General features: G+C 41.9%; 1 protein-coding gene across 1 annotated transcript; it reads right to left on the bottom strand.

The window, feature by feature from the left end:
- Window positions 1-49503: 49503 nt before the first annotated feature.
- CDCA7 (cell division cycle associated 7) lies at window positions 49504-56692 on the bottom strand. The gene is made up of 10 exons (XM_062498374.1): window positions 56639-56692; window positions 55256-55381; window positions 54760-54870; window positions 53054-53305; window positions 52590-52667; window positions 51726-51914; window positions 51151-51291; window positions 50570-50719; window positions 49847-49983; window positions 49504-49534 (listed from the first exon to the last, which is right to left on the bottom strand). Exons 1-10 carry the CDS (start codon window positions 56657-56659, stop codon window positions 49504-49506), a joined length of 1236 nt encoding a protein of 411 aa, XP_062354358.1. The 5' UTR covers window positions 56660-56692.
- Between the last annotated feature and the right edge of the window lie 4256 nt (window positions 56693-60948).

Genomic DNA, 60948 nt, shown 5'->3' on the forward strand with positions numbered 1-60948 from the left:
GTCTTAGGGTATTAAATTAGCATTTGGTACTGCTCTGCTTTGTGTGCATTTCTAGCAAATGTTTCAGCTACAAATCACTGTAATACACCTGTATTCTGGTTCTTCAATTCATATAGCATTTAAATCCTGCCAATACTGTGTCTTATAAATATAAATATGCAATTTAATTTAATTCAAGCATGCAACACATAATTTTTCTTCTAATTAAAATATGATATTGCAATATGGGAGCTGCCTGGGGCAAACAGGACGCAGCCGATTGCCAAGCCAAAGGGAATTCTGAGACGGCTCTGAAGGCTGGCAGGAGAAGGGACCAACCCCCTGAGCCCTGGGAGCAGGGCACCAGTGGAGCCCTGCCTGCAGGCTGCGCAGTTTGTGATAGCCGCAGGTGCAGCCTGGGCTTCCTGACGCCACTGCAGAGCCTCGCTGGCCGCGATGCTGCAGCCCGCGGGAGCCCGGCTGGCAGTGTCCTGGTGCTGCTCAGCCCATGGTTCTGCTCAGCCCCTGGCTCTGCTCTGCCCCTGGCTCTGCTCAGCCCCTGGCTCTGCACTCCCCCTGGTCCTGCACTGCCCCTGGTTATGCTCTGCCCCTGGTTCTGCTCAGCCCCTGGCTCTGCACTCCCCCTGGTTCTGCTCTGCCCCTGGCTCTGCACTGCCCCTGGTTCTGCTCAGCCCCTGGTTCTGCTCTGCCCCTGGTTCTGCACTGCCCCTGGTTCTGCTCAGCCCCTGGTTCTGCTCAGCCCCTGGTTCTGCACTGCCCCTGGTTCTGCACTGCCCCTGGCTCTGCACTGCCCCTGGTTCTGCTCAGCCCCTGGTTCTGCTCAGCCCCTGGCTCTGCACTGCCTCTGGTTCTGCTCAGCCCCTGGTTCTGCTCAGCCCCTGGTTCTGCACTGCCCCTGGCTCTGCTCAGCCCCTGGTTCAGCTCAGCCCCTGGTTCTGCTCAGCCCCTGGTTCTGCTCTGCCCCTGGCTCTGCACTGCCCCTGGCTCTGCACTGCCTCTGGTTCTGCTCAGCCCCTGGTTCTGCTCAGCCCCTGGCTCTGCTCAGCCCCTGGTTCTGCTCAGCCCCTGGTTCTGCTCAGCCCCTGGTTCTGCTCAGCCCTGGCTCTGCTCTGCCCCTGGCTCTGCTCAGCCCCTGGTTCTGCTCAGCCCCTGGCTCTGCACTGCCCCTGGTTCTGCTCTGCCCCTGGTTCTGCTCAGCCCCTGGTTCTGCACTGCCCCTGGTTCTGCTCAGCCCCTGGCTCTGCACTGCCCCTGGTTCTGCTCAGCCCCTGGTTCTGCACTGCCCCTGGTTCTGCTCAGCCCCTGGTTCTGCTCTGCCCCTGGTTCTGCTCTGCCCCTGGTTCTGCTCAGTCCCTGGTTCTGCTCAGCCCCTGGTTCTGCACTGCCCCTGGTTCTGCTCAGCCCCTGGCTCTGCACTGCCCCTGGTTCTGCTCTGCCCCTGGTTCTGCTCAGCCCCTGGCTCTGCACTGCCCCTGGTTCTGCTCAGCCCCTGGCTCTGCACTGCCCCTGGTTCTGCTCAGCCCCTGGTTCTGCACTGCCCCTGGTTCTGCTCAGCCCCTGGTTCTGCACTGCCCCTGGTTCTGCTCAGCCCCTGGTTCTGCACTGCCCCTGGTTCTGCTCAGTCCCTGGCTCTGCACTGCCCCTGGTTCTGCTCAGCCCCTGGTTCTGCTCAGTCCCTGGCTCTGCACTGCCCCTGGTTCTGCTCTGCCCCTGGTTCTGCTCAGTCCCTGGTTCTGCTCAGCCCCTGGCTCTGCACTGCCCCTGGCTCTGCTCAGTCCCTGGTTCTGCTCAGCCCCTGGCTCTGCACTGCCCCTGGTTCTGCTCAGCCCCTGGCTCTGCACTGCCCCTGGCTCTGCTCAGTCCCTGGTTCTGCTCAGCCCCTGGCTCTGCACTGCCCCTGGTTCTGCTCTGCCCCTGGTTCTGCTCAGTCCCTGGTTCTGCTCAGCCCCTGGCTCTGCACTGCCCCTGCTGCTGCCCCCACCCTGCCCGTCCTGTGCGAGCTGGCAGACGCAGCACGGCCGTGTCACCGCTGCTGCTGCCTTGCCGGGTGCTGCAGCTGGCTGATGTGCAGCAGAACTCAGATCGTTCTGGGGAGGAGGAACTGCCCCACAGCAGCAGCTCGAGGGATTCCTATAACGCTCTCTCAGAATCGAGCAAAACAACACGAATAGACCTTCTGCATAATGATTCAAAAACTGTTAATGGCCATCTTTAGTAACATAGCAACAGCCAAACCCTTGAAAAGAGGAAGTTTTCATTGAGAAAGCGTTTCATTTTAAACATTGAAATTTGGTATAATGTAGTGTATGAAATAAGTTTTGAAAGGAAGCTGATGATTAAGAAGAAATGCAGTGGGCATTTAATAAATGGAGGAGCTGCAAGATAATTAACTGGCATGCATAAAGATTCATGCTTTATACCAAAATTTTAATTTTGCACATAAATGTGCCTGATGTAGGCAGCATTTAATCACCTAGCTGACAGGAGTAACTACTTTCATTTAACCTTGACTGAAGATCATGAATTCTAACAGGTTTAATTGGATACATCATTTAACAGAATGAACAGAGCAAATTTTTCTCAATTCATAGGTTCTGATTGACATGCACCAGCAATAAGGCGTTGCACAATTAAAGCTGATCTGTATTCCTGGCCTGGGCAGCAATTGCCATAGTGATGTGACACTGTTTGATCACTGTGGCACTGAAACTATACTGAATTTCCCCTTGTTTTGAAAAGGGCAATGCTTTAAAAAAAAAAAAAAAAAAAAGAAAGAAAGAAAAAAAAAAGAGAGAGAGAAAGATAAAGAGATTTTGGCACTTTTTTTTCCCTACATTAATCACATTTATATGCACAAACTGTAAGGGAAGGAACTTGTTATCAGTAACTCAGAGGAAAGAAGGAAAAATGGTATATTCTTTTATCCATTTAGCACATTATTTACAGAAAGTCAAAAATGTGGATAGTCAAATGAATTGTAGCACATTAAAGGCCTGATTGTTCTGGGCTTCCATTTGAATAGGAAGTAATTCGGTGCAACTCTGCTATTCACCTGCAGTTTGGCCTCTCTGTCCTTGCCTAAATCAGTTCCACATCAGAGATACCTTGCCAGCTGAGGAGTGCTCCTGTTGCAGTAAGGTAGAAAAGGATGAGAGGGAGAAAGTGTTATCAACAGTAAGCTGCTACATACTTTTCCTGGCACAGTGTTTCATGCGATAAAACCTTAAAAAACTACATGGAGGAGCTTCCAGTTTCCCATGCGGCTCCTGCCAGCACTTTCACTGCCTCTTGCGCCTTTCACAAGTTCTGGGTTTGTCCTTTGGAATTCTTCTTTTGTTCAACCATTAACATATACATACATACTTACACACACTCACACAGATGTATATATATACACACACAAATGTGTTCTTTTATGTCCCTGTCTTCCACTTAAATTTTTGCTTCCAATACTTACTTTTAATTTTTTTCTTTTAGAGGAAGGTTTGCCAAACACTAAATGGTCTGAGGGCAGAGAAGCACACAATATGTTTCAGTCTGGCTCAGTAGAGCCAAAACTGCAGTAAAAAAAATCCTTCTTAATTCCTGAATGACCTCTAAAAAATCTTCATCAAGTTCTGCTCCCCACCATGAGCATTGCAGCATCCATGCTCAGAACAGCAGGTAGCTTTTCCACTTCTTCTCTCTGCATTCCCTTAGCTTCAGTGACTAAGTACTGGTCCTTGATCTCACCTGAAGACAAACCTACTGCTATCCACCTTACAACCTTAATTTCTGTTTAGGCAATGTATATACATATCAATCAACAAGATTTGTAGGAGTGTCTTACAGTGGAACACAGAAATCTTGGGGAAAACTGGAATCCTGATTGGGTCAAAGACATTAACTTTAGAGTCAGGACAACTAGATGCATCAGAAAATACTTTTTTGGTCATTTTAGAAGCCTCTAAAATTCAATTATTGGTAATGCCTTCCTCTGCCAGAGGTATTTCCCACATGATTCATTGTAATACTGGCAAAGGCATTTGTCAGTATAATTTATCACTCACTAACAGTTTGAAATTTCAGGTAAAGGATGGGATCACATCCCCAGCATCTGCAGGCACATAATGTGCCTTGGAACCACAGCAGGTGCTTTTCTTCATGCATGGTGAAGTTTCAGCCCATGCCTGGATCTTCCCTGTGCAAGAAGGAGAGGCAGGATTCAGTATACCTCAGCCTGGCCAACAGGACTCATTTCTAACACAGGTTGGAATGGGGGCACTCAGAAGCAGGGCTGCTGTCCCCACTCTGCCTGCTCCAGAGCCCCTCTAGGCTGCTTGGGTGCTGCAAAACTGCTGAGCCCTTCTTTAGAGGGTGTCTTTGGGCCCCATTTAGAAATGCTTGCTCTGTAATGTTCTCCAGATTTCTCCAAACCTTCCCAATAGAATAGCCATCTGTCCCATCACACAGTTCCTTTTAATGTCCTATTACACACCCAGGTTCCACCCCCCCCCCCAGGAAGACTTGAGGCACCCACTCCGCATTTCTCTAGGGAGATTCCCAGGGCACTCCTTGGCCATCCCCAAGGTGCACAGTTTGTCAGCAGCACAGCTGGGATCAAGTACAGCCCTTTCCCAGGAGCCCTGCTCAGCTCTGACCTTCCCTGGGGAATACTCTGGAGCTCGGTAGAGCTACATGGACACATACTTGCCAAGCTGAAGGGAATACATATTTGCTGACGGAGAGAATAATTTCTCTGGTTGCCTGGATGGCCCCAGCCATGGGTTCACGGGCACCCAGTGACACCAGTTCTGGAGTGCCCTGCTATGCTGGGACCTTACAGCACCCTTCTGACCTTCCCTTTATCAGCTGCCCAGCCAGTTCATCCTCTGCACTCAGAGTCATTTGGGTGCTCTGCCTGTGACTCTCTGGAGTTGCACATCGTTCCTGCCTTGTCTCCATGCTCAGTCATCCATGCTAAATTATCTTCCACTCCTCCCTCTGGGAATAACCAAGACTTTGACCTAGTGGGACTGTTTTGTGCTCAAATGTTTTGATGTACCAGACACTGAGCTGCTTGCTCCCAAATCTAAGGTGGCTGGGGATTTCAGGCTGTTTCCAGCAACAGTGTGTGTGCACTGGGAAACATAATCTAACTTTAAAAGTCAGCAATGACTTGTGCATTTTCAAGTACTTTGTCTATCATCTTTAAACTCTTCTGCTTTCTTTAGTTTCCAAACAGCTGTCGTTTCAAGTTTGGGATCTCCTGTAGAAGATATTCAGCTATAATAAGAAATATATTTAATTTCAGAATCCTCGAGGAGAAGGGGCTTTTCCTTCTTTACTGACTTAAGATCAAATTTGTAATTTGATTTTGAAGGCTGTTCTGAACAACTGGGGGAAATCAGAAGACAGGCCCCCCTTTTCCCCAGGTTTTCCTGAATCCACCTTTGGACCACAACTAAACAAAATTCTGAGCACAGTTTAAGTTTACACCTTTCTTGCACTGTGTAATTTAACTTCCAGCAATATAAAATGGGATAGCAGAAATATTTTTTTGTGTTCTTACAATGTCCAAAGTTGTTTGTCACTGTTTTTATTTGAAGGAACCAGACACAATCCTGGCTGCCTTAACCGCTGCCTTTGAGAGAGCTACAGCTGAGAAAATCCGCTGCCAGGAAGAAGTGAATAGAACTAACAAGGCTATTGAGCTGGCCAACAGATTAGTGAAAGGTCTGAGGTGAGGTCCTACAGGGCAGGCTAATGAAGCAGCCTACAGAAAGCACTTCTTTGTTATACACTACTGATCTGGCAATAACAGAGGCACTTAGCAAAGAACCTGATGAGCTGAAAAAATTATGTCATTATCATTCATTTTTTTCATAATAGAAACATGTTTTTGACCTTTGCATTTTCTTACATTTTTGTTTCATTGTGGTATATCTTTACTGTAAGATTACCTGGTAACTAACCTATCCACGAGCATTAAGGGAAGTAGTCGATTGCAGATATTGACAATGAAGGCAATTTATTAAAATGTGATGACTATGTAACAATTAAACAACTAATGATTCCACCCAGGATTGGGATACATAGAATCTAATACAATTTGCACTACCTAGTTAAGCAATATGATAATTCTCTAATAATCTTTCTGAGATTTACAATGGGTATTTCAAGAGAAAATAAATAATGGCAAAGCCATGAATTATCAAAAATCCATACTCTCTGTCAATCCAGGCTGGCTCAAGGGAATCCATACTCACTGAAGGATTTTTTAATTTATATTTTATCTACTGATAAGACTGCTTTTTATATACACACATACACTTTTTACAGATACTTTATTTTATTGCAACATTCATTTAGGAAATCTCTCGTGGTGGCTCACTGCCATTATAGGTTTTGTCCTCTTCAACCCAATACTTTCAAGCTGAGTTTGACAACCAAACACATAGTGAACAGCAAAAATAGAAGATCTATTTGTTATTGAGCAAAATTATATGGCTGAGTGTAGCTAGTGGAACTTAAAATATAAAACAGGGTTTAAGTTATTTCCTGAATCAATAGAAAGGATTTATTGACTAAGGGGGAGGGAGGGCAGTGCAGAAGACCCATTGTTTCTGTTTAAAGAAGCAAGATGAATGCATTTAAAATGTTAACATCCTGGCTGAAAGTGTAATGTATTCTCGTGATTAATAATGCCTGTAAAACTAAACCATGTACCTAATACAGAATAATAAAATAAATAACATAGCAGACCTCTTTAAAGTGTGACAATAAATGATTGTTCTAATATTTTCTTCCACCTAACATATCATATTGTTTGGTTCTCCCGTGTGCCTCCTGCTGGGCCTGACAAGTGCTGGAATAGCATACATAGAGAGATGAAAGGCAAAGTGTGAGTATGCTGGGGGGGAGGCATAATGAAAAATAATCTAAAGGAGGAAACAGAGATGAAAGGAAAGAAGGAAAGTTGAGCCATGCACTAGATGAAGACAGTAAAATGGGTTTTAATAGAAAGTCCTTCAGCTAGTACCTCCCAAAGCAGCAGCCCCATGAAGAAGGTGACCAGCTCGACAGATTGGTGATGGGAAATGGAATTTATTCCTGTTGTTAGCTGTATCACACTTGGTCAAAGGCAGTAATAACCATATGACAGCTCTTTCGTGACTTATAGGAAAAATCCATTTTAATTTACTCTGTGGTAAACAATAGGTCACTGTTTACTATTAGCAAAATGTGTAATACTGACACTGCTTTACTGTCAGTCCTGGCTGTTTCCTTTTTTTTTTTTTTTTTTTTTCTGAGAAGACACTCTCTTATTTCCCTAGTTGCATTGCCATGAGGAGAATTTCTTAAGAAATATAAAAATATAATTATTCACAGCATTTTTTATAATAAACAAACATGCAAACATTTCTTTATTAACTGGTCTTTATAAACACATCTTTACCATGACAATAATAATAAGTAACCAAATATGTGAGTTTTCTTTTAATACTTAGGGAAAGTATTGACCAAACAGCAGAAAAGCTGTTCATGTCTAGCCAGGATCCCAGGGAAAAGCTTGCATCAAGTGTCACATCAAATTTCTTATTGACTTTATGGTATAAAAGATCCTGCCCAGAAGTAAAAAAAAAAAAAAAAAAAAAATTAAAAAAAATTCTGCCTTCTTCTGTGAGCCCTGGCATGCAAGGACTGTTTTTTTGGTGGTTGCATGAGTAGCTGTTACTCTCTACCAAGGAATTCTTTGCTTCTGACAGGTGCCAATTATGTTGTGGACATCTGCCCTGAAGGCATTGAATCAAGCTGACAACTCATTTTATATCAATCAAACAACAACCATTTTCAATAATTTCCCATCCAGCTGGGACTGAATTTGCACAAGTGATCTATGTATTAGAGACATTACGAATCCACAGAGACATTCAGAACCATGATTATGTTCTGTTTTCCCACAGAAACTCTTGCATCTGCACGAGAAATCAACGACTTCTTCCACTATGCAGGAGGATGCTGACAACTCTATTTTGGTCACTTGCTACCAAGATCAACTTGCTGCTCAAGTCAACTCACATCAGACTGGAAGAGGACCTTTTATGTCCAGGCTTGCCACTTGCAAATCCTGTCTGTTGATCCTTTAATCAATGTGGATCTGTGAATCTGCAAGGTAATACTTTAACACTCACTCCTGTTTAGCCACTGTAATGGGCATTAAAAAAAAAAAACAAAACAAAACAGTAAATGAATGGGAGTTTTAATCTTGTTTTCTGAGTAGAAAAGGAGAGCTGGACTTATCACCAAAGCATTATCAGGAACAAGAGAAAATATGATGCAGAAATGTTCCAGATGGTAACACTTCTTCATTGTGATAGTTTATTTTCAAAGTGGTACTGGCATGAGCCCAAATCTCATTCTGCTTTGCACAGATAACACCTTTTTCAGAGATACATATTTTTTAAATGCACAGTTAATCAGAAAAATGTCTGACACTGATTCCATTCCCTTTTTGACCCCTTGAACTGTGATGTTGCTTATACTAATTTCTTCAAATACTTTATCTAATAGAACAGTACATTTGGAGGCAAGGAATTGGTAAAACGTTCTTCTGGAAAGGACCAAAACATTCCTTTTGATAGTGTTTGAAGTACCTCTTGCTGTCTGACTGGAGCTAGAGGTGACAACTAACCCAGAGACCTTTGGAATATGGTTAGCGAGCCAGAACAGTAAGCAGGCTCACCTTCTTGTATTCTGTCAAGTGCTGTGCCCTGCTGTTTGCAAAAGGGGACCAGTTTTTATTATTCGACTCTCTCCCTGCTACTGCGCACCAGGGCAGCACAAAGCAAGATTTAGTGCTTGGATATAGTATTTGCTTGATAGAAATTGTTATAGTTAAGGCTGCACTAAGACTTCTGTCTTAACCTGCTGTTCTCACATGCTCAGAATATTCTTTAAAAATAATAATAAAAATCCCTTTCATCTGAAATTTTTCATGCTTGTTATCAGCTGAAATATGATTTTTTTTTTTTTTGGCAAGCCTGAATAAAATTCATTCATTCATATTTGAATTATGCAAGGAAGTGGGTGTAAGGAGAAAGGTCTCTTTTTTGCACATTCATAATTCACAAAAAAAGCTGCATATTACAAGCTGAAACTTTCCAGGTGGCTAGTTTTGACTGAAGGGTAGTCTTCATGCTAATTACAAAGACAGAATGACTGAAAGAAAAATGAAAGAGAAAAATTAAAAATGACACATATTGTGATTAACTCATTTGTTTTGTAGGTGTGTCATACAGAAGTTACATTGTGAGCCACTTAGAGCAAGTTTAAAGTAACAATTTCATTTAAGTTAAGATGAACTGCCATAATTACATAATATCAATGTTTTGTGCTGCAATTTCACTCAGAATCTCCCTACAGAAGCTGCAGAAGCCTTTACTTATGCAAATGTGGAAGCTCACAGCGAAATCAGCGCAGAATCTTATGAATCATTAACTTTGGCCAGAAAGTCAGTCTGGGGAAGGGGGGAATGGCGTGCGGTGGCAGCAACTGTCCCTGTGCTCTGCATCTCCCTGAACGTTGGACTGCTGAGGAAAATAACTAGGGGTTTTTGCAGTTTCTTCCAACTTAATACACTGTCAGAGACAGCAAACCACTAAAGCTTTGTTATTCTCTTTTCCTTGCTATATTCCCATATAGTTGTGGGCATAACAGGCATAATCTGACCAGCATTGTGTGACTGACCCTCCACAGTAACAAAGGATTGCTTCAGCAGAAGGGACCTGGGCAGCAGAAGCTGGGAATGTTAGAACAGTCTCCCTTAACCCATGGAAAAAAGGTACTGTGACATGCACTCCATGTTCTCATAAAACACTTGGAGATAAAATACAAGCATATAAACAAAGCAATATAACTGCAATTTTAAACATCTGGAAGAATAACTGGCAATGGTTCACATAGTAATTGCTGACTTTGCTCCACATAGAGCAAAGAGGAGTTCAGAACTTCCCCACTACTAAGTTCCCAGTAACCTCTTGGAGGCCAAAGGAGGATTGCTGGATTCAGTGCAGGAATCCTCCTGGTTTTTTATCCCTTGAATTTTAGGTGAAATGAGGACAAATAAACTTTTCCCAGTGATGCTGGGTTTTTTTGCAAAAAAAAAAACAAAAAAACAAACAAACAAGTGAGTGAATTCTGAGACATACCAGCTTCTGAAAGTAGAAATTTAAAACTTAACCTTTATTATTCCAGGTCCCTATTCCAGGAACAAAAGGTCTTGATCCAGTCACTGAGTGGATGGATGCTACAGCAATTGCTAAATAAAGAAGTGACAGCAGTGCCTGGCTGCTGGCTACATAAAAAGTCCCTGGTCTTAAGTTTACAGTCATCATCGGCATAAGATCAAACCTCAGCACTGGGGGAAAACCGAATAAAAGTCACATATGTTTCAACATATAAATTATCTATTTGAATCAAAAAGGGACAACTGCTAGTGAGAATAAAAGTAATGCAGAGCCATGAAGGAAACATGGCAACTCTCCTTCTTCTGAATGCCTGATACTGCCCAAGGTGTTAATGCCCCAGCAACCATAAAAGCTCTGCTCAGGCCCTTTCCTACTTTCCATTCATGGCAGTATAATGAATGGGATACTGTATACTGCCATCGTGTCTCTTTGTCTTTCACCAGCCCCCTACTGGGATGACTCTATAGGTGTGTGTCATACTGCAGGTACTTCTTGCTGGTGGTCCTGTTCTGGCAGAAACTTGGAAGAAATTATTCATCTTCTACTTACATGGAAAGTACATGCAAGTTATGTTCAGAGTCCTTTTAACAGTCTGTTATTTTCTTCATCAGCTCTTTCTCTGATAACGTTCTACAAATATTCAAAGTAGCTTCCTCTGAAAACTCTTCCTACACCTGTATGATAGCTACACTAAGTCACCAGGATTGCAGTGACCAAGACACGTTGACTCCAGCTGGATTTTTACTTGTCTCTTTTTCTTATTTGCACCCTTGCATGAACTACAGTTCAATGACTGCAATTTGAGCACTCCTTCCTATCTAGCTGAACAATCTTCCCCAACACACAACCATCCTGATGCGTAATCACTCACAAGACATAATCATTCACTTAGAACTAAAATAATTCTCCTACCATTTGCTCCTTGCCTCCATTCTACCCTTTTTCTCTGATTTATTGCACTATATTCTTTATGGAAATATTTTGACATCCATCCCCTCTTTTCAAGTCTTATACCCACCCTTGGAGGGAGTGCTTTGAACAGAGGAAGGCCAGGATCAGTGTGTATCTCATATACTCACCCTTTTATTCCAGTGTCATTTCCCCCACCTCCTCATTATATTCCTGAGCCCTTCCCCTCCTTCTAGTTTAGCTGTACCTACTATCTCTCCTAGAGCTGTGTCTTCCCTTTCCCCCCCTGCCCCTCTAGTAAATGGCAGAAAATAATTCCTCACAGCCTCTGCTACTCAGGATTGTGTCTGAATATAGGCATCCTGAACCCAGTCTTGTCGAAGCTCTCTAAATCACTTGACCCCAAAAAGGTTGCCACAGGACAGCACTTACCTACAGCGCACGCTGGAAAGAAAGTGCTGTTAAGGCACTGAATTCCTCCAGCTCCAAGCTCTGCAGCTTATTTAGACTGCAAGAAAGAATTTAGTGAGCCAGAGCAGTGAATTTTTACTCATTAAGCTCAGTCAAAATTACTATGAAATTTCTTAATTAAACAGTTCAAGCTGAGAGGCAAAATGTTTTCTAATCCACCCACTACAGTGCCCTACTCAGTCCTGTACCTTTGCCTCCTCTTTCTTGCTGCCCTCATGTTACCTTGTGTGCTGCCTGTTGGTTTTGCCTGCTACAAGTGTCCCCCGACCTCCACACTGCACTGACAAGCAGAAAGCTCTTGATGCCAAGTACTGACCTAGTGCTGTGCACCAGCCCAGGCTGGAAGTGCATCTTGAATTTCTTGCTCCCCCGGGAGCATTAGATTAAAGGAGGATTTTCGTGGTGTGTTGAGATTCACAACGTGGCTGTTATTCAGTAGCTGCTGGTGGCAGTTCTGAGCCAGAACAAACACTGGGGCTCTGCTCCTTCTGTGGCAATAAACTGAGTCCTGGGACAAGGAATTCTACATGATTTCCCCCAGTGTGCAGAAGAGCACAAACAAGGCCATGCTCACACTTGCTGCCAGGCTGCTGTTCTTGCACTCGGGGACACACATTTCACCAAGATTTTCAGTGGTTCTCCACAGAAGGCTTCCACACCTGCTCTCTAATGTGCCTCTTACAGCTAAAGAACTTGAACCAGCTTCACTGTTACTCGAGATGTGTGAGTTTGGAAAACTGAGGACTTTTTGTGAGTGTCTGCACACCTGCACACGGCCCCAGAACAGCACTTGCAAATGCAGGAGACCTCACAGCACACTGTGCCTTTTACAGGCCTCAACAGGCTCAGCCTAATTCACAAACATACACATGTGCTCCTCAGAGTGCTCAGAGGAATACACAATCTAAATTAATTTTTCCTATTATAAATCTGGAAAAACTTCTCTATAGCCCAGGAGATGGCTCTGGAGTCACAACACAGATGTGTACAGTTGTACAGAATACAGTACATAATTTTGTTTCTTTCTTCTCTCCCTAGTAGCTGAAGTTTTAATTAATAAAAACTGTGCTTACAACAAAGTAGGAAAACAGAATATTTTAAACAGAGGTATGTATTTTTGTTATTTCCTATGGTTTGATTTATGGATTTGAAAACTTACCACTTCAGTCTGAACTCATAAAACAGAAGAATTACTTTAACATTAAGTTGACGTTGCTTTAGGATGAATTATGGATACTATTTTTGGCTTCTGAAAGTAATTTGCTTTGGGATATTCTTCTGGCTGAGAAGCTGTAAACAAGATAGAGCAGCAAAAATATAAGCAAAGAAAAGCAACTCAAATAATTAGATCAGCTGCAGTATTAATCATTTTAATGCTGAATTTGGCTCCTTTGGGTCTAACCAAAGTAACTGTATTTATTTCATAATTTTTATTTTTCAATTCACTTATCCACAGTGAATAAATCCATGTGTATTGTGTTTTCCCTCCAAGAATCACTGCATCTCCATCATGAGGAAAATAAAATAAAACTTTTTAAATTACCACAAAACTCTTTAATTTATTTAAAGTCTGCAAGAAGGGAATTCTAGTGCTCCACTTTACATATCATATAAATTAAGCTTTTCCTTTTCCACAGTTCCTTATGCTACTAACTTGTTAAAAACTGTGCCACTGTTTATATTATTAACTGGAGCCCAGGACTACAAGGAGCTTTTGAAGCACTCACCCAAGAGATTAGCCAGAACACAGACACTGCAGTGGAAGGATCAGTGAGCAGGATGCTCAGACACTCATTTCCAGCTTGGAGTGGCCACAGCTGACTGCAGCTACATCTGGCCACCGGATGTGCACCTCTCCACAGGAAAGTTCTGGATACTGAAAAGTTAATGAAGTCATTTTCCAGATCTGAAGGATGTATGCTGCTCCTTTCTGCTATGCTGATGCACATGACTGTGTATCTTGTGCAAACAGTTACTGGACACACCAACCAGGAAGTGGATGTTGGAAGCAATTGTATTATTAAATGAGGAATCATATTTAATTTAATTAATAGACAAATAGACCCTTACAAGTAAGCAAATGTCATCAGGGTATCAGTTGTACTTGCATATCCTTCCAGTCATCACAGTGCTTTAAAACCCTTCTCATTTATGGACAGTATGTTTCTCTCAAATAGGAAAACGAGGTTTTTTCAGGTGATGCATGAAGCAAGAGTTCAAAGGACTTGACTGAAGAGTATCAGCAAGTAAACTAAAAATGTATCCTATCAATAAAATCCTTATAGAAATATTTTATATGAGTAGTGATTTTGCAGTTGGGTTGCAGGAATTTAATGGGCAAGGAGTTGAAAATTATGACCAAGATGGCTGGCTCTTGTAGCTTCATGCTTGCCTTGCAGTATGCACAAAAAGTTTGGAAATTATCTTGGAGCTTCACACAGTTATAATTCCTAAGCTGTCCTAATGACTGAAAGTAAGAAACAAGTCAATGATGATCCAGCTGTTCATAACATGCCTGTGTTTGCCTTGTCATGGTATTATCATCACATAGTCTAAATTTAGACAACCTCAGACATTACAAAAATCAGTGTTTGCATTGCAATTATAAAATTTCTTACTTCTAAAATCTAAAGATTGCAGAGAAACTATTTCAGAGAGCGAACAGTAGAATATTTAGAAGAAGGAAGTAAATATTTTGTTGAAATAATCTTTGGGAAAAGCCGTCAAGGATTTTTAAAAAGGCATAGTCTGTCTTTATGACCATGTGGAGCTTAAAGGGTCATCTACCAAGTTCTACCATAGCTGCATTTGAACAATAAACTGTGGGAGCTCACAAAATCACAGGCAAGGAGACTCCCCTTACTTTGGAAATCTATAGATTTTAGACATATTTTTCCATAGCACTTTGTGATATCACAGTACTTTGTGCTGTCATTTACATGGGTGAAGTAAAGACTGGCAGCAATCTGACTGTTCACTTTGAACTGAATAACCACACAAGATGCTGACACAGAAAATCACCCTTTGATTTCTCAAGAGTTAAATTGCATCTGCAAACCACGTCAAGCTCCATTTGTAGTAAGCTCTGATGTCTGTCTAGTGAATTTCTGCCACTAGTTATCCTTTCTTTTTTTTGTTTCTTCAGGTAAGCAATGTCTGCATCCCAGCTGCTAATGAAACAAGAGCATAATTCTGAAATGCTTAGTCACTTTTATACTTTTATACTGATGTTGGGAAGAAGTGACAGAATCCTGTAGTTAACATGATTCAAAATATAAGGGGGGAGAGAAGCTGGAGAAAGATTATATAAAATATATTTATACTGCATCTACAACTGAATTGTTTTCAGTATAGTGTCATGCTCTCAGTGTGGGGGAATTCTGCATGTGTCATGATTCAACAGATGTTCTTGCACACTAGATGCAGCTGCACTATTTGTCATGGGCAAATTTAATAGCAAGATGCTTGTTACGTGTTCCCTCTAATCTTAGATCACAAAAACATAGAGGGGAAAAACCTACTCCCTGATAGCTTGCTTGCTTCCCTTCTTTATATAGCTTTTTAAAACACTTTAAAACCAATATTGGGAACACCCATCTTTTGTACTAAATTCTGTAACACCTGCAATTACAGCTCTATTACCTTTGGTAGAATGATCTTGTTATTTCTAATGTTTATAATGCTAATTAAATAATTTTAAGTATCTGAAGAGGTCATATTCTTAACAGTCGGGGTTCTTCAAGAGCTTGATGCTTCAAAAAGGAGAATAATTTCTGCTAAGTCCTGAGTATTCTCTTTTCTCAGTGACTTGCGGATGAAACTCTGAAGCACTCCATACAGCAGCATGGCAGAGCCAAGTGCTATCAGAAATTTTACAGAGTCAGACTTAGGGGAGCTTTCCTGCTCTTACCATTTTAAAATCCTGGATCCTCTCCTCTAGGTATTCTCTGTCCTAAACTTTTTTTGGTCCGAAGGCAATGTGTTAACCAGCTCTTCAGAGGGAACCATACCCTTGCGTTCCAGCTCCTTGCAGATGTATTCAGGAGGTAGAACAAGATTTTGTGGAAGGGAAGGGAAGGGAAGGGAAGGGAAGGGAAGGGAAGGGAAGGGAAGGGAAGGGAAGGGAAGGGAAGGGAAGGGAAGGGAAGGGAAGGGAAGGGAAGGGAAGGGAAGGGAAGGGAAGGGAAGGGAAGGGAAGGGAAGGGAAGGGAAGGGAAGGGAAGGGAAGGGAAGGGAAGGGAAGGGAAGGGAAGGGAAGGGAAGGGAAGGGAAGGGAAGGGAAGGGAAGGGAAGGGAAGGGAATCACTTGGAAAGCCTGTAAGATACTGAAATGTGAGTTATCTAGTTAGTAGAAAGGGAGGTAACTGAAGAACTGGAAGTGCAAGGAGAAATCTGGACTTCAGAGAACAAAACTGACAGCTGAAGTAGAAGCACATCCAACTAAAACAAACAGGACAAAACTCAAACAGAAGGTACAGCTATAGAAGATGTTATGGGTGTTACACTATCAATAAGTGTATGAACAAAACACCAATGGTATAAATGAAAAATTTATACTACATCTCCTACAGTACAAGACATTAATCTATTCCAGTGAAGGCTGTAGTAGGAAACCTGTGAGGAGAGGCTGAGGGCACTGTGGTTCTTCAGCCTTGAAAAGGCCAAGAGGGCAGGGGGATCTACTGCTGCCTGGAAATACTGCACAAGAGGCCACAAAGAAGATAGACAGGTTTTTCTTAGATGTGAACAAGGACAGGAAAGAGGCACCATGCAGAGGTCAGACCAATAGAAATTCTGAGCAGGGATTTGGTAAAATCATTTACCTTGAGGGTGGTGAAACATTGGCAGAGGACCCCTGGAAGGCTGTGACTCCCTCATCACCATACGACGAGATCCGTATGTCCTCTTCTGGAGAGTAACCACATTTAACAGATTAGATATATTAGATATTAATACCTACACTTGTAACATTTATATATATATATTTAAAAGTACAGTTGAAACTCTGAGTGCTTTTATAAAAAAAAGATGGATCAATGGGGTATTTTTTTGCCATTGAAAAATCACATTTTTAAAATAAATGTACCATTTATGTACAATTGTATGGGGGGTATTTTAAAGCATCTTGAATTTTGTACATGGTGTAAACTGCATACATGTAAAATACATAGTCATGTATCAAGTTGACGAGAAAGTTCTTCTTGTTTGTAGGAAGCTGATCAGATAATTTTGGAAATGTATAACAAGTGCTTCTGTTATTAAAGATGTGCATCTGTGAACACAATCTGCCAAAGAAAATGGAATATTCAGTGAATCTTTTCAGAAGAATGCTGACAAATAGCATTGAAATACTTAATAGAGATGTGAAGATACTAGTTTACAGTCTTCAGATGATTACTTAGCTCAAAAGTTAAACAGGTGTGACTATGACATCTCTCATTCTGTTTCTAATCAATTTCAAATCATATATATGAGATCTAGTTGTGTTCGTGTAGAGACCCAACTTCAGAAATTGCTGTGAACTACCTCATGCAAAACCTGCCTGCTAGTGCCTGTCTGTGTGTCTGTATGTATGAGGTATCTTAGATTCAAGCATGTTTCTTAATTATCCTATACCTTTATCAGGTTACACTATGGTCTCCTGCAGCTACAAGAATTTTTAACTTAGCACTACAAACTATAGCTCTCAGTTTAATAATCACAGCATTCCTGCTGATTGGGCAAATTATATTGGCAATGAAAATCAAATACTTTTTGTTAGCTGGCCTCCTGATGGCAATGAAGAAATACAAGTCAATCAGACTTTGAATTACTCTAATTCAAGAGAAGTTAGGAAAGTGTGAATGTTTCCAAGATCTGCAGCTCAGTCACGACTCTGCAGTCATAGCAGGGTCTGCAAATCCTTGCTCTGCATTTCACAGACTATTCAAGGCGACTTTATAGCCCAATAAATGTGATTTTGCCATTATTAGTAAAAAGCAACAGGGTTTGTATTTAGGTGACAGTGTAGGGACTCGGCAATGCTCTGGGTTTTTCTGGGCCTAGATAGATTTTAACTTGATTTAGCTGTGATAGCAATTGTCCAGCTGCGAGGTACTCTTGACTAGATTTCTTTTAGTTTAACTCTCGTTTAGGGTAATAACAAATGGTTATTCGTTGTGAACTGAACAGCCTACAATTCTAGAGTCAGCTGTGGGGAAGAGTGCAGACACAAATCAGCCATTTAATCACAGTTAGATGAAAGTGTTAAGAAAACATGTAAAACCAAATCCAAGCAGATACCAGGCTGGGAAGAAAGACATCCCTCTCCCATGAGTATCACACTGGTGATAATCCTTGTGATAGTCATAATAATAGTCCCCCATTCCTTTTGAGGAATACCAGTCTTAAGACCCAACAGAGAACTGGGGGAGTAAGCACAACACCAGAGAAGAGGAAATTTTTGGTGTAGCAATTTTAACTCTAATGAGGTCTTTCTATACTCATTAACTAATTTTGACTGTTAGACTGTTTAAAACATTAACTGGACTGGCAATAAATTCTTAAGAGTAATTTATATTCTTTTGCCTTTTGCCAGTACATTTTTGCCAAACAGAAGACTGAGTGTAATAGCACATCATAACATCGCCAACATCTTTAAGTACCTGGAAGCTGAAACAAGCACTATAAAGATCACTGAAGCTCACAGGCACTTCTGGCCAGTTGCAGTCAACGCTGCTGTGCTCTACTTTCTCATGGACAGGCTGAATAAAATCAATCCAGTGAATTAGCTCTCACTCAAGGTTACCACTCAGGAAGAGGTCAGTGTGTTTGCGTGCTGCTGTTTTAATCTAGTGCAACCACTGGCATACCACTTTCCCTCTGGTCACAGGATTTTACTGCTGTTTTTCACAAGACAGTGCAGTGAGCAAAACCCTCTGAGAACATGAGGCTGAGTGTAAAGAATCCATCTGCCTGTGTAACACCCTCAACTGTCATTTACCTTGATCTCTCTGAAAAGATAAAGCTTACTTTCACAGCCCAGTGAGCTCTCCCAGTACAGCACAAACCCTGCATGAGCTCCCATTTACTACTCAGTGTATGTAAACCTGTATGTGTGGCCAAGCAGCCCACAGAGCAGTCCTTTGTGTTAATGTTTGAAGGTCTCCCTTGTATGCCTTCCCAATTCAGCACAGTACAAGGGAATATGGAAAAGTTTGTGTAATTCTGCTTGGGTCCACTTGCTGTAGCTTGAGCTGTTCATGCTGCCAGCTGGCCCTGCCACGCCCCTGGAAAACTCCCTCCTCAGGGAAGAGCATCAGCCTGAAATGCTTCCTACAAACTGCATTTGCTCTGAACCAGACCAGGCTGCTTTCTTGTTAAGGACAGAAAAGCATGACAGCTTCACAAATATTATTGTGGCTGGGGGGCACCTCTGCAGGGACAGCCAATTTTCTCACTCTCTACTTTCCATCTTCATCTCAAACACTGGGAAATGCATCAACTTTCAAAGTAGCTCTTCATGTCCTGAGTGCTGCTGCCACATGTATATATTCCTCCTAGAACGAGCTGAATGGAAAGAGTGTTGTGTAATGATCTCTCATTTAGCTTGAAGTGTCATCTTTTCCTTCACTGCATTTTGCCTGTGAGAAGTATGCTGAGTCTTGTGCAGCTGCGTTCTCGCTCTTACTCGGCACAGATCTCTTCTAAGTTCTGCACCCATAGCAAGAGTTTCCTTCTTCCCTTTGAAAAGACTGACAAATGGGTACAGATCAGAGAGGTCCAAAGCCTATACGTATGTGAACCAGGACTAAGATGAAAATACTAACCTGATAAAAGAGATTTCTTTGGCTTCTAGTACATGTGTTCTGAGCTGAAAAACAAAATTCCAAATGGAGAAGAGAAAGTGAAGAGAAAGAAATTCAGATTCACATGCTGACCCTACTTGTTTTCAGAGCACAGAATATCTACTATACTGAAACATAAATCAGCCAGCCAGTGAATTCTTGCCCAGTATCCTCAAGGTTATGTGGAAGTCAGCTACAAGCATCCGGCACAAGGACATGTGCAATGACTGACTTGAGCAAGGTGACAAAGACTGCTCTGCTCGAGGTTGGGATGCTCAGAATGCTCACCACCACACATGGCAGGGCCCTGCCTCTGTTTGATACATTTCTCATTGAGCTGTGTAAGCAGGATACAGTTCTGCTCCGAAAAAACACACTCTATTAATAATTCAAAAATTAACTAGGGTTAAACCAATTGTCATTGTCAGGCATGTTAACCTTTAGAGCAGTTCTAGCATTAAATCATGGATATCTATAGGGAGTTCCCTTGGATCATTTGATCAAATTATGCTCTTAAAAGTACACTTCAAAAATGTCATCCTGGTGTAGGAGGAAAAGAAAGAAAATAAGGCAATGAAATTAATGGAAATTTGGAGAAATGAAATGTTGTCTCATGTATTTTGACAATGTAGGCATCAGTAGGTTTGCCAGACAGATCAGCTTCAGATTTGATTTGAGCAAATTAAGCTAGTCTAAAGCACAAGCTACTTGCTAGTATTTTTCTTGGCTTTTTCCTCTTGAACCATTTTACTAGTTTATTTACATTATAACAGCACTGGCCATGCATCTCCCACATTTGAGGCCTTTGGGAGGAAAGCTGGCATCTGACAGGGTGGCCAATTTCTGGTCATAGAAATGTTTTAAGTAACAAGGTGTACAGGCATCAAGAGCAAAGGGGGAAGAGATGTGAAGTTCAAGAAATGAGAGACTGCTATAACAATCAGGTATAGACAGCAAGAGGAAAGAGCAGTGAAACACCTGAAGGGCTCTGTCAGGGAAATCCCACTGCATTCAATTGTTTAATCATCACCCTGTTTTGCAAACAGCACACTGTAGGCACCCTTCCTTCACAGACAACTACTGCTGCTGTACCCCATCTCTTTCAACAATAAGACAGCAGGCAAAACTGGGCATAGCTGAAGGACCCATAATAATATCAAAAAAAGAGAGAAATTATACCCAAGAAAAAGTGATGCCAACGAAAAACAATTGCTCGCCACCACCAAACCAATGCCCAGTGAGTCCTCAAGCTGCAGTCCCCAGCCAACTTCCACCTCTAGTCTATAGAGAGGGCACGACGCCACATGGCAGGGAATATCCCTTTGGTCACCTGGGTCAACTGCCCCAGCTGTTGTCCTCTCAACTTTTTGTGCACCCTCAGCCTCATCACTGATGGGATGGTGCGAGGAGCAGAAAAGGCCTTGACTCTGTGTGTGCACTGCTCAGCAGTAATTAAAACATCTCTGAATTATCAACACTGTTTCCAGCACAAATCCAGAACACAGCCCCCTACCAGCTGCTATGAAGAAAATTAACCCAGAAAATCTACCCCAGTCAAAACCAGCACTATCTTAAACTGAGTTTGCTGGGTTGGAAGGTGTTGGGATTTCTACTTGTGAATGTGACACATTTGACTGAAGCCTAAGAAACATTTTTACAAATTGCCTTGAAACAGGCTTATACTTTAATACTGTCTACCCTCACACAACAGGCTATTATTTCATTTTCCATTTTTATAATGATGCATTACAACACCAAGTAATAAAGACAGTAGTGAATTCAGATTGGAGAATATAAATATCAGTCCTCTCGTGTGATTTTCCTAAATCTCTTTCTGACCTAAGCACCTAAATATCCTCAGTCTGGTCATAATCCACACCTTGACCATATGGTCCTCTACCAGAAAACAAAATAATTCTAGGCAATTAAGACACTTGCCCATATCCATTTCATCTGCTAGATCTCTGGAGGTGCAAACAAAACACTGAATGGGAAGATCTGCTAATGCTGATATTGCTTTAGATCACTTGATAATCTTTTTCCTGTGATAGTTATTACTGAATGGAAATGAAATGCATGCATGTTAGAACTAGTAACAGATGGCACTTCTGTTCTGTGAGGAAGAAATAGGGGCAAAGGGGCAGCAAAGTTGAACCTCCCCCCTTCCCTGTCTTACCAGGATTCATTGTGTTGCCCTCCTGTTACAGTTGGCTGTGACTCTTTCTTGTTATAAAGCGATGTCAGAAGTTAGAGAGAGACAGACGATAACCTTAAATCCTTTACTGCATTTTACCAGGATTCTGAAAAATAAAAAATAAAAAAATAAAAGCCAGCTGAGGGAGTTGGAAAATGTCAGTGAGGCATTACACAAAGAATTTGATACATTTGTTGACCTTTTTTCTTACTCCACCCTTCTCCTCTAGGATGGATTTAGTAGTAGTGAGTGCTTAGTGCTATAAGTGCTTTCTTAAAAATAATTTAGATGCTATTGGCTGTCTGCCTGCACTTGGAAAACGTAGCTGTTTCAATGAGCCCCTGCTGAAACGGAAGAAAAAGGGTTTATTGAAATGCCTCCAAAAATGCTCCAAAATTTCATTCTTTCCCTTGTCTGCTGAAACCCATCTTGTTCTTGCTTTTACAGTCTTTTGTTTTATTTTTTTAATTGTACCATTGTATTCAGGGTCTTTTCATTCTTCTCTGCTATTTTACGAATGGCGTGTGTGGTATTAAGAGCTGAAGGCAGAGATGAGAGGAGAAGTGTTTTGAATTGACTAATTTGCAGGCAAGAAATAAAGCTCTTGTAAGGTGGTCCCAGGGGTATCTTTGCCATGAACACTATTTGAAATGACATGTAATCTGGTACATTTCAAAGGCAAAACATTTCCTATTCTAAAGTATCTTCCTGGGCCAGGGTTGGTTTACCTGTTTCCAGAGAATAATAAACTCCACTGAGGCCAAGGAATCTCCTTCTCTCCCCTCTCAAAATTCCCGTTCCTTTTCAAAGGGGCAATTGCAGCCAACAGTTTATTTCTGTCCTATCTTTTGCTGCTCTAATGGCTCAGTGCTCACTACTAACACATAGCTGAATGCACCTCTGGATTAAATACCAAGTACCAGAACCCAGCACATCCCTGTACAACACAATAAATAATGGTGGGGAGCTCTCTTGTTTCTTGCAACAGTGGAAAATTAAGCTCTGGTTCTTACAGACTTCTAAAATTTTAAGCATTTCACCATATAACTTTGATTTGGCAATTTCTTAATAGAAACTGCTCCTCTTCTAGAGAAATCTGAGTTCAACTGACCTTGGAATGTTGTATTAATAGTCCTCCTCAGCACAGTTCAGTGTTACTAGTCTTGTTGAGATACTAAAAGGCTTATACACGAAACTCCACATTTAATTTGTTAAGAAAGAAATTTCAGAAAAGCTTTATGTTTAGAATTTTGTCCATACTTTGGTGAAGGTCTAGCTGGTCTTTTAAACTGACACACTTCATCATGATCTGTGAATATATTCAGATACTCTAAGGACAATGTTTCTATACGTGTATGATTTCCAGAAGCTTTACATGATTTACAGCTTATGATATCCAGAAGCTGTATCACACCATTTTAAAGGATTTTTAAGTGTTTTAAACAAGGAAATTAGCCACAAATAAACCCCAAAGCTTTTGAGAAAATACACCCTGATAAATATTACAAATAATTTCACAGCTGTTCTGTTCTAAAGGTTTTAGTTACCAAAAAACAAATTCATGCTTTGTGAACATTCTGAACTTCCACAGATCACTGCTTCAACATTTACTTGATTTTCGCTTTAACTCGTCATGAAGATAAATCAGGGTACAGTTTGTCTACAATAATGACCCTACATTTTTATATTTTAAAATTTATTTTATATTTATTTAAAGAAACTAACCCTTCAGTTACACTGATTTTAAAAATCCACATGTTTGTGCTCAAATACACTGGCTCTACACAATATTTTTTCAATTGTGGACAATGTTTAATAAATTGCATTACTTGAAGAGAGATACTGAAGGTTCCTGGATAGAAGAAGCAAAATAAATGGATTTGAAATGTCCAGAAAGGAGGAATTTCCACAGTCACGAAAAGTAAAAAGTTCTCTCCTCAACCTAATATTTATGTGAGGCAGCAGAATGTCCAGGATGACTTGTGCTAACAGTTTGCATTACCAGTCTCAGCCATTGAAGGGCAGATTTTGTATTGTGAGTGACCCTAATGTGTGTTGCATTTGGATCTCTACTAAACAGAAGTCATGATAAAATATTATGCCCTACAGACCAGTCTTACACATCAATTGTTTTTCACAAGGTTCTGTGAACTGTAATTCTTAATTTATGGGAATTTAGCCCAAATGTAACTTGGAACTAAATGTGTGTTCACCAAAACTTCCAAAGAAGGCAGTGCTATTCCCCAGTAGAGCTCATCTCAAGGACTAGACCCCTTATCAATTCTGAATTATTAAATCAGTCAGGACTGGATGTTATTACTAACAATCATGAGAAAGCATAACACCTACCATGAAATAAAAGAACTTTCTCCAAGGTAGCAATACCACTGGTCCTAGGTATTTCACAACCAGAAAAACAAACCAGGCCTTTCTATGACTGCTGAGTGCTGTCACATGCATGTCACACAGATGGCATTACACCACCAACACTCAGTGTCTGAGGAAAGGTTCTGTGCTGGGCTCAGGCAGCTGCCTGGGGAACACTCGCTGCTTTCTGAAATCAGAGGTAGCTGCTTGCTCTTCTGTATTTGCACAAGGCATCAATCTTGCACAAGTATACTAGAGCAACAGATTTAACCCTGAATTTTTGAAAATTTGCTAACCCTCCTCTGACCCAACTATTTCCTAATGCCAGCATAAAGATTTCTGTTAAGCCCCTTTAATCGCCTGTGTGTAATGTCACCTTCACTGAGACATTCACTTAATTTCTTTTTTTTTTTTTTAGATAAATTTCTAACATATCCACTTCAGTGTCCATTGAAATATTCATACAGGCAACATGCAGGGAAGCCATCAGCAGGAATCAATTGTTGCACTCTGAGATGCTTTTCAGACACAGGTGCATTTTACTAACACAGAATACCTAGCCAGAAAGCAGCACAATATCCTGGCTCAGCTGATTTATTGAAACCGTATTTTTGAGGGCTGTTTTTTTTCCTTTGGTGACTCGTGATGTGGTGCCATTTTACCACTGTGTGTAGAACACATGCTTGTTTGAACACTTCATTATTTGGCTCAAAGTAGTACTGTATATTGTTCTGTTTAGGGAACAAGTTTGAATTTACCATTGACTCAGGAGAACTTCACAATGTATCGCTGGGTCAAGGACAGGAAGCTGCAGCAGAAATAGCTATGGAAAAGGCATCAAAAGAAGGCCACTGGGTTATACTTCAAGTAAGTCAAAGCTCTTCATTACATCAGTGCTGCACTGCGGTGTTAAAAACTGAAGCGTTTCAAAATAACATGTGCCTAGATGAAAGAGTACTAAATAGTGATTTAAAACTTCCTTTGTCTTTGCCACAAGGGAAGCACATAACTTCATCTGTGTATGTGAGTATCGCTGAATATCACACAAAATATGAATTGCAACTCTTGCATGTAGGGAGTCAACTAACATATTTTCCCAAGCACATGATATCTGATTTACTAATTTATTATCCATTTTAAAAAATCCTTTAGTAAATAAATGTGTAGCAAAAAGAATTGTTACGCTGTATAATCAGATGAATAGATACAAACAGGGAAGATTGCTGTCATTATGCAGTGTATTGTGCTAAACAGATGCACACAATTTTTTTCAAATATTGTGCAATATCAAACTGCTTCCTTATGTCTGGGTTTTTCTTGTATCAATAAAATGTTTCAAATTGCAAATCAATAGCTCACTGGGAGGCCTATTTTTTCCTCTCTTCTCCCCCCCCCTCCCCCCTTCTCTCTGAATATTTATTTTGTAGTAAAGTAGTCGGACACATTAGAGAAATTACTGAAGAAAACCAGGGAAGGAAGTCAGCAGGGCAGTTGGTTTCGAGTGTGGGGAACCTGCTCCCTTCCCAAAAGCACATCTTACTCCAGAGTGGATTTAGGAAACCTCCCATCAAAATAACTGATAAGCCACTACCTGTAATTCTGTCTGATCATCATGCTACACTGGATAAATTTGATCAGGCAAGTGAAACACCACAGAAATAAAACTTTAAAAATGTATTAAACTTCTCATTTTAAAGCCACTTGAAACAGTAAAGTTACCAAAAACCTTTACATGATATGCAATAGTAACACAGAATTAATTTTCTTAAAGATTTGTTCACATATCCTAGAGTGACCACACAACTATCACCAAAAAAAAAAAAAATCAAACAAGAAACTACTTCTTTCAATTTTAAAGAATCACATACAGTTTTTAGCTAAGTACCTGTCTGTGTGCATGGGAAATGAAGAATTTGCAGTCACTACAGGTAATTACTGTAGTACAGAACAAGAATTCATTTTGGTTTCATCTAGCTTAGTTTGGTTTATCGTGAGATGCACAACCATGTAGTTTTGTGTCTCTGGAATATCTTTTACATATTCTGAGCACGCAGTGCACTGGAATTAGGCCTTCAGCTGAGGTAAATCAGTGAGGTTCACTACACCAATTTATATTCCCAAGGGCTTGGTCCAAAACATTTGGATCATACATTAGAGGAAAGCATGGCTTGGCTACTAGGCTATCATATTTTCTTCTGTCCTTCTTATTTTTTGTTTTGGAAGGCTTTTAATGAAAACAATTTTTCTTACCGACTCCTAAAAGATACTTACAAAAAACACAGGTGTGTATAGGCAGTAGTTATAAGCTATGATCAAAGACATGGTCAAAGAAATCAACTATCTCTTTGGAACACAAATCTGTATTAAGGAAAGAGCACCCACCTGAATGCTAAAAAACACACCAATTACAATAAATAAATAGCTTTTCCGGCACTATATTCTAAAATACCTCTGCAAAAATTACAAAGGCTTTTTCTTTTCCCTTGTATAGAATAACATCTTCCAGGAATAAAAAAGGTAAAAACGGCCAGCCACCCGCGCGGCGGAGGAAATATCACCCTAGGTGCTGACAGACGCACAAAGAAACCCGCGGCTGCAGCCACGGCCACAACACGTCCGTCACCAACTTCTACCGGCGGCCGCGGCCTCCGGCCGGGCCCGACCCCTCCACCCGCGCGGCGCCGCCTTCCCCGCGCCCGCCCAGGGGCGCTCGGGGCGCTGGGCCGGGCTGTACCTCCCGAGCCGTCGGCTCTGCCGGGGAGGTCGTCCCCTGCTCGCTGCCGTGCGGCAGCCGGGACCCGCGGTAGGTGCCGGGGGCCCGGGGCAGCCGCCCGTGCCCGTTCCCCTGCCCGTTCCCTTTCCCCGTTCCCCGTTCCCGTTCCCCTGCCCGTGAGCGGCCTGGGCCGGAGCAGCGGCCGCGCGTTCCCGGAGCCAGAGCGCCCCCTGCCGGCGGCTTCCCCGCGGGCCGTGCTGAGGCGCGGCCGGGCTCGGGCATTCGGCCGGGCCCGGGTCTGGCCCCGGCGGGGGAGCCCCGCGGGGAGCGCGTTTGACCCCGGGTAGCGCCGCGGGGCTGGGACGGCGGCCCCGGCCTGCAGGGAGTTTTCCCTCTCGGAGGCGCTCGTGTTAACGCTGGAGTGGAGGCGCTGGGGCACTCCCCGCGCTCCCAACACCCGGGCGCCCGAGGGGAGAGCCTGTAACCCGCGCCCCGGCCCGGAGCCTCCCGGCCGGGCGCCTGTGTGAGCCCCGTCATTGCCAGTGCGGGAGCCAGCGCGGCTGGAGCGGTGTCAGCAAAACCGAGGCGCATCCTGCACTTCGTTCCGCAGTTTCCACCTGGAGGACGAGATTGTGGCACGGGCAGGAACCAGAGGTCCCAGACCTGAGGCTGAGGCGACTCGGCCGACGGCAGCCCCGGGTGCCCACCCGTCGAGCTGGGGTTCGTGCCTGGGGAAAAGCACACGGGCTTGAACGGGCACGCTCTGTTAACTCGTTTAAATGGCCAGAAGCACACTGCTCTTCCTGAGGAATTACACCTTAAACAGACCTGGCTGTTTAATAAACCAGCCCTAGTCCCCTGGAGCGGTGACCTCTGATCCCATCGCAACGCAAAGATTTCTTGTAGGGCCGTGCCCGCACCGCTGCGGCCGAGCGGTGACAGTGACCGAGGGTCCGCGTGCTACAAACTATTTCAGCGAGAGGGAGGCGGAAAACTCCTCTCCCACATCTGTGGGGCATTTGGTGATTATCTGCCTGTGGCAGCGGCCATGCCTGCCGGGCGGAGGGCTCCTCACTGAACCCGGCACTTGTCAGATGGCGATGGGAGCAGGTACCAAACGAGCCCCTTCGCGGCCCATGCGAGCCAAGCGCGGCCGAGGCGGGCGGTTCACAGCCCCCATCCTCACCTGAGAACACATTTGCCATCTCGCCTCCTCCTCCCACGCAGCCCTGAACAAGGCAGGTGTAGAAAGCTCCCGGCGGCACACGCGGGGGTTTCATAGGCACGCTGTCCCCGGGAAAGAGGCAGGGCGAGGAGGAGGCAGGAGTGCCGCAGGCCCCCTGCGCACACCCGCGGCCCCCGCCCGGGGCTCCCCCGCCTCCCTCCCCCGGCCCCGCTCACCTGCAGCGCCCCGCGGCCGCCGCGCTCCGGCCGCGCTGCCGGGAGCTCCCGCTGCGGGAGGAAGGAGAGCCGTCCGAGGAGACGAGGGGAACAAAAGGACGAGATCAGAAAAAGGAATAAAAGAAGGAAATGTAGCGAACGCTAAAAACAAGAGGAGGAATTTTCCCCATGGGGAAGAGAGAGGGAAGCGCCACTTAAATGAGCTTTTTTTTTTCTTTCCCCCCCTACAATTTCTGCAGAAATTCAGACAATGCACGTGCTCGTTTTCCCCTTCCCAGCCCACACAAACCTGTTGTTGTTTTACTTTCATTATTTCACATTACTGTATTAGAAATGCTGAATCATAAAATAGGGGTTAGTGAAAGTGGTATTTATCTTACAGAAATAAGCCCCACATTATTTTAAGGATCCCCACACTACTGCTGTTATTATTATTATTATCATCATCATGCATCTTGGCAGGTTGAAAGGTATCTCAGAACAGTAAGAATTCAGCAGTAATTTAACATCCCACAGCAGTACTTTAAAAGCTTCAAATAGCATTTTGAATTTTAAGTCAGTACAAGTGTAAATAAATGGATGCACTCCCACATGTCTGTTGTTTTTAAACTTGTGGTGATACTAAAATATTTGCCTAACAGCTTTGAGTTGTAGCAGAATTTCAGATCACATATACACATGCGTGTGATATTGAATTAAACGATTTGTCATTCTTTTTCCATAAAAGACACAATTTGGCTCTCAGCAAACCATTTGAAATAGAAATTATGATGATGATGATACCACAGCTCCATTTTATTTTATGAAACTGTATTGATTTTCAAATAGACAATACATGTATTTTTGTAATGGTCTAAAAGAAGATATTCTGCCTTTTTATTTTACAGTCCTTATGCTATTACTTGCTTTCATTTCAATAAAGGATGGCATTTTTCAGAGATGCTACCATAAATTGCTTCATTTAATAAGTTGCTACACAGAATAATAATGTTACACCAGAGAGCAGCACTTCATAATTTGGAAGAAATAACATTTTTATTTTAAGAATATTCCTGCCTCTTAATTTTTAAATTAAAATTATCTTTCTGCTGTTTTCTTTTGGAAGGATAATCTGATTATTAAAAAATTCCTCTTTTTTTTCTTGCAAGCATCAGAACTTGGGTGTGACATAAAGGGGCTAATTAAAATGGGGAACAAATTAGATTAATTTCCACGGATATAATAGTGATATAAAAGTCTTGTTCTCAACAATGACTCCTTAATAGAACTATTTCATTTATGCCTAAGCGGGTTCCTTATTCTGTCTAGTGAGGATTGCCAGCAGTGTCTTAGTGACAAGGTTTTTATTATTTTTTTGACAGGTTGATAGGAAGTCGGTGCTTTCTTCAGGGTTTGCAGTCTCTTCAAACCTGGATTATGAAGGCTACCATAAAAATATGGATAAAATGCTACCTCCCCAAAGTGCCATAAGTTATGGCCTGCACCCCAATGTGGAGATTGCTTTTGTAATAACTGCAGGCAACATGCTCCATATGCTATTAGAGCTGCAATTCAAATACTCAGTCACTAAGGAGTGACTGGGGAAGGAGTCTCCTAAGATGTGGAAGACAAGGTCAGTCAAAACATACAGCAGGCTTCAAAATTGTCACAAGACAGTTTTTGCCTATATCTATGGGCTTATGTTTGGGGGTTTTTTTTCTTCCTATGGATACCAATTTCAAACGAATTAGATATGTTCATACCTGGTTTTTTTAAGGGATTCAGTCTGAAATTTGCAATGAGGGATCTCTAGTATACACGAGACATAAATACATATGTTGTTTTGCACCACAGAGAAAAAAAGATCTTGCTGGAATGTCACGCTATATTAATAGCATTGTGCCATTTAGGATCCTTTGTCAGGTTGCAAAATGCCATTATTTCCAAACTGTAAGGTAGAATTTGCTTTTCGTCCTAATACAGGTCTTCCTCTCCTCCATTTCACAGGATAAATTCTTCATATCCTTCATATATGACATGAAGGCACAGAAATGCTTTCACCACATGAAGTTAAGATACACAAACTTTATAATTTCCTTTACAATCGTATGGTTTTAAGAATTTCCTTTACATTTATGCCCTTGTAGGTACAAGAAAGGCTTGCCTCATGCCACATAGTATCTCTTGAGGATGATGGCAGAGCTAGACAACATAAAGAAAAAAATATTTCAGAAGAAAGGAAGATCAGATATTTTACTCAAACACCAACAGAATGATACTCACATAAACTGACTTTTTTCCAGAATATGAAAGACTGGATCTACTCATACGTGAGGTAAGGCATTCTCTTCAAAATCTTAACTTAGGTCTGAAGATACATGTGTTTTGCTTTACTAATCTTAGGGGAAGCATGGATTTAAATAGAATCAGTGTAAATGCCAGTAGCAGGCAGTGGTAAGTGACACTTGGGGAGCTTATTTCTCATTTCATTTTTTTAAAAACTGTTCTTTCATAAACTGCCTACTCCAAAAATGTAAGTCATCTCCATACATCAAATTGTTTTACTTTGTGTGGAAAAGTTATCATGAAACTGCTCAGGACATTGAAATCCTCTCTTTGCATACTGTGAAGTAAAATGCAAGGCCTCTTATTATGGTCTGATTCCCATTTCAATGCAGACATACATGGAAGGAGGGTTGGTACATTCTTCTCTTCTACCATTGCAGAAATTTGTCTCTTCTGTTACAACTGTGAAGAGATCTGGTTGCTAGTTATGGTATATATTCACTTGCAGCTTAGGCAATCCATAGAAGAGAAAGGAAGCAGCTGTTGGATGCCTCGAGAGACCTGATGCCAAAAACGAACACTACTTCATATAGATCCCTGCTGGAAAAGGCACATGGTTCAGATTGCGTTAAACAATCGACATCTTCAAAGCCATCAGGATGTGGCATTTGGCCACCATTAGGAGATGGCCATTAACTGCAGGTAAAGGGGCAGCAGCAGCAGCAACACCCAAGTCCTGGTCTCACTGTGCATCTGGTGGATGCAGTGAAGTGAGGTGAAAAGGACATCGGTAACTCATCACACATATTTTTGGTAATAACACGTCTCTCAGCACCTACAAAATGCTGAAGAGCAACATGTAATGTTCTTAGTCATAGAAGGCCAAATTTTCATAATATCTAGCAATCTCAAACAGCAATGTACCTGCTGCACTAACATGTAATACTCATTCAGTCACATAACTGGGCAACCAAGTATCTTCTTAGGCATTGCTTGCAATTTACACAAACAATTATGGTAAATTCATGTAGAGCTGTAGTTAATGCATACCACTCCAAAAGTAGGTACTGAAAATCTAATTCACAGAGCTAGTTTTTTTAAGAGACCTCCTTTTTTGCTACCTAAAATTACCTTTCTTTCAGTCTTTAATTCAGAGTAACAAAACATGGGCACTCAAATAGCCATTAGTGCAAGCAAGCCAACAGAATGGTAGCTTGATTGCATGTACAATTTTCTGTGGGATATCAGAAAGCAAGTCAGCAATTTGGCCCTTTATAATTTTTTTCTCTGTACATATGCGTAGGTGGGTGCTTCCATGTGTATGTATATGAATTACTATATCATATAATTACTTAATGCAATTAGAGTGAAAACCCAGAACCTACACTCTTGTTTTTCTGACTGTTTCCCCTTTTTAAAAAATAAATTACTCACCCCAGTGGCAAGAGCCAAAATATTCTTTACACTTGACGATTTAGCTACCTTATGTGTTTTTACTGGGGAAAAAAAAGCCCTCTATCATTTATCATGTCATCTTATCACAGTCTCTTTGTGAGACGCAAATAGCACACTAATGTTTTCTTTTGTTAGGGTGAGTTGGCAATCTCCTCAGAGATGGAGCAACTACAGACAGCTCTTTTTTTTTATAATCTTCCTGACACTTGGATGAGACTGGCTTATCCATCAACATACAGTTGCTCAGTGGTAAGTCGAATGCCAACAGTCATTCAGTATGGATGGCACTTCATGTCCATTATAAAAAAATAGAATTGAAGCTCAAGAATTTTTTTGGCAAGTATCTTACCTTCTTGTGCAACTCAGAATAGCTTTTTATCATAATCTGATATTACCACTGTTATGAAAAGCAGAAAGAGCCTTACATTTATCTTGCCAATTACTGCAGACTTTGAAAGATTTCTCAAAAATTTGCATTCCCATTTCTTCCTTTCTTGCTTGCTTTTTTCTCAAGCTGTGTGCACTGGTCAAATACATTTGACAAGTGCTGTAGCATTCAGTATCTGCTACTCAGAAGACCAAGCTTGGTTTCTAGTGTTTTTTGTGATCAGAATTTGTAACAATAAAAGGGCACTGCTCTGAGCTCAAGGGTGAAATGATCACCAGAAGAAGGAGCAATTAACAAAGCAGCTTCTGTTAAGAACAGAGAACAGTTTCAGAGCAAGTAGTGGGGCCATGATGTTTCTGTTCATCTTAATTGAACACCTTAAGATGTGTCCATCTATCTACTCTCCATGACTGTTTTATAATACCAAAAATGAAACTGAAAACAAGAAGTGAAAGCCATCCAAGACTGGCAGATTATTTCCTTGCTGACATACATTCAGTTCTCCACAGGCAGCCTCCTGAGTGAGGCAAAGAGACACTGGCTGATGGAGCTAACCAGGACTCCAGAGCTGACCAAAGGACAGGAAAGCTCTGCCAAGCACAAAGAAAGACAGGTAGTGCTAGAAGGCAAAGCAAGCCCACACTTCTGAGATCAGTTCAGACTTCTGAGAGATCAAAAGTGGAAGAAGAAATCTTGTTCAGCAGAGGAGACATTGAGAAAAGCACCAGAGGTACATTGTGGTGAAGATCAATCAGAGCTTTACGGAATTAAATGCTCTTTTAGCTTTCCTTGATGGAAAACTAAACCACCATGGAGATACTGTGATGTCTGTGATAAATATATGTCCTGAAGACAGAAAGCGTTGCCTAGGGGATATAACACAGTAATGCTAAATTACAAGCTGTTTTCCTGAAGGACAACACAGCTGCTTTCTTTAAAAAAATATATGGGGGATTCAAGCTGGACCTTATATTCACATTTGGATAAAAGAGGGTAAAAGTACCCACTGATTATAGAAAAGCTGTCTTGCAGAACTAGTAGGATTTAAGGTGACAGATTATCTCTTACCATCAGGTGCAAAACGCAGTGAGTCACCAGGGAGCAAAATCATTGCTGTGAAGCAGTGTTATGCAGCTGGGCTCTGAGACAGCCTCCCTGCTGGAGCTCAGTGTGTTTGGGGAGGCACTGAGGAGCAGGTGAAAGGGAGACACCAGAGCAGTTATGCAGAGACAGGACTGGCAGAGTGGTTAGCCTAGCCTGGCTGTCAGTTCCCTGGGTTTGGGGAGGTGAAAAAAAGCCAGAGACTGAAAACAAAACTTGAATCACTGTCATGTCTAACACCCCATAGTAATTGTCAGTAGCAGGAGCTGCGAGCTTCCTCCAGGGAAGGACATTCTCCCCGTCATGCACACTGCAAAGCGTGTGGAGGCCTCAGTCATCACAATAGTTTTATCCTCCCTGTTTTAAACCCCTCTGTCTCTTATATACCTACCTGACATGCCACCATCTGAGACATCTGAAAAAACGCCTTTGATTTCTAAGCACCTGACATTTTAAAGTAAGGTGGGAGAGGGTGAGGAGGTAAAGGGAAAAATCAGAATACGCAGTGCAGAATTTAAGCATGCTGGGCTCAGCAAACATGTCAGAAACAGCAAACACAAGTGATAAAATGATGGAGATCATCACATCACCTAACAATCTCAGATCTTCAGTTTATCTTCAGGATCATTTTCTGTGCCTTTGGAATAAACACAGATTCTGTTAATGCTTCCCTTTATAAGATGGCCCTTATATGTCTCCTATTTTATGTTTCTGTGGAGGAGTCACCTCTTGCCTCTAAGCCAGCAGTCTCCTCTCTCTGGAGGAGACTATCACCAGGGCACATGTGTCTAATATTTCTTCACAGCAGCATTTTAGGAAGCAAGAAGCAAAACCACAGACTGCCAGAAAAGCCCTCAGCTAGAAGGGTGGGGATGTGACGCCAGAGATCTGAAATGGGGTAAAAAGAAAAAAAAAAACAAGCTGATGCTTTCTTTTTCAGGCCACAGAAATTCAACAGATAGGGAAATAGAGTGTGGAGGAAAGAGGAAGATTGGAAACTCATGTCACAGGTCATCCAGTTTTCTGGAAATCTGCAAAAGACCACCAGTTGGATGCCTTAACAGAGGCAAAAAAATGTTTGGGGTCTGGGCTGTGACTGCATTGTCAGGCAATGGCTGGAGCAAGCTGAGGTGAGAGCAGCAGTGAATGAGGATTTGAGAGGAGACATTACATGTAGAGGGGATGGTGTGAAAGGGCATATAAGGAGCGAGGATGGTGGGGTGGGAGGGCAGGAAGGCACAAAATACAAGAGCTGCCAGAAGAGGGGGTGTTCATTCCCTCTTTGGAAGATATTCATGATACACAAATACAGGCTTAGAAACTATTCCATGAAAACTCAGGGTTATGGCACTGACTCCTTCACAGGCTAGAAAAATACATGCTTAAAAGGAAAAGGCCTTCAGGGTAGGAGGGTTTGTTATGTGGGGTTTTAAACTGACAGAATCTGCTGCTGACTTGTAAGGTGGGGAGGTATTAACTCCTGAGAAGGAGGAACAAAAGGCAAGGATTGCGATCCTGTGAGAAAAGACAAGGAGCATTGCAAGTAGAGGTGGGTTGGTCCAGAGGGGGGGGTTAAGGATATTCATCGAGTGCTTTGAGATGAAACATGCTGTGTGTTCGCAAAGGTGTCTGTCAGTCAAATGGGGGAGCAACATTATGACAACCTCTCTTCCAGGAGCAGCAGAGACCAAGATTTTATTCCCTGCAAAGCCAGCCAAGAAATTACTAAAATGGCTGTTTTAACAGTCAAAGCTAACAGGGAGAGAACAAAAGAACTCCAGATGCACGTACACACATCCATCCATCTATCCATGTCCTCCTTTGGTGTCCAATGAGCCAACTTCCACTTACAGATAGTCTCTCACATTGGTGAGAAAACAGGCAGCAAATTATTTTGCTGCTGTAAAACAATACTATTTCCATTTCTGGGAGGGGTGCAAAATGAGTGTAACTTGCATGAAAATTTCTGAGAGTACTGTTAAGCCTATTGTACATGAAAGAAGTTAGATTTCTTTTGAAGGAGCCACTCTTGTTTTATAAATACCATAATGCTGTCTTACTGGCTACCTCTCAAAGCACGGCTGCTGCCGTGGCTCCTTGAGACAGACAGGCTCAGGTTCCAGAGGGGCTGTCCTGAAAGCCCACAAACACACAGTATTGCTGCACTTGCTGTTATTCACTTGTCAGTATTTAATTACCAAATACAAATGCACAACTGTGCTGAAAAAAAAAAAAGATAGTTTGGTTTGGAAAAAAACTTTTAATATGAGGAAGTTGCTTGTTAAACAGAGAGAAATTTAAAAAAAGATAGTTTGGTTTGGAAAAAAACTTTTAATATGAGGAAGTTGCTTGTTAAACAGAGAGAAATTTGTTGTTCAGCTGCACTCAAAACACAAGAAAAGGGAAAAAAACATTAATGTGTGCCAGGGCAAAAGCACCACTGTCTTGGCAAGAAACAGAAACATTTGCAAGCTTCTGAGTTAGTATTTGAACAATGGGGAAGAAAATGAACTAGAAAAACTGCCTGATGGGCTGCTGAGAAGAATCTTCCTGTCCCTGCTACGCAGACTGATTTTTGTTTTTTCTTATATCCAGACAAGATGGGCTGATGGTACAACAAATAATATCTGACACAGGAGTTATACAAAAACTGTGGTATCAAGAGCAGAATTTATAGTGGCCTACACTCCTTGAATTCAATGGCAATCAGATTAACAACAAAAGTATAATCAACTACCACTATTCCTTTCTACCAGAAGATACTGAAAACTCTACAAGCTTTTTCACACAGTTGCTATCCCAGTGTAGGCAAACACAAAATAATAACCAAAACACCAAAACCAAACCAAGACCTTAATTCTGGGTTGAAAATCAAGGTGAGAAGAATCCTTAAGTCTGGCTGTCAAACATCTGAAGAAAGCAGGTTTTCCAGTGTTTGCTTTGGTCATTTTCCCTATGGTGGATAACTGTAATAAATTACCCTTAATCCTTCATCAGAAGTCTGCCCTTCTTCAGTTTTATCCCAAGTTCCTAGTCAGCAACTTCTCAAACTGCTCTTCACATTTTGGAGCTATCTTCACGTATTGCAGGTGAGTTGTCAAGGTATTCATTAGTACCTGTTGTCAAGGTATTCATTAGTATTTCCTTTTAATCCTCTTCCTATACAAAACAAATTTCTAAATATTGCCCGTGTCAAAGCAAATAACTTTAAATACACATACTTAACTTGGGGCTGGTGGGAGGCAGGGCTGCAATTGTTTGCAGTCCAGGTGCTTCACTTTACTGGACCCTTCCTAGTGTGACAGAAGCCAAGTCAGAGTGTGTGTGCACTACACAGAGCATTCCAGGTACAAAGTGCATCCAGGTCCTTCCCAGCACCTGTGATTCCTGACCTTCTACACCCAGTTTGCTTCTAAACACTTTGAAAGCAAAAGCACCCTATTCAAACCCTCAGTGTTCCAGCATTTGCTAAGCAGTACATTCTATTAGTGAATGCTTTCACTGCAGGTTAAAATTCTCAGATACAGATGATACAATGCACTGAGAAGTATTGGCTGGGGGAAAAAAGCCTGTCATACATAGCAGGACTACTGATAATGTGCAGTGCATTACACTGCAGCAAAAATGACTAACATCAAAGCTAAACAGGAATGATTTGTATGGTTGAGACAAGTAGAATAAAATATGTATTTTAACTAAATCAGTTTTTAGGAACACCAGGCACAGGTTAATCCTTTATAAATATGTTCACAGAGTACATTAGACACCAGCCCGCCTACACAAAATGAATGCAGCACACACTCTGATGTATTACAGAGGCAGGATAAATGAGGGAACTCTTCTGTGTTTGATCTGGTTCTGCTCTGTAATTCAGAGATACTGGAGATGGGTGGTGAGTTTCTCATTGATCCCAAAAGAACCAATAATGTCGAATTCTGTGAAATGTAAGCTTTGTAGAGGATTGGAGGCTATGCACGAAGGACACTGTAGCTTTAGGGGCATATTCTCTTCTCTGGAATGTGTGCAACTGGCATTCACAAGAGTCATACATATCCCGGGGAAACTAGACCCTGTAGCTTAGCAATACTTAAAATGCATACCTAGCTCCACAGGCAATTATATCACTCTCGTGGCTACGTCTGCATCCAGTTATCAAAGGATAGGTTTCAGCAGATAATAAATGAACCTGCAAATGAATATCTTCAGAATTTTGAAACAATGCTAAATTTGCCACACATCAGCATTTAAAAATGCAGCAGAACGAAGCCAGAACATCAATCCAAGTCTAAGATATTTAGATAGAAAACACAGAGCTAGCACATAGATATGGAAATAATCGATTCAATTTCCCCCCACACATCCCATTCTTTCCAGCATTTTAAACCACTTACTCCAGTCCTTGCTTCTCTGAACTGTATTTTGCATGTGATGGAGGTTTTAATCCGCAGTTACTGCACAACAGGGTTGTGAATTTTAGCTAATGAAAGCTTTTAAAGGCACAATGAAATGCTCAGATGAAAGGCAACAAAGAAGTGCAAAGTATTATTACAGCCTAGCCTAAGTTTTACTGAGAGCATTCTTATACAGGATGGACACAGCATAAATATGTATTACAGATGATAACCTCACTGCAAAGGCTAATTCCCACCCTTGAAGCTGCCAGAGGCAAGGGGTGGCAGTCTTAAAAGACTTAATAAAGTCTCATAATGTTTTCATCCTGTTCCTAACCCCAGGAACTGGAAGAGAACCCCTGTATACATCTGAATCCTTAATGAACAGCATGTCCATCCCAGCATATTGCCAGCACAATTAGATCACAGGGAGTGCAGACTAGGATGGTTCAGTGGACACTTATAGGCAGAGGCAAATACAGGAAGGACAACAAATGCTGTAGTCCCAGTTAGAGCAGTTTAGCATACAGTAAGTTCATAGTGTGTGTCTGTATGCTATCTATGGGAGAAGTGAGCAAAGAGACAGAAATCTGCTTGTCACTTTGCTTGATAATTTTTGCTAAAATCCAAGTAATTGTACATGATAACAAAAAGGAACAATTAACATAGTCTGTATTTTGCAAAGGTGAGAAAGGGAGAGCTGTCAATAGGATGTGGATGAAAGCACCAGTAACTCATTTGGAAAAGAACTAGCACCAGAATAAATGTACAACAGCTTACCAGGCAGAGAGAGGACAGGATCTGCTGCTCTGAAAGATCCTTTCAGCAGGTTTGATCTGTTACGATGGGAATGAGGTCTTCAGTTTGAAAAATATTATTCTGCTTCCTGGGTCTGCAAAAGCTAACATTGTTCTAAAGAGTGCACCTCTCTGATCAGCTGCCGTTTCACTGATCATAGTCTAAGTGATCCGTAGCCCCCTTCTTTTTCTGCCTCTGTTCAGATAAAAGATTGCAGCTTCATTTCAGTTATTATTTGCATGTTTTTCTTAAGAGTTTACTCTCAGCGGCTCCTGATTTAACCTTACGTGTTCTGTAGTTTGGGAAAAGGCTAGAAAGATAATTTTTAGATCGGCACCTAACATTTTAAAGTAATAGCAGGCACCTCACACATGCATCTCATGTTCCACCCTTTTGCTAAATGTATTCTAACACTCTACTTACCTGCTTTAAAAGGACTGGCATGTTGAACCAGCTGGCCTTTTTCCAGTGCTATAGCTTTTCATGTTATATTCTGCTCCTCCAATTCCTGTATTTTCCCTGCATTTTGCAAGACAAAATGCAGAAGTTTAAAGGCATATGATGTTTATGTGACAAAATCTTCCTGCTAAGTACAGTATTACTGACTTTGGTTTAATGCAATAGCATAATGTAATTTAATTATAGTAATAGTGCACAGCAACAATCTTACTACTTATGTCAGATTGTGAGACATTCACTCTTAAAAGCTTCATCATTATTATTTCGTTTTTGGATTTAGTTCCACAGTGTTCCCCCCTTCTCCACATACAGTAAATTAATTCCATAGGTGTAGAAGAAGAAAAATTAGGTAAATTGCTCTCATTTTGCCCTAGGAATTCACAATACTAACTGAAAATCTATTTTGCATCATTAGACAATAGCCAGACAGCCTATGATGAAAGCTTGTAGCCTTTTGAGCAGTAAGTCCTCAAACCTGCATACTGTAGTTAAAAAAAAATAAAAAATGAAACAAAGATCGGGGGAAAAAAAAAAAAACAGGCAAAACCCCTCAAATAGGAACATTCCACTACATCTACCTTTTGTATTTACCTGGGAATTTTTATTGGAAATTTATCCAAAATCCCGTGCCAGCCATTACCTATTTCTACATTCATGTAAATTATTGTAGTTCAGAGCTCCAGGTTTCTTCAGCCCACAGCTTCCACTGATTTCAGCTGTGGCTGACAGCAATTCTGAAAATCCAACCCACAATAATTCCTATTTCTATAATGTTTTCTCTCTGAAGACCACAGAATTTTCTACCAGTGTTAATTTAGCCTCCAGAAAGACAGAAAAATGTATCTTCAGCCAGCACAGCTTTATGCAAAGTGAACATCTGTCCATTGCCAAATTCAGTTTAGCTAATAATAAAAAACCCACACTTTATTTTCTTTTCCAGACAGGATCAGACTGCAAGGGAAAGCCTGGGGAGGATTTCCATGCTTTAAAAAGAGAAACAGGGGAAGGCTGAATTTCCTAAGGTCACTGAGGAAACACATGGCAGTGCTAGGAAAAGAACTCAGCACTCGAGCAGCAGAGATACCATCTTCACAGCCAAAACCAGGTGGCTTTTCTCTGCAGTGTGACATAACAGCACAGACAGAGTAGGTCTGTGGATTTAGTGGCAATGAAGTTAAATAAGGTTAATTTCTGAGTGGCTGAGAGGTGTTGTTTTTGTAATTGCATCATGGCAAAAGCTCTTCTTGTCTTATTTCAGTAACAAGAAGCCAGTTAAGGTGAATTAGCTGAACCACTGCAAATTGCTTCTTTTTAGAGTGGGGAAAAGGATATACCCTTTCCTTGAAAGTATGGAAACTGCAAAAACAATCCTGCTGTATGCTGACCTGTTGCTGTTCATTTTGTAGCTTGCACAAGGCTTTGTGTGTATTTTCAGCGTATACATTCTTTTAGGTGTGAGGCTAAAGCCACCAAGTGTCTTGGGCTCAGTACTGTAATGCTTGACTCTTAGGGCTCTTTCAGCATAAGAAACCCCATAGCCTCACAAAGCCCAGTATCTCTGCATCTCTGTGTCCAAGGGACCTGCACTTCTGCTTCGTTCAAGGGTTTTGGAAGATGACCACAGGGTGAGTGGACACACTTCACAATGTGTAAGAGTGTGTGGAATTATCCATACCTAGTGGCTCACATACCAACATAAGGAGTAAATGTCATGCTAGATTTCCTTACTCCTTTTAGAGCATCAAGAGTGTATTTAAGAGTGGTTTTGTGCCATGAGAGAGAAAAATGCACAGCCTTTTTCCATTTGGTTTGGGGTAGATGTTTCAATCCAGAATCAATCTTTTGCAGCAAAAGATTTTTAAAAATCTTTTTAAAAAAGATTTTTGCTAAAAATTTGCCAAAAGCTAGCCAATTCAATTGGGCTTTACAATACCAAATACTACCTTTCACATCTACAGCACCTTTACAAGCTACAGATAGAAACATAATTATATGCCAATTCATTGTTGCATTAATTTTGACATACAGGAGAACCCCTTTCTCTAGCCAGTCTCTGCTACTGCAGCAACACCCTTTACTCAGCAGCAGGCTGGACTTTGATAGAAGTGGCACCATTTTTCCACCTTTACACCCTGGTGTTATTCATACTGTGTACCATTTGCTACCAAAAGCCTCTGCATTCCTTAAAGCTTTGTCTCAGAAGAAAGAAATCCGGGTCAAACTCGACTGCATGAAAGCAAGCTGGTGCAGGATTTCAACCTTTGTCTTAGCTCCACATCTTAGGTGACTCTTCTGAAGATTTAAGGGCACTAAGAAAACATTGTCCTCTTTGCTGTGTTTTGCATGGAACTTTATTACAACTGGAAAGCAAGAAGCTGTTCCCATCCTAAGATCTACTACAATAAATTAGGTCACTTCAGCTGCGTTTGTAGCAAGTCGACCTACAGAAGTCTGTTCCTCCCATTGATAACATTGTTCTCTTGCCTATAGGTGTCGGTTTGGAAACAAATGTAGAGCTACAATTTAAAGTGAATCTCCTGATTATTAGTCTCTCAGCTTTTTTTTTTTTTTTTTTTTTAGTTTAACCATTCCGGTGCAGTGAACAACTTCCGCGCTGCTGTGAGCTTGACTCCAAGCCTCAAGATCTCACCCTCCCTAGTGTTGTCTGGATATCAATTTTTTCAACCCCCAGTCCTTCCTCACAGGTAGGAAGCACATCACAACTCATTAGTAATTTACTGCTACAGTAATTTTTATAATTACTGCCAGGAGGCCTCATTAAATTTGATCTAATGAATAAATATTGTATTTTTCAACGTGATTATCAGAACAGCTTAAGCTGTGTGCCATAAACAATTATTTTCCTCAATATGCAGTATGTCAGTGAGTATTGATTTTTATTTTCTAAAGAATTTACTGTATTTCTATCCATGGCTATTAAGTAATAAGTAGCCAACCCTCTGAAGCCTCAATTGCTGCAGAGCAGGTGGTAAAACAGAATTTGGGGTATCTGTTGCAGAAAGGAAAAGAATGCACATTAGCAAAGATAAAGGGTTTGTTTGTCTGGAGGTTAAGAAGGAGTGCTCCAATGTGAATGTCTCTCCTAGCCCTCAAGAGAGCAGCCTGCTCAAGTCTGGAGTCTCTGATGTGTAAGTCTGTGATATCAAAAAAAATTTAGGATACAACAGAGCATTTTATCTCAGAGAACTAACACATGAGCAAATATTGATGCCTTATGTTTCATTTGCTTTTAGAACAACTGCTCAGATGGAACATTCTTCTAACAGGTTTAAGAAAAATAAAGAAATATATAATATGCTGAACATGAACCTATAGTTCAAACCAAAGCTGCATATTATATTTATTTTCCAGCATAATTTACTCCTTTTTTTCAGCAATTGCAGACTTTAGCACACAGAACTGTGACACAGCAGTGAACTGTAACAAAAGGCATGCATTGGCAATGTGTTAGGACATACATCAGAGGAGCTCAGGACCAGGAGAAAACCCATTACATTTTTGTTATGTAAGAATGTTTTCTGCACCTCCAGCTATACTGTACCATATTAGACATATTCCCTAGCTAAAGCACTGCTTAAATAACTTTAAAGTAAATTTATCTACATCAATAAATAACACTGCTGGTCTGCGCTAATCAAGGGGTTTTTTTGTTTAAACAATACTTCCATTTAGGGCAAAAGTAAAAGAGGTGTGGGTCACTAGGGGCAATTAATCCACCTGAAAGGTTTTTTTTCCTATATAATGGATATTTTTGAACTGAATTTTCTCCCATGATTGTTTAGTTTAAGGAAGCCTGGGAAGTCTTGAGACTGTCAGCTCAGTCTCCCACACTCCATCTCCAAACTGAGATTTCCCTGGGCTAAGCACAGTGCAGTTACCAAGCTGTAACCGTGTCGCCAGAACAGCCTCTCTGGCTCTCACCAACACACAAACATTACCTCCAGGTAAACCACAGGCAATTAACTCTACACAGGGCCTCAGGACTTAGATCTACCTCAGCTGCTGCTTTACAACACTATTAACATTATGAATAACTTAATAACATTTCTAATTCAGGACACTTAGCATTTGCTCTCATAAGGTTCCTTTATGCCCAGGTTTCTGTTGTGACAGATGTGAAGGAACCTCAATCTCACCAACAATGGTTGAAAAATACCTGTGCTTCCAGATAGGCTGTCAAACAAAGCATAACCTCCCTCATCTCAGCAGTGGTGGGAGTTGGCAGCTGCTGCTGAATGATCTTTGCAATGAAGAACAACTACAAAACAGATTCTCTCCCCTCTTTTTATTTTTGGTGCTCCATGTCCCAAAACCACTAATCACAGCATTGCAGAGCTCAGTACAACTACAGGTAAAAGCACCAGCAACAGTACCCTGGTCTGACACCTCTAGTACCTCTTTTGGCTGCAGCAATTGTCCCTTTCCTGAGGGAAAAGGTCAACATGGTTTAGGTGCCATGCAAACAACAAGAAAATATTGCTCAAAAATTGAGACAGAAAAAGCTCGAAGTCTTCTGAAATGAGCAGAGGAGTTGAGTGTTTCGTAGAAACAAATCCATTTACAAAATCCATGTCTTCTTGCATACTATACAGCAAGCTGTGGCTCACTGGGACATGCAAGGGAGCTTCAGCAAGGCTAGCTGTTGGCACTAGGTATCAGGGAACTCTAAGATATGGCAGAAAAAATATTTCCTTGTGGATCCCAATATGTAAAAATTATAATGTGGTACCTGTACAGGGGAAATAGAAAGTACATTTTGGCAGTCCAAATTAATTAGCAAGTTAGTTAAGCCTGACATCAGCCAAACTGTTCATGTCATTCAAAACTTTTCTTCAGAACTGGAAAGAAAAATAGAAATCAAAAGGTAGACATGAGCTTTTAGAAACTGGAAAAACAGGTGGGAATAAAACCAATGGTACCTAAGAGACTATAATACTCTCAACTCCCGTGCATCAGCTATAATGTAAAATATATTTACTAGTCAGTCAAAGAAATAAACTAACTCTGTTTGCAAGGAGACAGGGTGTGCTGTACACAGCCTGTGCTTAGTAGGTACACAGAAGAGAAAAAGAAAAGCATTATTCCTTGCTGTAAGTCTGTCTGTCTTGATGAAAATTAATTATATTAAGAACATTCAAGTGTTAAATTTTTCCAAAGCAAGCTTTAGCTATGTTAGTGGATGGAGTTTTGGTCTTGCAACTACAGGAAGAGTGACTTGTTTAAGATCATACCAGCAGGTGTTGACACACTGTACCTATTCTGTAATGGGTACATAGATACACAGGTATATTTTTATTTACTGGAGGTGCTTTTCAGAGCTTTGTAGTACCTCTGCTGTTTTCTAGCCACACCAACCATTTAAAAACTCGAAGTTACTTCTCCCAGAAAAATACTAGGATTACAATCAAAGCATTTCAGTTCCTCACAACAAAACTCTGTGCTTGGTTTCCAATACTAAAATTGTAACATTGCAACTTTTTCAAAATAATTAAATGGAAAGAGAAATAAAGGGGGCAGAAAAAGCTTTATAGAGCGTTAACTCTCCACGGCAGGAGGAAGCCAGCGTGGGCATTGAGCTCAGCACACTCATTCCCTTCTCCCTGCTGAAAGGGACACAAAAAGAACTCTGGCTAAGCATTTATTTTTCTGCTAATGTGAAAGTTTTCTTTTAAAGAGGAAGCAGATTGAACAGAGCACGAGAAAAGAATTTGACTCTGGCTTATTTCCAAAGGGCTTTTTTTTTTCCTGATGATTCACTGTTTTCACTTGTATTCACATTACAACTCGCCTCAAAAAGAAGTACCCAAAACCAAAACCAGCCCCCCAACACACCCAACAACAACAAAAAAATACACAGCACAAAAGCACTAAGAATCTTTCCTACTGCTAAATTCTGCTAATAAGCTGTATAAGAAGAGAATCATATAAGATAAGAGTGCCTGTGTTCATTCACATTTGAGTAGGAACATTGCTAAGCCTCTACATCTGGAACTTTAGAGTACATCTAAAAATGGTGAACTTCCAAGGTGTAGAACAAAATACTGGACACTGATTGAACTTATTTTACTTCAGCTATATAATAAAGTAGAAACCATCTAAATTTCAAGTCTAAAATGTTTAAATATTCAGTATAGTCTTTCCAGTAGTTTTACTTTCAAACAGGAGTTTGTGTTTTGATATCCAGAGAGGACACGTAACTTTTAATTCTCTGAAAACATGAACAATAACAATTTTTATTTGTGGAAGAGCTCTCACCCTCAGTCCTAGTGCCAGTCACTTGTGAAGCTCATGTAGCAATTCACAAACATAATTTTTACATGGATATTCAAGCTAAAGAGGTAAGGCAAGGCCAAAAGGAGTGCTGATGGGGTTGCTTTGTTGTTGTGTGAATAAAAGAAAATGAGGATGGCTGCCATAGGCTTCTGTTACTCACACCTCTTGACACAACTTGGCACATAATTTCATTCTCCCTGCTTGCAGTTCCATTAACAGACAGGAAAGGATATAAAACTAGCTTGAGTCCAAACACAAATCCATAATTTCAGTAGCATTTTATATCTGCTTCCAGGAGTAGGTGTAAGTTTTGCCTGTAGACATATTCCAAGAGAAAGACTGTAACAGTAGATTTCAACACAGCTGGAGCTACACTTCAACTGATTTTTTTTCTAGTCCAAGTAAAAACTACTAAAGTACTACTAACAGAGACAGATTCAATGCCTATTTACCCTATCCTGACTATACCATAACTTCTGGTTTATTGTTTTTCAAATAACAGAACTGTCTGCCATCCTTGCAACAAGAGCTTGATGAATTCTAGCTGGAAGAAAGCCTGTACCAAACAGCAACAAGAACTAGTTTAATATGACTGCATCTCTGTGCTCTAGACATATTTTCATACAGATTCAAAATCCACAACTTCTTGTATCAGTCACAATAGGATTCCCAGTTCCCGTCCCACCTTCCGTTTTCAGGACCCCTACCTCTAGCACTGATCATTACATTTCTTAACTGAAACATGTAATTCCCCTACCACTTCCCAGCTTGTGGGGCTTTTGATACCCTTTTAGGAGACACAGGTTCATTATTTGGAAGAATAGTGAGACCCAGTCATACAAGTGTGGTGCTGTCCTCTCTCTTTGGCCTTTGGAGCCCATGCACTCCCATGTATCTAAAACAAAGCCCAGCATTAACTGGGTGCTGATGTCTAGGACCCCATGGACTGGCCAGTCCCTATTTGACATTTTTATCATTTTACTCACTTGATTTAGAGGCCAAGAACAGGAAAGAACAGTAGGCAGCGTTTCCAAAATCTCCCCACGAGCTCACGCCGTTAGCCATGCAAAAGCTGAACTCACAAAAAGGTGTAAGAGAATAAACTGAATTATGCCAGCAGAGGTCAGTGGGTGACTCTCCTGCCAAAAGTTTCAGATGCAGTGTATTACAGATGGTTTCAAAGTCAGCTGAGTTCCCTCATCCTGAACTATTTAATTCTTTAACTAGACACCACCATTTTGCCCTTTTTCATTTAATTTGCCTACCTAAGCAAATAATGATGATACTTCAGTATGTTGCCACCTCTGCGCTTTTCTCTTCAAAATACATTTTTAGGTTGCTGGCAGACAACATCACCTGGCTCTAAAGCTGAGTAGTGAGGAAATGCCAACTCCTACAGCCTTTTTCAATTATAAATCAGTCATCATTCTACCTCACATATGAGCTTCAATCTTTTGTTCTTCCTTACACCATGATTTACATACATCTTTGGTTTTTAAAGCTTTTAAACACTGGACCTTTTCCTCTCAAGTTTCCTAAATTGCTGCTCATTCACTGCACTTATAAATCATGAACTCATTTACTATTTTTCAAGGCCACATCAACAGCACTTAAGCAGCTATAGTAAAGTGGCCTGGGGAAAGTGGTGTATTGAGCCACCTCAAAATCATCACATAAAACAAACATCCTACACGATTCAAAAATTTTAATTTATTTTCACATCACTAGCAATGTGATGAAGGGCACATCTAAACAGCTTTTAGGTGAGAATAACAAGGTGAAGATTTTATCAGTAAAGAGTATCTGGAACAGCTGAGTCACTGCTGAATCACTTGCTTCCCATTTCCTCTCACTACAGGTTACAACTTTGTGTAACCTTCTGCCACAGCCTCATACAACTCATCTCTAGACCCAGGACACAAAAGCAGCACAAGTGTCCTCACTATCAGCATGCAATCCAGGCCCTCAGGTAATTCTCTGCTCCAGGAAAGAGCTCCCAAGAGACTACTTAAAAGCTTGTTTATAAAAGAATAAGTAAATAAATTTAAATGGCAGACACATCACTCCAACCTGTATCCAAAAGTTTATCCTCATCCTTGTCAGCTCAGGATTTAGGCATCTGGTTTAAAAAACAGTAGAGCAAAAGCAGAAAGGTAAATAAAGCACACAGCACACCTGCCTAGAGCCTGTATCAAGCTTGAACTAAGCACTCTGTATTTTGACGATAACTACTTAGTCACCAGGTACCTAACAATTCAAACCAAGCAGCATGAATATCAGAACAATCAGATTTAGGAACACAGGGCCAGAGATAATAAGATGTCCAAGTCCAACTGCTCCCCCAGGTACGATGGGAATGACCAAGTCCTTTACTTCGAAGCATAAGTTCACCTGAGAGTGGTAAAATAGAAGTACAGCTCCATCAGGCTTTTAAAAACCAGTTCAGACACCAAAAAAATATTCTAAAACTGTTTTTTTTTTATTTTCAAAATAAAAAATCTTGTACAGAACAGTGTAGATTTAAGTAAATCTAAATACAGCAGTCTCTGTAATGTAACATAACGGTCTGCTTTTAGCACAGTACTTTTCACACTCTAGCAATCAGAAGGCAAGCCAAGCAATTAGGAGGAAAAAAAAACCCCAACCACTTTTATCTGTCAGAACATGTATTTCTAAAGTGAGTTCCTTCTTCACAAAATGTACCTGGAGAAAAGAGCACTCTCCACCACCTCAGATTGCACAGCTATTCACACTATAAAAACAGACAAAGACAGGACAGGAGATTTTCAATGGGAGAGATGATTTATGAAACAGAACTGCAAGTCTGAGACATAAATATCTGTTGTTTCTAAATTCCTCTCTCCTCCCCTCCCACACACACTGATGCAATTCCCAGAAAGGTACCAACTGTGGGTCATTTTGTATACACACAGTGCAAATACTGCGCAAGCACAGAAGTGTAAACCCATGTTGATTCTTCTACTGTTCAACTGTACATTATTTATAGCATTACATTCTAAACCTTACACAAAGCTTACACAGTAGTTTCTGTAACAAAACTAAGCACATTTACACCCTTTATGGTTCTCTGCATGCAATTTTCGTGGCACCTTCTTTTCTGTAACACTGAGTACAGAGAAAAACCGTATGTGCTCAGCATATCAGAATCCTTCAGCTCCATTTCTGCTGTACTTACATTTCACAAACGTCATGTGAAAGAACCTTCCACAAACACAGCAAGCCAGACACAGAAACATTCATTGCCAGTCTTCCTAATAACCAAACAAAGCTGAACAAGTTACCACCTTTCCTCCAGTCAAAGATGGCCAACAACCACATGAACTACCCCCCCTCTACTTGACCAAGCCCTGGTCTGGAGGTATCCCTCTTCCCCAGGACCACTGCTGACTCTGCAAAGCAGTTTTGCAGCTGCAACAGTAACAGGGAAAGGAGAGTCCACCAAAATAGTAATTTAACACATGGGACATTCTGGTTTAGACAGTGGACACTACACAATGTATACCAGTACGTTCACACCACTGCCACCAGTAAGCAATGCTAGTTCTGTGGAAGCTTTCAGCAGTGGTCTTCTCTCATCTGAGCAAAACCACAAGGTGCCACGTCAAACAGCATCTACTGCATTTTTTTAATTCAGAGAATCTCCTTTGAAATGGCCAGTGTGAAGTTTTAAGTACTCTATAAAACCAATATTAGTGCTTGGAGACTGCTCAGCTGCAACTTATACAGCTTCATTTTTGGACTTAAGAATATGCCGCCATTTCAGAAAATTCTCCAATTCCATTTGATCGTGAAGTGTCTGTATTGCAGAAGTTGGCTGCTTGGCTCTGTGGGGAAAACCTCCCCAGAACACCTCTATCTTTCTGTAACCAATTTTGGAGCATAAGCAAACCTGCAACATAGATTGCGGCACGAGTAAAACTAATAGCTTAAAGCCCCATCCCCTTTCAGGAAGAAAAAAAGAAGTTACTATCATAAAAACAAGGACTGATTTGCAAATTTGTCTAAAAAGAAAACAATGGCCTGTGGGTGAAGACCTGCATCAAACAGCTTTCCCAAGTATGATTTATACTGAAATACTGAAATAAATGAAAGGGTTTTATCCTTTTTTTCCCAAAAGGGAAGCAGGGAAGGCACTTTGTAATCTCATTTGATTAAACAATTCACTGCAGGCAATAGTATTACGTTGGTGGAAGAGCATGTAATTTGAAGGCAGTCACAGCTTCAGTCTTCCATTCCAAGTTCTTGTTTCAGACTGGAAAACAAGTAAGAACATGAGTCAGCTTGCAGCAAAACACTGAAAACTCTTTAGACCAATTAGTGGAAGCCCTGACAATACACACTGAGGATGAGAGCTAAAAGGCAGAAGGGTATATTACTTGTTTCAGGTAAGAACCAGTGTATCAGAAAAATCAAAGGGTAAAATAAAATCTCAGATTCTGGAGGCAACACAAAGTAATCTTGAGATTTACCTGACAAACTAGGATGTGGACATCTTTGCCCTCCCACTTTTGAGATACTTATCCCACTTAATGCAACCACATCACTGACACAATGGCACACTCACCTTTTTAAGTAGGCATGGACATTGTCAAACCCATGGTACTTGGCCAGATAGACCAGGACACCTGTGGCACAACGGCCATCTCGTTGTCTGCAGAAGCTACAATTGCAGATTCCACGACATGGGGGGCACCTCCACGTCTACACAGAAGAGAGACAACAAGAAGCCCTTTCAGCTGAGATGCTATGCCAGATGTAACTCACACTCACAACTTAGAAGAGTGCCCTGCTACACACTGAGTTCTGCAGTGAACATCAGCACTGCATAAAGTTGTCTAAACCAGCGCAAGAGTACAGATTCCTCAGTCTGCAGGAGATTAAGCTCTTTATTGACTGCCTTGCACATAACCACAGGAAGCATTCCACTCTGTTTTAACTCCTACATCACAGCCCACAGCAGCAGCACTTTGTCCACAATACAGATCCTTTCCATAGGGCATTAAGCACTAATGCAAGGCAAAAGAGAACACCGTTTCTGATGCTCAAACACAAGAATACTTTGGCTGTTGCTCTGTTCTCATACTTTACTCCTGCAAATAAAACTACAGAAGTAGTAAATACAACAAGTTCTATACAACACAGTTCTGTGATTCAGGCTGAATCAAGCCAGGAGTGCATGATGTACTACAGCACTGTGAGTAGTTCTGTTAAAACCCCAGCTGCCAGTAACCAACACCCCTGGCCGTGCAAGTCAAGCACACTAAACCACCACTGAGCAGTGTCCTACCGGGTCCAGCAGTGCTGCTCTGACATCCTCCCCGTATCTGTTGCGGAGGCACGGCCCACAGAACTGGCCCCGCACTCCTACGCAATCAGGGTTACGACAATTTGTCTTGGTGTCTATGGTTTTCTGGCGACACTGGTGACAGGTCGATCCCTAGAACACAGGAAAAACAAACAAGACATTTAAGATGGCATTTTAGGGGAAAAAAAGCATTGAACAAAATCTGTTTGGCAGCTAGCAGTGCTTATCCTGCAACAGAAAGCCACTGTTCAAGTTTGAACCAGACTGTTTGAACATGGCATCTTCAGTGGCTGGTAATCACATTCCCTGGCTGCTATCACTCAGGTACTATAGTTGTTCCAGAGTGAAAGCAAGCTAGTTGGCTTGGTAAAGGTCATTCTACAAATTCAGGCAAAAAATAACAAAAGGACACTTCAAGATCTCAGGCGTATTTCTCCCAAAAATCACATCCTCTCTCTCAGTGAGAGGGAGTGTGCTCTATTTGATGCTAAAACACAAACATGGAATAACAAAAAAAATGACTTCACAAAAGTACACATCTCCCAAAGCTGGAATATACTTACCATAGCCCTGTCATATACTTTTTCTCTTGCAGATCCACAAATATTATCCAGCTCTTCTGCTGTTATGTCCTCAACTGGGCGCACGACGTGTGGAAAAGCCATGGCACCACGGTGACCCCTCCTGGGAGTGCGGGCTTCATGCTGAATAACAAAGACACAAGACTTCAGTATTAAGTTTCAGCAAAAACTCTACTAAGGCAAGGATCTTCACAGCAATGCTGAAGTCTCAAACGCCCATCACATATTTAAGCAAAATATAACAACTTTGTACAGACATATAATATGAATGCAACTTTTAGCACCTTTACTTGATCCATCCCCTTCAGGGTGCAGTGAGATCTTGCTTCACTCCTGCTAGAGTGCAAGTGGTTTTTCAAGGACAAGGAAGGGGAAATGGAGAGCACATACAAAATGCCTTTTTTTTTTTTCTTCTTTGACTTTTTTTAATTCTTCCAAGGCCATGGCATTCTGATAAAACTCATAAACTCCCTACAAATCATTGTTTTCTTGAAGGGAAACCTTCCTACAAAACCACCCTCACAACCCACAACAGGAGAACTAGATGTTCATCATACCTCCAGGTATTCATCAGACATTTTTCTTCTTCTCACCAAGATGTACCGGTCATCTTCTTCCTCTTCTGGTACAAGAGTAGGAGGACCTTCAATCAATGACCTCGACCTTGTGTGAGGCCGAGAACTCCGGTCTGGGTTCCTCCTCAAGGCACATTTGGGCAATGAATGCTTTGGAAGTCGCTTTGGTCCCTGGTAATGTTTAAAAGCCCCTTATGAAACAGGTGAAAACAGAGATAGCTCCTGACCCTAGTGAATTCCTCCCCCAAAGATGCCTTCCTCTTGTCTTTTCCAAAGACATGTCTATCCCTGCTCCAGTCAGAAAACAGGTAAGAAGTACCTAAGCAAATTCATCTTAGGCATTCTCCTAGTCACAGAGAAATAGTCAAAATCAGCAGAACCCACGTCTATGAGGAGCTGCAATTTTCAGTGCTGTTCTAATCCTCATCCAAATTACAAATACATCAGCAGTGAAATTCATTACACTGCTGATTCGCAACCCAATCGTCTTAAAAGTTTGGCATAATGCCAGGTGTTTTTCAAGGCTCCAAATTCACAGAATATTCAGGTCTGAGCTGCCCTCCCTTATCTCCAGCCTTTGTATAAACACATATTTACACAGCACTTTGTTTGGTTTAATTGGCCTGTGGAGACACTTAACCTTTATAAATTAATCTGTTCTGCTATACACCATGGCAAATCAAAAGAGAATTACACAGTGAGGATACCCATTTGAGGAAGCAATAAAATTCTAACTGGACTTTGATTTGCACGGTTTATTAAGTTTTTACATTGAGAATCCTGCTTTGTAATGTCAGAATTTGACTCTTGGAAATCTGAATATAAATACTGTAAGTTTGTACTCACATGACTGACAGCTGGCAACGATTTTCTCCCACCAAAGATACCAGAAACATTTTGCAACTCAGCCATCAGTTTTGCAAGCTAACGAGAGAGAAAAATGAAGCAGAGCCTTAAAAGGGTATTTATGTGCTATTACAGACTACTAGGGCAATTGGCTAAAAGTACAATTACTTTTCTAGGAAATGCAGTCATTCTTCAACTCTTTACATTTATGTCTTATTTATGTTTTAGTGACTACAAGTAATTTGGAAACGCTCAAACTTATTATGTTGTTAGGCTTGCTGCCTATGGATTTTCATATGCCATTAAATATAAAGCGTCAGATTTATATTTAAGGAATATAAATTCATCTTAATGCATTCACGTAATTCCCATTACAGTGAATTTAAACAGAGGCTCCCCAAGAGTTGAAAGGTGGGGTGGGGGGGAGAGGGAAGGGCCAGTCCACAGGAAGATAGAGTACTTGCCATTGCTTTGTTCTCCTTTATGTTTAAAGCTCTTTTTTCTAAAAACATAGCACCACTTTCTTCAGTGTCAGAGTCTGAATCTGAAGCAGGCATTGGTGTTTCAGGAACAGGTTCCATGCCACCCTTCCTCCTCTCTGATCTTCGAAGTGGAAACTTCATGGCTACTTTCAGAGGAACAGGGCATTTCTGCCCTCTCTGATCTATCTCACTTTCAGCACTTGTATCATTCTCATCTGAATCTGATTCCAATTTCTGTTAACAAACCAAAATGGAAGCATGTAAGTCCAGGAGAGTTGCTCTGCAGTTAAATACAGTTGACTTTTTGCCTAGAAGTAGTTTTAAAGGCTACCTGGCTGAAATCCAGACATCCAGACTAGTGTTCCTCATGCATTTTGGAGCAAGAGGGAAGCAGAGGGGACACAGGGATAAAAATCTCTCAGGGAGACCCACATGGTTATGTCAAACAAACCAGAAAAGGGATTGCAGGTCCAGTTAAAGCAGTCTTAGCTGTTCCTTGCAGGTCCAAGAGCAAAAGTAGTTCGTGTGAATGGTATGAGAAAGAAAACTGCATTTAAAGGGCTCAATTTTGCTACATATAGTATTTGGCTGTAAAAAAAAAAGCCACTATGCAGTTCTCTGCACCAGGTCAAACCCAATTTGGTAAGCTGTCAAGTAGTCATCTCACAGTATCAATGATAAAGAAATGGAAACTTCCTTCAAGCTTCCATTGAATGGAACCAATGAAATAATTATTAATAAAATCCCAGTATGTTCTGGTCTTTGAATTCTCCTGTCTTGCTTACAAATTTCCCAAGAACCAATGGTTCAGTGAGGACATAAATTATTTTGTTAAAAGCTCATTATGCAATAAGCTTTGATTTTTCTTTTTAGACACAAGAAGACAGTCTTATTTTAATCAGCAGTAACAGTGGACATCAAATGGCCATTTTTATTTACACAGGGTTTTTATTAAGCAGGTATGTGATTCTGCTTTCACATTATGTGTAGTTATTGACTCTTTTTTTCTACTTACCTATTCCAGCTTTGTCTCCTACTTAGTCTCTTTACTGTTGTGTTTTAAGTCAGATGTGATTTCTTTCCAATTAGACGTTTTTTTTCTTTTCCAGTCATTCCTCAGCATGCGCTGAAGTTATGACAAACCTGGTTTTGCCAAATGTGGTAGGCACTACTTCAGTTTCTCTTCTGAATATCAGCTACTAATCTTTTTAAGCAACAGAACTGATGTCAAGGAAAAGCAGAAAGGCAGATTTTACCACCTATCACTATTTCCCTACTGCTGAAAGATGCAGAGCATTCCCTGCTATGCTGCCAGAGGGGAGGTCTGACTGCATGTCAAGACACACAAGATTTTTTCTGAGGTTTGCTGGAGTCCATGGGCTAGCCTAACATTTAATATTGAGGAGACCAGAAACATTAGGCTCCAACAGAGTAACATCCAGCAAGGGCAGTTTTAAGAGGTATATTTCAAAATACACTGGCAGATTTTAAAAGCTCAGTATCTTGAGTGCTTTTCATGGAGACAAAAAGACAACTAAATTAAACTCTGGTTCCTTGGATTGTCTACTAAATGATATGATGCCTCCTTCTGCAACACTGATCTTTTAAGCTGAAGCTGGTATTGTTTTCCCATTAAGAATGTGCAAGATTTTAAACATAAAATAGCAAACTAAAATCAACTGTCTTACCAATGCATCTTGAACCTCATTTTCTGAAAAGCCACAGAAAGATTCATCATCAGAGGCTTCATGAAAAATTTTTGCCAGTTCTTCTTTAATATCCGATCTAAATTTGCATTTCTACAAAAAATAAAATATCTTTTAACTTAAGTTGTACAGAAAATTATTAGCATTTATAAGTGCAGTACAAGAAAACAGCTTTTTCATAAAGAAAGAAAAAGCTAAAGAATTTCACAAGGGGTTTCAGAACCATAGCTGCAAATTACCAGGCACATTAGGTTAGGTGACATATCAAAGGCTAGAACTGATAGCTAATCTGTTTCCAACAATTACCACCTAGAAGCACAAATAAAGAGTGAAATGAAATTATAGCATATAGCGCAGGTTTATGACTACAATACAAAAACATAAGTAGAGCAAATAGTTTTACATTATTAGCTTTACACTTTTGCAATCTTTATTATTACTGCACATGTGATCTTATTTGTTCTTGTACTATACTTACTGTGTTTGCAAAATTATCAGAACCAAAACTGTCACAACTGTCATCAGAGGATGAGGATGTTTCCATGGGAATCAGTTTCGTATTTCGAAATCCTGTGAAGTTTCTCCTTCCTGAACAACCTCGGCGCTACAAAAGGACAACAGTAACAGCATTAAGAAGAGATGTACTGCAGCACAGTGGCTTTTAAGAGTATCTTTTTATTGAAGCCTAGGAAGTCTGAACATGTAAGGATGTTCTGCAATACTGAAGGCAAGTCAGAAAACAAACATCAACTTTGAAATGAATCTGAAAGTAAGAGAGTTAGGAATGACAACAGTTTTTACTCCGATACAGTTCTGACCATTGTCATAGTAAGTTTCGTTCAGTATTTAAGAATATTTCTTTTAAGCAAACAGACAAGTGGAAATAAGCACATTAATCAGGTCATCATAGCCAATGATGGAGAAAAGTGCAAGTACGCGAAAAGTACCTAGAAATCTTCTTTGATTCACTTATAACTTGCAGTTTGAGGCAAATACTAAATACTCTGAAGCTCTTAAGGAAGGGCCAAAGGATCCTACCCAGACATTTAAAACAACTATTCTGGACAAAGAAGGTTGCTGTTTTGTTCATTTTGCCACCGATTTATCAAGATTTTTAAGGACTTCAGGTTTTCCTTTCCCAGGAAATGTTTCTAGAGGCAGTGACCCATTTTATCCCATCGAGGCCGGGGCGCAGAACCGGTGCTGTCGCGGTCACAAGCGCTGGCTCCTCCCGGGACAAACAATGGCCGGAGAGGGCCTGAACAGCAGCTCCCGGGCCAACCTGGACCGCCACGCTCCCCCCAGCACCGCTCGGCTCGCGGCTTTTCTCGCTCCGCAGTTCCCCGGGGCGCCGCGCTCCGCCCGCCCGGCCCCGGACACAACAGGGGCGGTTCAGGGCTCGCCCGCCCGCCCGCCCCCCGCTAAAATGGTGCCGCCACCGCGCCGACCCCAGCGCTCCGCTCCTTCCCACCCCGGCCCCGCCGCCCGCAACGCCGCCCCACGACCGGCCCCGCGCCCTCGGCGAGGCGGGGTCGATGGGCGCACGGCTCCGGGTCGCCTGCTCCCCCCAAGCGCGGCTCCCAAGCCTAGTCCCCTGCCCCAGTTAGGCGGGCAAGGGCAGCCGAGCACGGCGGCGGGGCAGGAGACCCGCGGCTGCTGCTCCCACGTCGCTCTCCCTGGGGTGCCCAGACCAAAGAGCCCCCCGACCTGACCCCCCCCCCCCCCCCCAGCCTTCCGCAGCGCGGCTTAGTCCGGCTTGCCCAGGTTCGCCAGACCCCCGAGGGCCACGGGAGCGGCAGCAGGCGCCACAGCCTCCCCCTCTCCCCATCAGCAGCACCGGGCCGTGCCCGGGAGCGCTCACCTGCGGGCGCGGCGGGGCCATGCTGGCGGCGGCGGCGAGCGCTGGGAACTGAAGGTTCGCGCCAAAGCGGGCGGCCCGCGGGGGGCGGGGCCGGCGGCGCTTTTCCCGCGTTACGGCCCGGGTCCTGGCAGATGCACCGCACACCCCGCGGGCTCGGGCACCCGGGGGGCTCGCCCTGCGCCCGCCCGCCTGTGCTGAGGAGCTCCTCGGGTCTCCCGGGATGTCCCCGACGGGGACAGTTAGGACGTTCCCTTTTTCTTTTTCTGTTCGCGGTTTAGGCTTTGTGGAGCTGCAAGGGCCTGGCCCTGTGGCGCGAAAAGCTCGCGGGCGGAACGCGGCGGGACTCGGGTGCAGGAAGGAGGTGGGGGAGCCGCCCGCTCCTGCCTAGCCGGGGCCAGCTCGGAACCCTCCGCACTTTCTAGCTCTGCGCTTTTTTTTTTTTTTTTTTTTTTTTTTTTAATGCCAAACCTAGGTTGGCTTCACTCTGAAATAAACCTCCTAAACCTGCCAGGTTTCAAGGGCAGTGGGGCTTCTCCACGAAATAAAGCCAAGGGTCCGTGCCCTGGCAGCCCCCAGCAGTGCCCGCACCCAGCACTGCCTGCCAGGCAGCGCGGTCCAAGTGCCCTGTGGCAGCAGGCTGCCCCGAGTCCCACGGGAACAACGGAGGGTCACTCCCCAGGGCCCCACAGACCAGCTCTAGGAGTGGGACTGTGACGCCTCTGCTCCTCGGGTAACGGCAGTTCAACAGAATGTTACAAAGAAGTTGGCCTTGCCCTTTGCAATCACAATACTATTTCAAGACAGGCCAGAAGAAAATAGATCGGTCATTTCAAACCATTTTTGGTAACATGTATAATAGCACATTAAATCAAGTACAGCCGTTAAACACAGTAAAATAACTGCTGCGTGGTATTTGGCAGCAATAGTAACAGGAGAAGCCCTGAAGAAGCTGTGGATTTGTGGCCCTGGTGTTTGCTATAATCCTCTGTTTATCCTGTGGTTTGAGCAGGGCTCAATACCGGTGCAACTCTTACTGTTCAGCATTTTTCCAGGTGCCTCCTTGGCAGCAGGCGAGTCCCCACTGCAGTCAGCTGGAGGGAGGAGGCCACGTGCACGTGCAAACCTGTGCCCGTGTAAGGCAAACCAGGAATCATCTCTGAGCCAAAGCCTGTAAATAGGCTACAGCACAATAGGGTACAAGAGCCCTCACGGAGGTGTGCTGTTTTCCGTGGGCATTATTCTTCCTGCACATGCTGCAATCTGTCATGTAGAAGAATCTCCATTTTAAATAAGCCCATAATTACACACTTACCTGCACTGCTGGCTTCTCAGCACACACAAAAGCAGATGAACTAAACCAGTTCTCCAGAGACCAGACCACACTCCCTTCCTCTAAATCCACATTAGTGAAGGATTGCCACCCACGTGGCTTCCAAACAAGACAGCTCAGTTGGGAAGAGGGGGATGTTTTTTGAACTTTGATGTAGTTTTACTTTTTCAGAAAAAGAAATCTGCAAATACTAGTTTACTCACATGGAAGAAGAGATTCAGTTTATGAACAGTAAAAGCCCTTTAACATCTTGAATCACAATTATCAGAATTTTACTAGAGAACTAGCCAACCTTCACAGTTTTCAAGAACATGATATGAAATGTTATGGAGTACTGATGGCACTAGCTAAAGCAAGACTTCAGACTGCAGTTATTTGTCCATTTAATGCTTAATGCAAACAGCATTCTTTATATCTTCAATCTACATATGTAGTCAAATTGTTTTCAAATTAATAGGCAGGCCAGAACATAGACTCTGGAGAATCCAGAAAGGACATTTTGTGAACTGTATTGTTTTTTTCATATGTGAAAAATAATTATTTTATTGAAAATTGTGTATATCAGCTCACATATTTTACAGATGATTGGGGAGAAGAGTGCAGGAAAGGGTAAACAGAAATGGGATGTATGTGAAGGGCAGAGGCTTCCCTTCCTACAGCATCCAGCAAGGGTACCAGAAAATGAAGGTCTGTAACTCAGGAGATGGTTGTTGGGACCTGAGACACTGTGATTTCCCCTGTTTTCATCTTCACAGCCTGCATGCCCCTGCTACGCCCTGCAGGGCCCAGTGCCCTCAGTGGATGGCAGAACAAGCTTACCAGCTGGCTTAACCACAATGGAAAAAGTTCTTCTGTTTGCTAAGACATAGGCAGCACCACTGTCCTACATCTAGCTATTAACAGTAGCTGAAGACTTGCAAAACTGAACTCGGGTGAACATAGCATCTTCAGCCACACTATTTAGGCCTGCATAGCCTGTCTGGTGCTACCAGCAAGCTCATCCCTTAGCATGTAAGCATCCCTCATGCTCACATGTCAGCAAAGATCATCTGGAGTATTTTATCAGATGTTTTCAAGAAAATAGTGTGTTAAAGTCTCATCTGTCCTTGAAATGAACTGTCACTACATGGCAGCAGCCCTTGGAAGGGCTAGGGGAACAGGCTGATATTATGGAGGGACATGCAGTAGATTGAGCGTGCAACGCTTTCTGCATTTATCTGGGGGAATCAAAGTTGTTTGCATGTTAGGAGCTTTGAGCAGCAGCAAGAACATGGGCCTCCAACAATAGCTCCATTGTCAGAAACAATAGATGTGACCTTTGGTCTGCTGGGACAAAGGACAAGTGCTGTCCCCTGTGTGTCACCCTGCAGATTTCGGTTGTTGGCATTGTAACACGGTTTTTCTCACTGGAGGCAGGACTCCTGCTGCCCAGTCCCTGGCTCTCCTACACACTTCCTATCTAAACTACACTCAACACTCTTTATGCTCCTTTCCTTTTTTTTTTTTTAAGTTTAAGCAATACATTTTTACCTGCTGTCGTGAATGAGTGTTTTAGGGAAACGCAGAGAATCCCTGGCAAAGATATTGGCAAAAGTATGTTTAATACAAAAGCAAAAGCATGACAAAGTTCACTGGCAATGTTCATTCTACTTCTTACTATATGGTTAAAGCACACAGACAAAAATTATACTGAAGTCTAAAATCAATCTAAAACTAAAATATCAATCAAAAATTATCTGCATGGGAAAAAGGTAAGGCTGAGAAAGAGTAAGGATAAAAAAGAATAAGGGAGACCCTCCCATTGAGTCACAAGGTTCAGAATGGACTTCCCTGCCAAACTTAGCCTCACACTTGAAAAATGGTTTAGACCTAAAAGTTTTAATGGCACTTAAACTTTATAGCACTTTATCGACAGCTTAATGTAAACAGTTTGACAAAAGATTCTTACAGAATTTACTATAGCACAACAGTAACTCAGTAATAGGCCTAACTTACTTAAAAATCTAAAGTACTTAAGAGTCTAGGAGAGCGACATTTATAGTACATTTGCTATAGCATATTCACACTCACACACAGACCCAAAGGACTACATACAAGGTATATACATTTGAAAAATTCCCTTTGAATTCAGCAAAGTACTCACATCAGATGCCTTCGCATCTTCTCAATGGGCAAAGGGTTGACTCTTGAGGAGTGGGGGTAGCCCAGGCTCCACTGCTGGCCATTGGTGGTGGTCCCCCAAGTATGGCAATGTGAGAGCTGGCTGGCTGTCAGAGGCCCCATTCAGGAGGAGGTGCTGGTCACAGCCTGCTGCAGTCCAGGACGGCTCAAAGGGTCTCACTTAGGACTGCTCTTTACAGGATCACAAAAGAGTTGGCTTTAGTCATAGTAATTTTCCATCCTGGCCACAATCTGGGTCAGTAATTTTCTTTAAAAGTGTGATAACAAAAATGTTGTTGCACTTGGGTTGTTATTCGGGCAAGAATAATCAGTTTTCAAGGCTGTTTATTAAAAACAGCCTCACTAGAAAGTATAAACTCCTGGGAGCAGGGAATATTTCTGATAACCTCAAGAGGAGCTCAGCCCAGGTGGTGTTTGTCAAGGCCAAGGCTTAATGAGTATTTCTGAAATCATAGTATTGCCCAAGGGTGGGTTTGCACCACCACACCTGCCTAAAACAGCATGTTTTAACATTAGTTAATGTTTGTACGATGCTAGTATTTGTTGTGATGAGACTTGCACAGTGACACACGTTTATAGATGCAAGCCTTTAAGAGGAAAGGGAGAGTTTGGATTCTCATGGCCACAGAGCACCCACAGCACAATGCAATAGCACATATCTTAGCTCCATAGAAATATCTTAGCTCCATAGAAAAAAACTAAGATTGCAGCCACTAATGACAGTAATTAAAAATTTCTGTAAGAGCTGTCCAATCACCTCTTCATCTGAACAAATTACAGTGTGTGTTATTGAAACCAT

The sequence above is a fragment of the Cinclus cinclus genome, chromosome 9, assembly GCF_963662255.1.
Source record: "Cinclus cinclus chromosome 9, bCinCin1.1, whole genome shotgun sequence".
Lineage (NCBI taxonomy): Eukaryota > Metazoa > Chordata > Aves > Passeriformes > Cinclidae > Cinclus > Cinclus cinclus.

Excerpts from the sequence above, each read along its gene's own strand:
- CDCA7 (XM_062498374.1), bottom strand. The coding sequence starts at position 56,659 with ATGGCCCCGCCGCGCCCGCAG. Across the intron at positions 54,871-55,255 it reads CTGATAATTTTGCAAACACA|AAATGCAAATTTAGATCGGA; the intron begins GTAAGTATAGTA and ends TATTTTTTGTAG. Across the intron at positions 49,535-49,846 it reads GTCCATGCCTACTTAAAAAG|TCTGAAACAAGAACTTGGAA; the intron begins GTGAGTGTGCCA and ends CTTGTTTTCCAG.